The sequence below is a fragment of the Cryptomeria japonica genome, chromosome 8, assembly GCF_030272615.1.
Source record: "Cryptomeria japonica chromosome 8, Sugi_1.0, whole genome shotgun sequence".
Classification (NCBI taxonomy): domain Eukaryota; kingdom Viridiplantae; phylum Streptophyta; class Pinopsida; order Cupressales; family Cupressaceae; genus Cryptomeria; species Cryptomeria japonica.
This window is the reverse complement of record NC_081412.1, coordinates 55,879,549-55,951,637: the sequence shown is the minus strand read 5'-3', so window position 1 is coordinate 55,951,637 and position 72,089 is coordinate 55,879,549. Positions and strand designations below refer to the sequence as shown.

Below are 72,089 nucleotides of genomic sequence, written 5' to 3'. Positions count from 1 at the left end.
CCCTTGTTTCAAACTCAGGAAATTGTACCCTTGCCCTCGGCAAACACTTAGTTACTTCCCTAGTTGCCTTATCCCCATATTGAACCATCCATGATGACTCCATTTGATTAACTTTCAATGCATATTTTCTTACTAGTTTAGGTGAGATGAAACATTCAGATGACCCAGTGTCAATTAGAATTGAAATTGGTTGTTCAAATAGTGTACCTGTAGTTTCCACGGGAACATTCTGGAATCTTGCTCTTTGGTTCCTAACTGCTGCATGAATCCTTTGTTGGGGCCCTTGTTGTGGTTGATTGGCCCTAATCTTACCTTGCATCCTAGGACATTCTCTAGCAAAATGGTTTCCCCCACACATAAAGCATCCACCTGAAGGACCCCTCCTGCCTTGATTCCTAGGGGGATCATTCCTTGTTTCATTGGCCCTAGGTGGAGAAGTTATCCTATTCTGTTGGTCATTCCTATTATAGTTGCCTTTGTTATTATTGCCCCTATTATTATTATTATTTCCATTCCTCTTATATTGATTAGGGGGTGGCCTTCTTTCAGAAGAATTATTCCTTTGACTTTTGTTGAAGTTAGTGTTCCCCTTGAATTCCTGCTTCCTTTTACAAGAGTGGTTCCCATTATTGTTCTGCCCTGCTAGTGTTTGAATCTTCCTTTCTTGCCTTAGGGACTTTTCAAGTACTTCGTTCATGTTTTTGGGTCCATGCATGTCAACCTCTGCCCCTATGTTGGTATTTAGTCCCAAAATCAACTTCCTCGCTTGCCTTCTTCATCTTTCTGGTACATAGGTACATACTCAAGAAATTTGGCGAACTTATCCCAATATTGTTGGACTGATAGGGGTCCTTGACGTAGATTATGGAATTTTGTCACCTTCTCATCAAAGAACAATTGAGGGAGCCACCTTTTTCGGAAGTGGTGAACAAATTGATCCCATGTTATCGTATCCCTGTTATACCCATTCTACTCCTTGGTGTTGGTCCACCAACTAGCTGCCTCCCCTATGAGTTGATAGGAACCCCATAAGGCCTTGGTTGTTTCGCTGAAATCTCTTAGTTCAAAATACTTTTCCATTCCATTTACCCAATTCTCAGCTCCTTCACCAATTTGCCTCCCATTGAACTTAGGAGGGGTGATTTTCTTTAAGTCCTTAGAAAGTTCCAATATGTTATTTTCTTTTCTATTACCCAACATATTCCCTTGATTGCTACCAAGGTTTCCATTTTCAGTACCACTTCGATTTTTAATGTCATTCTGCCTTGCCCTAAGGTCCTACATTGATTGTTCCAAGAAGTTCATTTTATCCTTTTGCTCGGTTAGAAGGTTGATTATAACCTCGACCCCATCTTTGTTATTCCTTGGGTTATGTTGATCCCCTTCATGGTCTTCCTCATGGTTTTCTTCATGGTTTTCTTCATGATTTTCCTCATGGTTTTCCTCATGGTTAGCTTCCCTTTGTCTCCTAGTGGTAGTACGCCTTCCATTACCCCTTCCTCTTCCTCTTCCTCTTCCTCTTCCTCTAGCCATTCTAGGGTTTTACCTGAAAGTTAAATTATGTAGTTAGTTCTTGATTTAAGATTTTAAAATTTAATTTCTACCATTGCAACACATTCCCGTAGTTGTGTAAATTGAAGTGATCACAAGGCCTAGATTTGAACCTTTGATCTGATACCACATGTAATAACCTGATAAACCCAACAAAATTTGACCATTCTTTTTTTTTTTTTTAATTTAATCATTTTTATTTGATTCAATCACATACTCTGAGCATCCATCCAATAGGATTAGGCATTCATCTATCTGGGATGAGCATCCAACCATACGGGTTAGGCATTTGTCCATACAAGGCAGGAGGTTTCGTCTATCCAATACGGGATAGGCATCTACCCATACGGGGTAGGCATCTATCCAATTAGGATAGGAGGTGCTCTGGCCAAAGACTTAGACTCATAAGGACCATTCGGGTCCTGAGTCACTCACTAAGTACTACACTCCTCTAATAGGAGTGCACCGAGGTCACCGTCCTTAGGAGTAATCAAAATAACATAATACAAGCTTGAATTCTGCCTCAAAATTTGGCTTAAAGCCTCAGGAAATCAAACGAATCCATACAGGATTCCTTCCGAGTATGCATTGAATTACTTTTTCCTTTTTATTATACTTATCTTTCAAATTAGGATTCTACCGAATCCTTATTCTTACCAAGCCTAGACCCCACCCACGAACGCCTGAGTACTAGGGACAATTCCGTCCCTAGACTACCTACATACCCGCTTCGGCATGGGATCAAGGCGTAAAGTATGTAGTTCTATTTTCTACTCTATGGTTTGATGTAAACTGATTAGTGGGTACGCAACCCTTTCTAGGGTCAATGTCCCAGATAGTTTCTCTGTGGTTGCTACCCATGGTGGTAGCACTTAAGCAAAGGCTCAAGATGGCCTATTGCTTGTGGCCTAAAACAACTAGATCCTAATACCTATCATAAGCATCACCCTTGACCAATTGTCAATCATCAACAATTCTTCGAGATTAATTCAATTTCATAAAAGCATTTCACTCAATCAACCTTAAGGGGGTTTGCTATGGTTTAACTCAGCGGATGTAAAAATCATTTAAGGATTATCTTATTAGATTATCGATCTAAGGGGGATTACCCACCCCTTGGATTTTAACTTTCAAGTGTCCCTTATTACTCCCCAACGATTTATAGGGATGATGCCACAGACGTCGTTGATGCAGCTTTATTAGGCGTTAAGTGCAGTAGTTCAACACGATGGCATTACCCGTAAGCATGACCCAAAGGCACTGTATATACTGAATGCTGCTAGTTTTTGGTTTTCCAACTTCCTTTATTTAGTTTTCTTAACTAAGAAACTTATGAAAACATCATGCTTGAAAACAATTATGACTTGAACATGCATAATTAGACATTGCAAAGCTCAATTAATTGAAACAACTACTTGATGAACTACGTGGAATAAAACCATAACTAAATTATTTAATATTCAAAACTTGAAATATAAGTTACATAATAATGATAATTATGAAACTCGCATATTAATAATTAAACGCATAACTTACATGGAGATGATGAAGACGTCAATAAATGCAATTAATGTATAAGTACTTTGCATGATGCAAAAATAGTGTAACTTACATGCAAGATTAAGCAATGATTTATTCCTACCACGGGAATAATTAATTATAGAGTCGCCGGTTCCAAAATAGCAATTAGTTTAGACATAGACAAATTTTGGATCAAATCATAATAATATGACTTAATTGTTTTAAAAGAACCTAAAATTACCGACCAAGTAACCCAATAAATCTCAAATGGATTGAGAGATTCCAGTTATATACCTTAATTTAAAATTACAAATATATTGCACAATAATCCTAATTATTTATAATTTTTTCCTAAGTTTAATTTACTTAAAATTTAAGCTAAGGCAATTATTAAAAATTATAAATTTTTCCTAAGTTTAAGCAATTATTAACAATTCTTTTTATTTGGAATTTGATATAAAAAAAAACTAAATAAAAAAAGAAATCGAAATTTTTTTAAAAAAAAGGTTAATGGGGAATTTATTTGGGGGGGGGTGGGGGCCACTGTTCCCATCACCCCTGCACCGTGGGCCCCTCCACTCCCCCTGCGGCCACTGTCATGACAGTGACCGTAGGGGAAGTGGAGGGTACCACTTCCCTAGCGATTACAATAACTGCCTCCCCCTGCACACCGCCCGATATTCTTTTGAATTAAATTTCGAAAGAATATAGTGGCCACAGGGGAAGTGGAGGGTACCACTTCCCCAGTGATTACAATAACCGCCTCCCCCTGCACGCCGCCCGATATTCTTTCGAAATAAATTTCGAAGACCATGTTTTTGTTATATTATAATCACTTTGCAATATTTAATATATTCATTATCGTTTGAAATAAATTTAATATATATATATATATATATATATATATGGTTTGCATTCCCAGATTATTTAATGGTATAAAAAAAGAGTATTTATGAAAATAAGAACAAGAATTTATTCACAGGAATGAAATGAAATAGGGAGATTTGCTTTAGAAATAAAATAGATAATTAAGTTATCATAGAGGTAGGCAATTGTTTTAAATTGATTCCACAGTAATCGGGAAATTAATATTCACATAGAGAGGGTTTATTTCTACATTCACATAAAGGGATTTATTTCTACATTCACGGAGAGGGATTTATTTAAAGAATGAGATTTACTTTCAGATTTCCATTCGAAGAGCCAGAGAAATGAATTCGAGGGAAGAATAATAAAGGAAAATATGATTTTTGCACATCAAAAAAAACTTTTGGGAAAAGCAAAAGCAAGATCATATATATATTTTTCTAAAGAAATTTAAATAATAATAAAGCTATCTTTTACATGCACTATATGAAAGTATTTTCATCATTATTTATCCCTAAATAAGAAGGAAAGATTTACAATCTAATAAAAAAAAATCTTTATATAAAGGAATATCTAGAAACTATTTTTATTTTTTTTATAATACAATTTTCTCATATGACAAAAGAAGAGAACCTGGTTTATCAAAGCTCGAAGTTGAATCCTTTAGCTATCCTTTTTAGATCCTTCCTTGCAACTTGAGAGAAATTTTCAAGAACAACTTAACAATCCTGTAACGAAAATGATGCTACCAAAGAAGATCCTACTACTAAAAACTTGGGAAATTTTTCTTCAAAACATAATCAACTCCCTTTTTTGAGAACTTGCATACAATATATAGGAAAAATCCCTTAATTCCACTATCTAGAGAAATTAATTAAGAATGGGATTCTTTTCCAATATTGGACTCATGCAAATTGATTAAAAACCTAGTGGGGGAGTTACATGCAAGGCATTGAAGATTCCTCTAGAAGCTTTTAATTCCTCCTACAACATGTGCCATATTTGGGAGTGGAAAAATAAATAAAATAAAAATAATGCCTTTTGAATTATATTCTCCAAGTGCGTGTGTGTGTCCATTTTTATTCTATTATAACATTTATTCAATCATTTTTAATAGCTTAACCAAAAATATAATAGAATTGTATCAAATCAAAAAGTGATAAAGGAGGGTTGTGACATTATGTTATCCTTTGATTCTTTCTCTCTAATCTTGGGTCCCTATTCTATTTTTTTATTATCCTATATTACTTTATCTTATGCACTTATATTGATTATCTTGAGCACTATATTGTGTAATGTAGTTATATTATTTCTATGTGACTATCTTGATAATAAAGTTGTTATGATCCATGATTGAAGAATTTTGCTAGTTTAGAGCATGCCCATGATTTAATATTTATCTAAATTATTACATCATGATTTCTTATATAATTTTAACATGACAACCTTAATATTGTTATATATTTTGTCTACATGATCCTATCTTACCATATCTACATCAAAGAGGATACAAGTTTTGTTCTTGGATTTTTTTAATTGGTGAATAGAGGGTTGGGTGGTCCCTAACCCTTTTTATTGAATAAGACAAAACAAAAATCATCTAAAATATATAGAACTCATATAAAAGTTGTCAATAGAAATCTCCAAGTTAAGATTCATAATAAACATCTCCCTTAGAAAAATAGAGCTTTTGTAGCATGAATAAGATTTTCCACAACAAAAATAACATTGTACCATCCTTCACTCATGTAATAACCATAAAAAAATCCAAATAAAATGTATAAACTTATCTTCCAAAACAAAATCTTGTTCTTTCCTAATCTTGTTCTTTCCTAGCAACACTAGTGTTACACAATTGAACAAAGAATATATAGCCAAAACAAAAGTGAAAACATAATCTCCTTGGTGAATTAAGTTCTTTGGTAGAAAAAAATAACACAATGCCTTCAACATTCAGTTAATCTCTTTTTCAAAATATAAGTGGGGACATAATAGATTATAAATTTCATAAAACATGTAAAAAAAAAACTAGTTTTCATACACCATGCACTACTTAATTGCCTTTGGAGTTTTCAATCAGGTAGTAAACTTGCCAACTACCCTTTATAGATTTTCAAAGGACGCCACCTACTCAAAGTTTTCAACCAACCTAATCATGTATAGAATTATCAAATCAAGCTCATCACTTTTCACAGTTAAAGGATATTAGTGTCACTTTTTTATAACATCTCAATATCTCAAAATTCAACCCACTCACTTGAAATATTGCTAAAGATAGAGGACAAATGGTTTTGATCCAATCTTTTACTAGAAAGAATATCTTCAACTCTATTGCATTCCCTACGTGAAATAAAAGAAAATTATGGAACTAAATAACTAATCCTTATAAGAATGCAAGTCAATTTCTAATCTACATTTACCCTTAAACTATTGCATTCATTATTACCATTGAAATTCCTTCAACAATTACATTCTTAAACCTATTTTAAAATACTAGTTTCATCTCTTCAACAAGCACAATAGTTTATACTTCATTATTTGTTGCATTTAGTAGGAAAATAGATACCCATAGAAACTTAATTAAACATCAATGTAAATGTCTATATTTAAATTTATGGATTTCAATATAAAAGAAAAATGAAATAAAATAAATTCATATGTAAATCAATATTTAAATTTCTAAATTGATAAAATTTTAAATAAATTCATATGTAAATTAATATTTAAATTTCTAAATTAATAAAATTTTGATGTATTTATTTGAAATAAATTTGATACAATTCATCAAAGGATAAAATTTAATTAAAATGATACATGACTCATTAAAATATAAATATCATTAATTAGTTAACTAATCTAATCTAATAATTTTTTCTTTAATGCAAAATCTAATATCAAATCACTTAAATTCATAACTAAAATATAAGGTCCATATAATTATGAAAAACAAATAAGACTCGTGAACATATCAAATATGATTGCATTCATTATAAGTATGCTTAGTCCAAGAGTTTGTGGCTTTGGTGCATGTATTTTGCAAGAACATAGGCACAAGCCTATGCCTTCGATTCAAATAGATAATAGTTTAACCATATGTTGTTTGGATAGGGCATACTAATTGGATCAAGTTAAGACTAGTTCTAGGGGAAAGTCAAGCAACAACTAGTATCACCATGGTATACTCTTAGTTCATGACATTTTAGGTATAGATCATTTAGATGCATGAATTATAAGATACACAATAAGAACATATTTTTTAAAAAATCAACATACATGTCAAATCATGAAATAATCTACAACTCCATAAAAATTCTCCAAAAAACACATAAGAATACTATATTGTATAAAAAAAAATTAGAAGATTTGAAACAAACAAATCCAATATTATAAAATATAATTGCAAAAGTAAGGAAATTCAAATGCAATCTCAGAGGGCCTTTCCATTATGTTGGTCTAATACTTTACTGCCTAAATTAGGGAGCTTTGCATGCCTTCTACTTCGTAAAAGAGTTCTAACAAGTGACAGATTAGCTAAACTTCAAATTGCAGAGCCTTTCAAATGTGTCTTATGTGATGAAGATTTTGAAACAATTGATCATCTTTTCATTCAATGTCAATTTGCTCAACATTGTTGGAAACACATGATGTTCAAATTAGGTTATTTTTCACCTCTCCCTAATAATGCTTGGGACTTGTTCCAATCTTGGCCAGTATTATGCAAATCCTCTTTCTTTGCAAGCATTTGGCACATTATTCCCGCTATGGTTCTTTGGTCTATTTGGTGGGAACGTAAGAAGAGATTTTTTAGGAAAGTCACTAACTCCATCCAGCATACTCAAAAGATTATTGAGAGCTACATGTCAGAAACAATAAATGCTTATGTTCGGGGAGCATAAGAATTGCAACTCTTTATTTACAAGATGGGATGACTCTATTTTGAAAGCATGGGAAAACATAGTTATGTCGTTCAAAGGCAACATCCATCATTATGGTAAGGTAAAAATAGACAGAAATAATGTTAAATGGTTACCCCCCGTCTCATGGCTTCAATAAATTAAACTTTGACGGTGCCTCAAGAGGTGATCCGAGTGACTTCGGTGCGAGTATTTGCATTAGGGATCATACAGGGAAGCTAAAAATAGCGAAGTCCATCTCTTTACCCCCAGACACAAATAACATGGCAGAATCATTAGCTCTCTTCCACAACCTTCTTCAAGTCACATGTTTGGGTATAAATAATATTCATGTAGAAGGGGACTCACTTCTAATCATTAATGCCTGCAAGGAACGAGCACAATTGACATATAAAATATATATTGCAAAAAGTTTGGAATATATTGGATAAATTTGAATCATTCCAACTATCCTATACTTGTAGAGAGGGTAATTGCATAGCAAATAAGCTAGCAAATTTGGGATGTCAAAAAGTGGAAATTGAAATATTAAAAAGTGATCCCGCCATAAACAGCTACCCAGATTTTGCCAATTTAGCGACCCGTGAAAGCAAGTGTGACAAAAAACCTCATTCAAGCTAAAAGTCGTCAGTTTTTAATTATGTTGCCTTATGTGTTGAATTTCATTCAAAATGGTTGGTTTAAATGGGGATATCGGTCATGTTGCTTAATAAAGCCTAAAATGTTGTACTTTTCTAACTATTATCTGATCCTCCATGCTTTGCTTGGCCCACAATGTTTGGCACATGCGATGAATCCAGAAAACTCCATCAAGGGTTGTGGAAAATTAATATATATTTCAAGTCATCTTTGTGGGATGTGCGAAGTTCATTTTCATTCCTTATATCCTCAGTTTGCTCACTAGGACGTGTGAAGTTCCTTATTTCCTTAATAGATATTGTTGACTCTGCTCCTGCAAACCAAGTTCAGAATGTTCCTTAGGTGCCAGCACCAAATTATCAAATGCCCCAATCAGTTCCAGCTGGAATCAATGTTAGTTTATCCTCCCAACAAGAGTCTGCACATGACAATCTCTAGGAGCAACAAGGAGAGAACGAAGTTCAGGTGGATGCCATGGAAAAATAGTATGCTAGTAGTTAGATTTTGCCCCCATTTTGTATTTATGGGTTTTATGTCTGTTGTTTTATAATAGACAAGCTTAATTTCAAGGCATGCAATGTCTTTTATGTTGTGACAAATATTTCATCTGGCTATCAAAAGCCTTCTTTGTATTCTGTAAAATCCTTTTATATATATATATATATATATATATATATATATCATTCTTGACAACCTAACATTGAATTTTGAATTTCCAAAAAAATCAAAACCAATTTTTTTTACAAAACATAGAAACAATAAATATTCTAATCAAACTCTTTAGGTAATTTGGATCATCTCATTGGGCACGTACTTCTTGGACAAACGTGGTTAAAATTTTGGACTTGTTTCCTCCAAAACATCTCAGGATACTGGTATATTCATTTCTACGAGAACTTTTTAGATATCCTATGTTAAGAATACATGCATCAAAACTCCAATGTAATAACTTAGAATACAAAGCACATGCTTCAAGAAAATTGTGTAATAGTGCATTTGGGACATTAAGGAACAAGTATGTTTGAAACAAATCTTCATGTTTTGATGTCAGGACACACCATTTCACATGCATATCAATGGCCCAAGGACAACATTGACCAATAACTATAGAGCTAATATTCATTTTGACTTAGTATATTCCTCCAAAAAAAATTGACAATTGAAAAGAAGCTTTGTCCAACTTCTAAAAGAAACTTTTTGCTTTAATTTCATAACTTTTTATATATAGAAAAGGTTTGAAATATTGTATCATATGAAAAAATAAGTTAAGAATTTGGTATTTAAATATAATTGTCCAAATTTGTATATAAATAAAAATATTACTCTACTTAATTTTTATTTGCAATTAATGTACAGCTTACGGCAGTGAAGTTTTAAATTAGTCATTGGTGACAATGTTTTAACATATAAATGTTTAGCAACCCTCCACAAAACCAAATATGAAATTTTAATGTTTTTTATTAGGTAAGCAAGAATTTTGAAAGACTTAGACCCTTGCACAAGAGAAAGCCACTCAAGAGGAAATGGGAAAGTAGGGTCCCAACCCTTTAAGAAGTAATCATAAGACAAGGCAAAACAAGCCTACGATGGCCAAATACAACAAAGAAACAACACAACCAAAGGAGAAGAATAGCTACAAAAACATATATAAGCAAAAGAAGAGTTGAGACCACCAAGGTCCCATTTAAACAATGCTAAGCCTAGAATGAGTAGACCTATCACCCATCAAACCTCATGTTTGGGGTAGTGATTTAGGCAAACCTTTCTTCCTCTCCCTTACAACAATCCAAGAGACATTAGCACCCACATGCATAGGACACTGTGAACCATGGGGCTATTTTCCGACGAGAAGCTTGTCAACACAAGAAGAATGAGGAGAAAGGTGACCATGCACCTCATCAGTTTGTTGTTGGTCCAAAGCCAAAGTCAAGTTAGTCTGCAAGGAGAGGGTAGGAGATTCCACTATAGGGTTTCAGGGCATCAAGAGTCGCACCAGAAGCAATTGACACGTCATGAACCTAGGAGTCATTTGATGAAGAATGGAGAGCATGGATAGTTAAGTGGTCTTTACTAGCATCCTTCCATCATGTAGCAAAGCCCTTGTGATACAAGAGAGGATAATCCATACATAAGTGACCAATGGATAAGCACTAATGACATATGAAGGGGAGGCCCTCATAATCAACAAGTTAAGTCCAAAACTTGTCCCTCTATTAAAACCAAGCCTCAAGATGTCAATATCCACTAGAATGCAAGCAAATGTGGAGTGTCCTATGTATGAAGTGGAATCATAATCTTTCAAGAAGTGACTAACAAAGTTACAAATGGTCTCATAACATGAAACCTCCCAAAACTGTAGAGGGAAATTCAAAAGCCTAACTCACATTGGATGCACATTTGGTGGCTCAATAAGAGGGTTAAAGGAGGTTGACCAAGGCTCCAAAAGGAAAGTGTTCTCCCCATGCCTACAACAAACCCAACACCAAATTTATTTCCTAAGAAGAGGCAAAGGAGGCAATGTAAACACATTTAGCACAAGGAAAGAGCTCAATCTCACCCACCACAAGAGGCATCCAAGAATCCAACACTAACTCATGAAGATTCAAAAGAAGTGGCCAAAGAATAACGAATTTGCATACCAAACCCCTATATTAGTAGAAGTCCTCATTTTTCGCATTTGGGCCACAAACCACCAAGGAGAATTTGGCACAAAAAAGAGGATGAGATTCCACTTTGAGAGGATGAGCAACAATAATACCAACCATACGAGCAAAGCCCCAACCACCAACAACAATAGCAAGCCTCCAAGGGGCAACCCTCACCCACAACCACAGGGGCATGAAGCCCAATAGTAGTTAGAGTATGAGTGATGCCAAAAAGCTTAAGTGATATGAAAGTCCCAAAACCAGCAACTTGCATTGGAGGGGAAAAACCTCCCAACAACATGCCAAGGGAGACAAGGAAAACAAACAAGAGAAAATAATTTGAATCACCTACAACAACGGTCAAGGAAGCGGATGACAAAGCAAGAGAGGAGTTCCATGTCAACTATAACTAATTTTTATATTTTGGTGTGTTAACACCAAGGTAACAAATCTCATTGTTAACATGGTAAAAAGCAACCTTGCAAATTTGAACCTTGGTTCTTAGCACTACAAACAAGAAGCCCCACCATTTCACCAAAGGGTCTCCCTTGGAGTTTCAATGTTATCTTTATTCTAAAGACAATTTGGAAAGCACTAAATCAAGGCTACATTTATCATGGTTTTATATATTTTTAACATACATATGTATAATGAATAACACCCCATCATGTTTTTATATATTTTTAGCATACATATTTATATTGAATAACACCTTATAGAAATCATTGACAAGATATTGACCGATCCAATTACATAACTATAGCCCTCCTACCAAATTATCTTCCAATCAGGGTTTCTTCATTTCTATCTGCAATCGAGTATTAATTATAACCACCTTCTAAATATATGCTTAAATATGTTTAAAAGTTTGTTAAAAGCTACAAAAATAGAATGCAACACAACGTATAGACTAAGCACAGAGGAAAAACTCAAACAAAAAACTGATTTCACATTCACAGAAGAATATATTTATTACACTGCAAATCCATTCAATATGCATCAAAATAAATGTAAAACGAGTAGGAAAGCATCATTGTAATAGCATGCACATCATTATCATCATTGAAATCTCTCTTTACATATTTTTATTTTATACTATAAAAATAACTAGTCACCTAAAAACTTGACAAAGTGAACGAGTACAACTCAGAGTCAATACCATGAAAGAAGCAGGGAAATAAAACATGCAAAAGATCTTCAATCCAGAGAAAAAATGTAGCTAACATGCCATTACAAATTCAAAATATATAACATGCATTACACAGGAAAACATCAATGCAAAAGAATGCACATCATCTAGATTCTACATAATTATATTTCTCTGTTATGCATGCTATTTTATTAATTTACTTTACAAATTCAAAATATACAACATGCATTACACAGGATAACATCAATGCAAAAGAATGCACATCATCTAGACTCTACATAATTATATTTCTCTGTCATGCATGCTATTTTATTAATTTACTTTGATATATATGAAGCATAGTTCAGATATGTCGACAAACTCATGATTAAGGGTAGAAAAACTCGGTACTAGAAAAAGAAGTGACTGCTTTTCTTTTAGAGTAGAGTCAAACTCAGAAATACTTGGCTACTTATTTGTATTTTGGCTGATAAATACAGACAATCTGCAGTCTCAATCAGCTAAAAAATTAGAGAAGATCGAGTGCTTCAAAGATGGTACCAATATAAAGTGATAAGCTCTCATCACATCATTAGATGTATTCCAGCCTCTGCTTAACCACAGTTGCCTTTCGACACATGCACATTTGGGATATTACTTTCCATGAGGCAGGGCATTCAGCATCATTATATTCAACTTTTGGAGTAACAGCCCAAGAATTTCCTGCTCACAACAATCATTGCAACAAAATATATTTCTAATATAAATACAAAATATAATCGTAGGCAGCAACTTGACAAGCATCTGCACTATAAACCTTAGAAGGATTGAAAAAAAAAATATGTAACATGTTTACCAATTCAGCTCCACCTAATTTTTTATAGATTCACTGTGTTGTCCTTTTTCATATCCTTCATTGCTGGAATCTGTAACTTCTGCCTTTACACTGCCATTTGCTTCCGGAAACCCAAGCTCTGATATATCTTGCTTGGCCATCAAATTTCTGAAAAAGCAGACAAAGAAACAAAATGTTATACTTGGAAATAATGGAACTTCAGAAACAAAACATAAAGCTTTTCAGGAACCTCCTATATAATAATTACTCTTATCCAATCAATTTCACTATGTCACAAGAACAAACTGAACACCGTATTGAAAAAGTACGCACAATCCAAAATTTAAAAATGCATATTGGTCTTGATTTGACTGGATGCAACACAGTTATACTCAAGGTGTGGTGTGCATGATGTAACTGAGAGAACGCATACTGACTTATTCCCTTCAGTGTGTCATTTCCTATATGATGTGTCACTTGGTAGGACAATGCAGAAAGGGGTTGATAATGATCAAACCCCAAGATCCCCTTTAGGTCGTCTCCACAAACCATACCCCCTCACGCATATCCCTTCTTCCACTTCCCTCCTATCCTACAATCGTATATAAAATCTTTCTAGGCAATCAATGGGCAAACCAAAAGAAAAAACATTTTTTTTAACTAATCGGAATTTTTGGGAATATTAGGCACCCAAAAAATGCAGAAATATTCAAAAGAGAACAGAAAGTTCTATTAATTTTTTTTCATGCCAAATAAGGACCATAGACATAAAATAGAACGAAATGAGAGTGTACACCATGAACTATGGATTTTGTCCATTAACTGAGGTAGTTGTCTTGCTGACTATACTGCATAGCATTGATGAACTACTCACCACTCGCCAAAACTCACCAAGGCCTGAAAAAAAAAACTCGGGAAAAACTCGGTGAAAAACAACTTAAAAACACACTTAAATTTAATTAAAAATGCAGTTTTTTTGCAAAATTTAATGAGAAGATGCATCTAATGAGTCAATAAATGAGAACACAAAAGAAACAAGCTGATTCTAGATATATTTAAATGCAAAGTGTCTACAAAATCGCATCCTCATGAGGAATGCTGATGGCTGGAAGCCTGGAAGCAAAATAGTAAATAGTTTTTGTAAAACCAAAAGTAAATACATCATTACAATTACAACTTCCTCTTCCCAGCTCTAGCAAAAATTAGGGGAGAGGTAGAACTAGAGGGTCTAGTTCTAGAAGTCTGCAGTGGGCGCAATTGTGCCTCCTCGCTCGGTATGGTTGGCTCGTCCTCCATCCTGGGTGAAGCTATGTCTCCACCTGCTTCTGGCACTAGCAATGACTCCTCATCCTCATCCTCATCCTCTTCCTCCTCAATGTCATCCAGTGTGAAACCAAATCCAACCCCCTCCTCCTCCATAGCCTGCCTCTCCAAATCAGTGATGTCATCCTTAGAAAACAATGGAGGTTGCTCTTGTGATGTCCAATCACTGTAAGGATCTATATCATCCAAGTCAATTGGACCACCTTCTACTTCCTCTACCTTCCTTACGTGCAATCGAAGATTATATTGCACGAAGACAAATTCATTGAGGCGTTTCTGCACTAACTTGCTCCTCTTCTTCGTGTGGATTGCTGCAAACAAGATCCAATTGCGCTCACAATTGGATGAACTACAAGGCTGACATAAGATTTTGAGGGCAAATTTTTTGAGATGTGGGGTGTTTCCACCCCAATTTTGCCACCAAACATCTGCATAATAAAAAAAAATTTGAAAAGTTAGAAAGCAAAAAGAAAAGAGAAAACATAATTTATCAATTTATCAATCACTTTAGATCCCAAAATCCAAATGGTAAATGTTATACCTAGAGATTAGTTGATGTGTCTTTTATACACGATCAAACACAGAATAAAATACCCAAAGGTACCTAATCCTCTCTTGTAAAAAGATTCCCCAAATGCTGAATATTTCGCCTAAGGATCAATCGAGGCAACTCCAAGGTTCTAATATGTAGGTTCTCTACGTGTGGATAAGCACCTGTGTTTGTTGTGTTTGCTGTTTCGTCAAAGGGCCTTATGTACTTTCTATGAAAGTTGGTTCTTGCAACTACTTAACCAATGAGGAACTGGGTTTTCCTAATACTAATCAAGGTTTCAAAAAAGGACAAAAGATAAGGGATTAGAGAGGGCTATGCTAAACTAAACCTATGAATGACTAAATGGAGGGTGATCTTAGTGAAACTCTACCAATCTCAGTATCGCCATAGAACAACAACTCTGCTGGAATCGGTGCAATCTTCTAAGGGAATTCAAAGATTTTCAAATCATTAATGAGCATAGATACTATCAATAGGATGCATATCAGTATTCAAGTAATGATTGAACCCTAAACAATTTCAATATCTCCAGTTGACCACACAGGGCACACTTACAATCAGTAAGAGGCTAGTGGTTTGGATTATGAGCTTCACTAAAAGATCAGGCACAACATTTATCATTCAATCTAACTCTAACATCTAAATACTATCTTCAATAAGAGTCATTCAAGAAGATAAACAACCATGTAAGAAGCCACAAAGATTGCAATAAAACACCACAACTTCAATATTTCATTGATCTCATAGCAAAATATAACAACAATTGTTTAACTTTCTCTCTTCACCAAATTTGTATAACTACTCTTCTTCTCTGCTGCTAATAAACTTATTCCTCTTAACCCTACAAAATGAAATGAGTGAGAGCTTATATAGCACTCCCAAATACATGAATGGCCTAGATTTAAAGAAGATCGAACGCTGAGATTTTGACACCTAAACCCTGATTAGAGTTTGTTACAAGAATAACCCTATTTGGATAAGCATTATCATAACATAGCCAATAGAAATCGGCACAAATAACAAGAAAGCATCATCCAATGGGGATTGAACCACCACATCATTTCATAACAACTTTTCATCTAGAATTTTGTTCCCTTTTCCCTGTTCCTTTCTGGCAAATTCAATCAACCTAGACGCAATCCCCTCAATCTTTGCAATGGGAATCTCAAGCATGTTCTTCATTCACTCTTCCAAGTGAAGGACCTCATCAAAGGCCGCAAGAAGAGTCATCTCCCATCTGTGCTCCAACTCTTTTGTTTTCTCAATCAAGAACATAGTAATATACATCTGATCTCGCTATCTTCTCTACATAAGATGACCTTGATCCTGTCCTCCAATTCTTGGACGTCCACATTTGTTTCAATCTCTATCCTTCTATCAAGGATTGTACACAGTACATCAAACACCTTATCCTGAATAGGATGGATAGTGCCCTCAACTTGGCTGCACCTACTACTGATGTCCTTGAATAGAACTTCCTTCATTTGGAGCACAGTTGACCATTGTAGGAGATTATTGTTGATTTTTTGTAACTAGGAAGCAAAATAAAAGATGAATTCTAATTGCCAAAGGCAACATTAGAATTCATTATAAATAGGGTTGGGCCCTATTCCAATATTATGTGAATCTTTATAGGGCTGGACCCTATCCTTATTGTATTATGTCCAAAACTAAAGGCCACACCTAGTCAAACGTATGGACCCAAAGTCATATCATTTAGCATGTAACTTAGGCGCCAAAGATAGGACCCATATGTGGCGTGTAAACTAAAATATTGTTTGGCGCCAAAAGTTATTGAGCTGACCCAAAAGATGGGTCTCACATCTTGCATATATATACAAGCAACAATTGCAAGTCATTCACACTATTTATCAAGGTGAAATATCTCTCTGCTCTATGCGAAGTTCTTCAGTCATATGCGCGAATTATCTCAGCTAGTAGGTGCAAAGTTATCCAAAAAAGGTGCGAGATTATCCTTCTAAGGGTGTGAACTGTGTGTGCACTTGGAGCACAAATCTCATCTTCCAAAGGTGCGAACTGTGTATGCACTTGGAGCAGCCCAAGTGTGAAGAAGTGCAGATGGATGTGCACTTGATGCACACCTTGGTGCGGGCTGGTGCAATGCAAATCAGTGCACAGAGAGTGCAGTGCAGGCAAGTGCAAATGCAAGGATGAAGAGCAGATCGATGCACACTTGGTGCAGACTTAAGGTGCAACTAAAGTGCAGATTTGGTGCAGACCTAAAGTGCACCAAAAGTGCAGATCTGGTGCGGATAAAAGTGCAAATCTAAGACTATCTTGTGTGCAGACCTAGTCATCAAAGGAGCATAAAACAGATTGTTGTTTGATCATCTTCATCAGCCCTAAGAGATGAGTGTTGTACTCAAAATGTTACATCTAATTTATAATCAGATCTGAGGATCACTTCATAATGAGTTTTTCCTCCAAGAGGGAGGTTTCCCAGGGTAACTTGTGTTATGTGTCTATGTTGTTTCATGCATTCACTTCTACTATGTTTGTTTAAATGTTCATTATTAATCATTTAACCTACAGGTTAATATAAGCTGGAAATTAACAATATCAAAGATACAATTCTGATTTTTGTTCTTACTGTTAATCTGAGATTTTAAAATCAACATGGTATTAGAGCTAAGGTTATACTAACATTCAGATTTCAGTAAGCTTTTACTTTTGGCTGTTGTTCGTTTTTCAGATTAAGATAATGCCAAGGTTGAAGATAGAGGATAGACTTGATGGGGCACTCAATTTTGCCTCCTGGAAAGTTTGTACCCTTTGAGGGGAATGACTTACTAAATGTTTGGGAATCAGATTGAAGAATAAGGGCATTGACAGGTCCACATCAAAGGTATGAAGGATTCAATCAAATAAGTGTCTTCATTCCCCTGCTCTCAAGAAGGGTTCACTTCTCTTGAGCATTTGCATTGGTGTGCCTTGCTGTTATAACCCTAGTTGGGGTCTTATCTAAAGCTAAGGATGTTCTAACTTATTTTCTATCACATCAAGAGTATTATCGAGGGTTTGCATATTTTCTAGGTTTTGTAATTATTTAAATTTCTTTGTGTCAAGTATTTTGGTCTAAACCCTAGATTGATATATATTTCATGATTCTTAACCCTTGATGTGATCTGATCCAATATTAATGATGATTTAAGTTTTTTTATTGAATGGTAGATTAATTTTGCTACTAGACATGCAACACTCTATTATTGGACCTAGGTGTTGTTGCTAGGCATGAAATGCCAATCTTCCCTTGTCCCATTGTTGTTGTTTAGTATTACTTGATGGCACAAAAAGGACCTCTTTTGATTGGCTGTGATATCACCCTGGCAAGGTATGTCTCTTATTGCTGGATGATTGGATCTATGTCTTCATAGGGCTTCTCTAGACAATGACATATCAATGCGTTTATGCACTTATAAGAACAACATATCATTGTTAATTGGTTATGATGATGCTTTGATGCTCTGTCCTACATAGTAGAGGTTAGTATGTGCTGCAGTAAATAGCATATGTAGGAAGAGTGAAAGATGAATGATTCAATAAGACAGTGGCTTCCTCCTGTGATTAGCATTGAGGTTACTACAAGTTGAGGTAAGCATTTCACTTGTTAGTTTATTCTACTTCCATCAAAGCTGAATATAATTAGGATCTTGTTCAGCTAAGTATGAAGATTCCGTTCCATTTGATATTTATCAATCATATGTATGTGGTCAACTATATATTGTGATTGAGTCACTAAGGTTTATCAATTTCATTTGTTCAGATAACTTGGTTATGTACATCGCTTGCCTGAAACTGACATTTGTTCTTCTGATCAATATATAAGGTTCCTTTCAGGCATGGCTATTCAGATGTTGACTAGTTTGTACATCAGCCTCTCATTTAACTCTCAGGGTCAAAGGTGAAGGGTAAGGTTGGCCTCTCAGCCTTCAGAGATTCTTGGGCTTGAATAGCTTAAGGATGTTGGAGGATTACCAGCGAATGAAAGAGATAAGCTTTCTTTTATGATTAATTATATTTGATTTTAATTTTGATTGTTCTCTTCAAGTTAATATTTGATTCAAGTTTCAAAGGGAGCTTGAAATAGGTATGAAATCCTATACAAACCTTCAGCTCATCTCCTTACTGAAAAGATGACTAAAGGTACGTCATAGGGACCTTTCACAGAAAGTGAAAATAAGGGAAATGAAAATTTAGTATCTTCAAATTTATATGATGAGTGCTTTCTTTATTGATTCTTATATTTGATTGTCAAATGTTAAGGATTAAGAGGGAGTCCTATAATGATTACTTGGTATGAAAGAAATTACAATCATTTGACAAGCCTAGGGTTTTGTAAAGTTCTAACATTTTTCTCTAGAGTATTTGAAATGATAATTCTGATTTCATATATGGATGAGTGTACTCTAACTAATGTCAACAGTCTAAACATTGGATATAAGTTAGAATTATGTCAAGGATCCAACGAAATTATTCTAAGTCAATTATACTCTTGATATCTTGAGACTTAGAATGATAGATTGTAAACTTATATGGAAACTAACTTGAAGAAGTTGAGGATGTTTGTAGCTAAATCTGATTTTGCAGATTCATCTGAAGACAGGCAGTTGATTGGCGAGTGCTTCATGAACAAGGCTAAGCATACCCCGAAATACTTTTCAAAGCACAAATGATTGTGAGTTGAAGCTGTAATCACCTTAGAAGATTATCTCAGGTTCTGATTGAACAAGAAATGCTACATATAAGAAAGACAGTTCAAGCATTTCCTTCAACTTGGATACTCTATGATCCATTGGGCCTACAGTGAACAGTCCTTAGTTGCATTGAGTACTGCTGAAGCTAATTCACTGTTGCAAGTGTTGCCTCAAGAGAAGCAGTGTGGCTTTTCAAGATTCTTGTTAAAGTTGTTTTGATTTATGATCAAAATTGTATATAAATATCTGACAATTCAGTGTTTTATGGCAGGACAATCCTGTGTTGCAAATGTTCTCACCAAGTCTCTTGAAGCTTGAGATAGACTTAGAGCTGTGGAGAACACTGCCTTGGTTGAGAGGGAGTCTCAACCTCAGTGATACATTGTGTTGTATCAAACCACCCTCTGCGAGCAATGTAAGGTGGTATTGCAATCTTCTCAGGGAGAAGAGTAATTGTTAACCATCCTCTGTGAGCAATGTAAGATGGTATTGTAATCTTCTCAGGGAGAAGAGTAATTGTTAACCATCCTCTGCGGGCAATGTAAGATGGTAGAAAAGATCCTCTCCACCCTCTGCGGGCGATGTAAGGTGGATCCAATATATGCTTGTGTGTGAGCTGGAAGATTATATTATGTAGTTCCATTGTATGCATGTGTGCAAGATGGAAGACTACAATATTCTAATTATGTCTATTCCATTTATTGCTTGTGTGCAAGATGGAGGATTATGTTTATTCCATTCTTTGCTTATGTGCAAGAGGGAGATTATGTTTATTCCATTCTTTGCTTGTGTCCAAGATGGAAGATTATGTTTATTATGGATCCATTCTATGCTTGTGTGCAAGATGGAAGATTATGATGTTACATTCTTCTCTGGGAGAAGATTGAGGATACTTATGTGCAAAATGGAAATAAAGATGGTGTTGCAATCTTCTCTGAGAGAAGATTAAAATTGAAAGTTCTCCTTCATCCTTGGCAAGCAATGAATGATGGATATCATGGAAAGAGTCCACGATGTGCATGAATATACTTATGTATGAATTCATGACTTGCAGGCGTGCATGTTAAAGTTTGGATTCATCCTCTACAGGGAATGCAAGATGGATACTATGGGCTATTATTATGTGATGTTATTACAAGCTACTTATTGTGATCCTCTCTAAGGAGTATTGAAGTTGATAGCTAAGTTCGGATTACAAATTGAACATTGAATGTATTACTTAGGGTTGGGCACTAATCACCGATCTGCTCTTCATCCTTGCATCTGCACTTGCCTGCACTGCAACTTGGTGCAGACTTAAGGTGCGACTAAAGTGCAGATTTGGTGCAGACTTAAGGTGCGACTAAAGTGCAGATTTGGTGCAGACCTAAAGTGCACCAAAAGTGCAGATCTAGTGCGGATAAAAGTGCAAATCTAAGACTATCTTGTGTGCAGACCTAGCCATCAAAGGAGCATAAAACAGATTGTTGTTTGATCATCTTCATTAGCCCTAAGAGATGAGTGTTGTACTCAAAATGTTACATCTAATTTATAATCAGATCTGAGGATCACTTCATGCTGGGTTTTTCCTCCAAGAGGGAGGTTTCCCAGGGTAACTTGTGTTATGTGTCTATGTTGTTTCATGCATTCAACTTCTACTATGTTTGTTTAAATGTTCATTATTAATCATTTAACCTGCAGGTTAATATAAGCTGGAAATTAACATTATCAAAGATACAATTCTGATTTTTGTTCTTACTGTTAATCTGAGATTTTAAAATCAACATGGTAGGGTTCCTCCATCAATTATCTTTTCATGTGCTAAAACCTATCTTGATGTCCTCCTTACTGTTGTGACGTATTCACACATCGCCCCATTGCAAATGGGGACCCCTGCTTTTTGCTCTCTAGGGTTTGTCTTCTGGGTCTTTTAAGGTTTTAGTCTGTTAGCTTTTGCATGGTGAGTGTTGTCAGGAGGATCACTGGATAGCAAGCTCTGCTTGAGCTAGGGTGAGTCAGTTGATGCTCCAAGTTAAGGGTGTTTTTCAAGGTCTTCCTTAGGCTTGGTTTTGCTGGTGGTGTCCCGTTTGAGTTCGAGGAAGTCAGTGAGTGGTTGAGCAAATTTGGCTAAGGAATGGAAGGAATAAATCAAAGATATAGCCTAAGACAAAGTCAAGCCAGTTTGAAGGTGAATTGAGCCTAGAAAGGTGAATTTCGCCCCTGACCCTTCCAAAGGGTCCAGAGCGAAATTCATGTAAAACCCTATTTTTCCACAAAAACTGGAGCTATACGTCAACCTAAAGGAGAAATTTGCATGATCATGAAGAAAGGAGGCCTAATAAAGTTTGTCCAAGGTGTGAGGAGGAGAAAATATGTGAGAAATTGGCTCAAAAGATGAATTTCGCTCTTGACCCTAGGGTCCAGAGCGAAATTCATATTTCCTCTATTGTGCTTCTTAGCTTGACCAAGTTAGGAGCTTCTAAGGCATGGTTTGGTAGGTTTTGGTGCATATTTGCTTTGAAGAGGAATTTTTGGACCTCAAGATGATGAAAGCTAGCCTCAAATGAGGATTTTGCTCCTGACCCTTCCAAAGGGTCCAGAGCGAAATCTTCCCTTTTTGCTTTCCTTTGGCCTTAAAAACCTAGTCTGACCCTGCCTGGACCCAGTTGGGTGATGGAATATCTTGATAGTGAAACAAGGAAGTTGATTTGATCAAATTTGGAGGAGAATGAGATAAACCAAGGTGAGAAATTAGCCAAGAATAGGGATTTCGCTCCTGACCCTTCCAAAGGGTCCAGAGCGAAATTCTTGAAAACACTCATTTTTCCTTTAGCAAGAGTCAGGACCAAGGTGGAGATGCATGAGGAAGGATCTTTGTTTGCCTCCCAAAGAGGGTGAGAGTTGGAAAAGTCAAGGATCAAACCCAAAACATGATTTTCGCTCCTGACCCTTCCAAAGGGTCCAGAGCGAAAATCTTTGTAGCTCTCGTTTCCTTCTCAATTTTGGCTAAGTGTTGGTTTCTAAGGTATGTTTGAGGATGAATTGATTTGTTCTAGCCTGGAGATGGAGTTGATTGATTTTGAGGAAGGAAGATTTTGGCCTAAAGGAGAATTTCGCTCCTGACCCTTCCAAAGGGTCCAGAGCGAAATTCATCATAAACCTTATTTGTTGCCTTGAATGGACTAGAAACCTTGTTCCTAAGGTGGAAAATGATCCAATTTTGCCTCTTGAGGTGGCTTGAAGTTTGAAAAGTGAGCAATCTAGCCTAGAATGAGATTTTCGCTCCTAACCCTTCCAAAGGGTCTAGAGCGAAAATCTTCTTAAAGCTCATTTCCTCCTAAGTTTGACTAAATTTTTGATTTGCAGGGTATCTTGAAAGGAAGGATGGACATCTTGTAGCCCTTGGAATGTTTGAAAGCATTGAAGTATGAAGGATTTTGGACCAAAATGAGAATTTCGCTTCTAACCCTTCCAAAGGTTCCAAAGCGAAATTCCTAAAAACTCTTATTTTTGCATTGAAGAAGGTCAAGTTCTTGGTCTTTTATGGCATGGATGGAAGGGAGATAGCTTGTCTTTGCCTCTTGAAGATGTTTTAAATTGGAAAAATGAAGAATCTACGAGGCATTTCTTTCCTTGTTTGGCCAAATCTTGATGTCCAAGGCATGTTGAAAGAGAGAATTGACATTTTGAAATCCTTGGGGATGTTTGGAAGTTATGAAAATGAAGGATTTTAGCCAGGAAAGGAAATTTTGCTCCTGACCCTTCCAAAGGGTCCAAAGCGAAATTCCTTATAAGCCTACTTTTTGACCTTTCTTGGACATGAAACCTTGTTCCTAGGGCAATGAAGGATGAGATTCTACCTTGCAATGAAGTTTCAAGTTGAAAAATGATGATTTTTGGTCAAGAATGAGAATTTCGCTCCTGACCCTTCCAAAGGGTCCAGAGCAAATTTTCTCAAAACCTCTCTTTGCTATCAATTTTTTTGCTAGATCAAGTGTGGGATAAGGTAAAATCAAGGAGAAGTTGCCCCTGAGAGTGACTTTAAGTTGCTAGAAACCATGAAAGATGAAAGAATTGAGCCTAAAAGTGATTTTCGCTCCTGACCCTTCCAAAGGGTCTAGAGCGAAAATCCTAAAAATCATCTTTTCTTCCAAAATTTGAGCAAAGTTAAACTTGGACAAGGGTGCGAGAAGTCATTTGGATTGCCTTAGAGTAGATTTTGGTCGCCAAGAATGCAAGTTTTGAAGCCAAATGAGAATTTCGCTCCTAACCCTTCCAAAGGGTCCAAAGCGAAATTCTTAAGATCACCCTTTTCCCTTACAAATCAAGTCAAGATTTTGGTTTTTATACCCTGGAGAGGAGTGAGGCAAGGTGTTCTAAATCTTGGAGGTGGTTTGAAGTTGAAAGGATGGCGAAATAGCCCTAAAACAAGATTTTCGCTCCTGACCCTTCCAAAGGGTCCAGAGCGAAAATCCTAAAATCTACCTGTTCCTTTCAAATTTATGCTAAGCTATGCCTAGACCAAGGTAAAAGATGCCCTTGAGATTGCCCTTGAGTTGATGGTTGTCTCCAAAAATGATGATTTTAGGCCAGAGGAGGGAAATCGCTCCTGACCCTTCCAAATGGTCCAAGGCGAAAATCCTTCAATCACCTATTTTGCCTTGCAAAATCAAGTTAAACTTAGGTTGGATGAAAGAAGAGAAGTATTTCCTTGCCTTGTGAGGTGGATTGAAGTTGAAATGATGAAGAAGTGAACTACAAGCAAGAAATTCGCTCCTCACCCTTCCAAAGGGTTCAGAGCGAAAAACACTAAAACCATCCTTTTCTCCAAATTTTGTGCTAAGTCAGGCCTATACTAGGGTGAGAGAAGCTATTTAGAATGCCTTGGAAAGATGTTTCACCTTCAAAAATGTGAATTTTGAGCTAAAATTGGAATTTCGCTCTTGACCCTTCCAAAGGGTCCAGAGCAAAATTCTTCAAATCAACTATTTTTCCCTTGTGTGAGGCCAAGACTTTGATTCTTAGGGCGTGGTTGAGGATGGAAGGATGTTATTTAGCCTTACAAGATGAATTGAAGTGAAGGAGATGAGGAATTAAGACCTAAAACTTGAATTTCACTCCTGACCCTTCCAAAGGGTCCAGAGCGAAATTCTTAAAACCTCCATTTTTGCCCCAAATTTACATCAAGCTTGGTGTTGGTTGAGAATGAGGACGTCCTTGGGCATATATCTAAGCAAGTATGACCACAAGGTGAGAAGAATTTGAGCTAGGAATGCAAAATCTGCTCCTGACCCTTCCAAAGGGTCCAGAGCGAAATTCTTATAAAGCCTGTCCTTGGAAAGAATTTTAAGCAAACTTCATTTTGATATCTTCTTGTTGATGATTTAAGGTAGGAAATGCTATGTTGAAATAAATTCATTATGTGTCCTTAATCATCTCTTGATTTGTTTTGCAGATGAAAGAAGGGCAGGCATCATCAAGGACAACCTCCTCCAGCCCAGCATCGACAGGGACGACCTTTTCCAGCCCAGCATTTTAAGGGAAGGTACACCATCCATCCTGCACATCAAAGACAAAAGAGGATCAAAGCAAGGGTCCTTTGGAGAGGCAGATAGTTTCAGAAGAGTTAATTAAAGTTAGCTTCTCAGCATCACCAAATTGAGCATCAACCAAGTGTCAGACAAGGTGGCATCCCAGTCATCACTCCTCCAGTCGGGTTGGCCCACTTTAGCATGTCCAGATTCAATGTACCTGACTCATCAAAGATGGCACAAACTTTGATGTACCTACCCCGGCTATCCATTGGTCGAATATTCCAGAGAAGACATGTGTCCAAATAATGCAATTATTTCATTGGTCAAAATTAAGTTTGTTGTAACAAACCCTAATTAGGGTTTTCATTGTGAAATCTCAGCCATTGATCTCAAATTGATCTAAGCCATTGAATTGTATTGAGGGCACTATATAAGCCCTGGCTCCTCATTTGTAAAGGCTAATAGTTAGTCAGTAGTGGGGTGAATAGTTAGAAATAGTGAATAGTCAACTGATAGAATAGCAATTAGAGTAAATTAGGAGGACAAGGCAAGAAATTGTTGCCAGTGATTGTAAACAAACTCCATTTTCATTGAAGTTATGGTGAAGTGTGTTGTTTCGTTGCAATATGCATGGTCTCTTGTTGAATCTTCATTTTAGATGATAGATAATTAAATTGAATGAAAGAAGTTGTTGCATGCACCTGTGTGGAATCCGTCTAATCCATACCACTAGCCTTTTGCTGACTGTAAGAGCGCCTTGCGTGGTCAACTGGCATAAAATGAGCTTAATTCCGAGTTATAGCACCTATGTTGTTCACGCATTATCTTGAATGGTGATCAGCATCTGATGGTGTACGATTTGGACATATTTGGAAGCATCCCTTAGAAGATCACACTGAGTTAGTGTTGAATTGTTCAAGCCTGATGGTGAGACCTAGCCCAGTAGGACTCCACCTAGTCGTTCATCCATCTTCTCGCATTCTAGGTAGTAGAGTAGACTTCCTGAACCCTGCATCTTTTGTCATTTGTTTGTCTTCCAGTTAGCTAATAGGACCTGTGATTCCAGCAAATCAGACGTTTAGGTCGTAAAGTGTAAGTCCCCTTGTGATTCCAGCAAAATCACATCATACCACAGAGAGCTTATCCACGAGTAGAGAACCTACATACAAGAACCTTGGAGTTGCCTCGACTGATCCTTCGGCGAGATCTTTAGCAGTCGAGAAACTTTGCTCAAGAGAGGATAAGGTACCTTTAGGTATTTTATTCTGTGTTTGGTCGTGTACAAAATACACATCAACACTTACCACTCGCAATACTGGGATGATAATGTCTCTAGTGTGAGTGAATGCATCGATAGTTACCACTAGATTATGAATGATCTCAAGGACCCAGATAGCCCTGTGGACTGTTTTCATCATTCTTCCTATAAATTTCTTGGCTACCATGTAGGATCTATCAATCCATGTATCCATGAGTCAGGCTGAGTTCTTCATCTTTTTTGCCTAGTTTATTGACTCGAGAGGGAGTGCCTGCAAGGGTGAGACTACTGGATCCTGCCGCCTTAATGGCTGATTAAGGTGGCTAAAATAATTCCTCCAAGCATTAATTTCCTTTTCCAACCTTTTATTCTTTTCCATTTCTTCTTTTAGTTTATCATTGACTGCCCTCACTGAATCAGTCGCATCTTCCATGGCTTGCTCGGAGGTAAGTGGGCCAAGATCAAATGTCTCTAAATCATATTCTTATGTCATGATCTCATCATCGTACTTGTCCATTGCTAGTGTAACTATCTGTATCTTTCTGGATCTTGTATCATCTATGATTACCTTAGACATCTTTGTAGCTTTCTTCTTTTCAATTTCCTCTTGAGAATTGCCTAGAAGGCTCTCCAAATCAAATACTTGCTCCTCATCTTCAACCACAACTACCCTCGTAAGTATTTCTCTAAGCCAATCTGGAATGGAAGACTTTCCTTCTCTTACTTGTACTTCCTCAGGAAATGGCCTCTCGCCTCTAAAAGGAGATGTCGCTTCATCATCATTTCTTTCTCCTTGTTGCTCATTAACATCAACTTGGAGAGGAAGAGACTGACTTGATGAGTGTTGAGGTGTCCTTCCTTTGCCTTGTTTGTCATTCTGTATCGTGGACTCTATGGACTCATCTATCTCATAAACCTTCTCTCTTTGATCCTCTCCTTGACTTATCTCTTTTTCATGTCTAGAAGAAGTACTCGAGGGATGATCAGGATTTACTCTTTGTTTCTTCTTGGATGATTCTCTCTTTTCAGGTCCTTCCTTTCTCTTCAACCCCTTAGAATGCGAAGTGTTCTCGCTTGCACTCGCCTCTCCTTCTTCCATTCTTGTTTCTAAGCTGAATGTCATAGCTATGTTTTGTTCCTTCAACTTTTGATGTTGGACATCCACCCATCTACGAGTACCACTCAAGACTGGATCCATCAATGCTCTCAAGTCGGCAACGTCTTGCTCATCCCAATCAATCTTCACTTCTTTGTCTTCTTTCTCATAGGAAGATTGAAGATATCAGCCATTGTCTTGTGCTTGATCTGCTACTCTATAAACTTTGCATTTCCTGATAAGATCTAAGGGCAATTGAGGATGCATCTTCCTTTTTACCTCTACATCATCCTGAACATTCATCCAGAAGTCTTCTACTTGAAATACATGCTTGTACTTCTTCCCAATTGTTTCTTCCATATGACCATTAGGATCAAAATTTTCTCTCGAGGCAAAAGATGTGAATGAGTAGAGAGATAGCTCCTTTTCTACATCTTCAGCTGCTTGAAAATTAGGACACACTACAATTGAAATTCCAAGTGAAATAGGTATAGGGATACCATTCCCATGCTTATGTTTTGATGCCCTAGCACAAGCTGCCAACTGTCTAGTCACTTCAAGTAGTACTATTCTATCTGTAAGATACCTTGGCAACATATAAGGAGGTGAAGGACATCCATGAATTCTGATGTAGGTGAATTTAGGAAATTGAATGAACCACGCACCATGTTTCTTCACGAGCTCTTGTGCTTCTGGAGACAATTTTTGGTGAATTCCTCTTTGTAGTGTCCTAGTGATATGCATTGTGAAAGTATCGTTGACTAGCTTGTAGTAATTCTTAGGAGGAGGATGCAATTGAGCATAAGAATCACATACTCTAATCTCTCCGAGCCCTCTCCCAACAACTCCTCTATGTGGTAGTCCCGCATATTCAAAACATCTGGCTAAAGAATATATAACATATGAACTCATGTGGAATGACTTAGTAGGGACTAGCCTCCTCAATTGCACATCTAGGTTGTTACTGATAATCCTGGCCCAATTGAACATTCCTTTCCCTTGAACGATCACTTGTATAAAGAAGAACATCCACCTGTCGAAAAAGAAGGCTTGAGAGGCACCTACAATTCGATTAAGCATGGTTATCAAGTCTCTGAATTCTTCTTGGAAATCAATTCTGTGAGGTGTATTGGGTATCTTATTCAAGCGGGGCCTACTCTTGAGCAACCAATTCTTATTGATGAAATTTAGACAAGTATCAGGATCATCTTCGTAGATAAGCTTGGCTCCTTCTAGGCTCTTGTAAATCATATCCCTCTATTCTGGAAGATGAAAAGCTTCACTTAGAGCTCTTTCTGAGAGATAGGCGAGAATAGTCCCATCTTTGGCTACAATTGTCCTTGAATGCAAATCATAGTGCCTGGCACATTCGATCATTAGCTCATGACATCTGACTGCGGGAGGGAAGCCTACGGCCTTGATGATCCCACTCTCAATTATCTTCTTGGCTATGGGTGATGGCTTGCCGATGTAGGGTGCTTCTCGAAACTTCTTCACATTGAAGTTTCCTAAGTTAGTGTTTGGTATCTCCAATATTGCTCCATTTGGATACGATCCTCGTCTCCAAGTCGTCACTCTTTTGATCTTCTTTAATGAGGGCTTGCCGAGTAGAGGATCCACTTGCCTTGGGGGCTGCCATTTGTTACCTATAAAAAGGGTTTAAGTTAGGTTTTAGGTATAGTCACAAAGATAGGCAATTGAAGACCTTAAAAAGAACAATTGAACTTCAATTTGAACTTAAATGAAAATGCATTGAAATTTACAAATTGAAATTACAAATGAATCAATCTAAATCATGAAGACTTTAACTTCTAAAAAATAATTGATATTGAACTAAATCAGATCTTCATTAAAACTCCTTCAAATAAATCAGATTGCACATACCTTAATCTTGATTTTAGTTATCAACCTGAAAAAGATGGGTAAAAGGGTAAATTGTTGTTGGATTCACCTTCTTTCTAGGTGATGCTTTCAAAAGATAGCCTCCTTAATGATTCAGACCCGCAATCTAAATATGTGAGAATCTCCTTAGAAGGATCTGTAGACACCCAAAAATGGTCAACGCTTGCGAGGTCATACTTTAACATTTGCGCATTGCCTCATTTTAGGTTTTTGCGTCGCATTAACATTTCTCCTATGTCACGCACTTGGTCTTTATCATTTGCGAGCATCGAGTCATTCTTCTACATTCTTCAATCATCTCGTCCTCAAATTTGGTCTTGTCGACAACATTATCTAGTCATGATTTTGATCGATTTTACCCTGTCGCATCAATTTGCGTATTCATTTGTCATCATTTTGGACATCGTCAATCCTAATTAGGGTTTTGTCCTTCTATCAATCTTATCAATCGTATCATAAATCCTTCAGTCTTGTCATTTTAACGATCGATTTGTCATCGATCGTTGTCATTGGTCATTTTCAATCTTGTCATCTTGCAATCCATTTTGTTGTCGATTCTTGTCCTCTTATCGATTTTGTCATTTTGCGACCGATTTGTCATCATTTCACTATCAATCATTATCTGTCTCAATTGTGTCAATTTGGATCAAATCATGTCAATTGGCGTATTTCTCAATCAAATCATTTGTCGCACTGGTCATTTATCAATTCAAAATCATGACATTAATTATCTTCAATCAAGACCTAATTGTCATTCTCGCATTTCTAATTCGTCTTCTAGGGTTTTATGATTTAATCATTTAACCTAATGTGTCATTTCTTCCTTTAGGATTACTAAATTATTTATTAATCCTAAGTCTTCTTATTACAATTAAATCTTTATTTAATTGGCTAATTATTCCTCTTTGTGAATTGATTAATAAATGAAAAATTATTAATTAATTCACTAATTTTTCCTAAATCCTATTTTTCATCAATTTCTAATTCCAATTTCCTAATTGGTCATCAATTTCAATTTCCTAATTTTCAAATTTCTAATTCTTTTTCCCTCCTATTTCATCTCCTAATTCTATGGGAGTGGCATTTCAATTTGTCATGAAATTGTCATAATTGATTAATCAATCAATTTTGACATGAAATGTGTCATAATCAATCAATCAAAATTGTGCATGGAAAGTGCATAATTTGCATAATTTGTCATAATTAACATATTGATTTGCAATTTCCATTTGAATTGCATCATGCCAATCTTGTCACTTCTCCAATTTCTCTATAAATTGGATAATTTTTCTTCAATCAACCCCTTCAATTACTTCTTGAAATCCGAATTGCTGTCAAACTATCAAATTTTAGTTCTAGTACTCTTGAGCTTTTTGCTTTCAATTGTGAGGGCACTTGTAGGTGAGATCCACAAAACCCATTGAAGAGGAAAGAACAACAATGGAGCCGCATGGAAGGAGTATTCAATCTTGAATCTGGTTTGCATAATGTTTTCTTTTGAATGCTTCATTTTCATACCTTCATTGAATGTGCTTTAGAATTAGGTTCATTGCAATGAGTATTTCTTTGATTGAGCTATCATGTTTAACGTTTTGATTGATCTACTTATGTTTTGATGATTCCTAATTTCTACGCTACAGGATCAGTATTCCCTAAATTCACCTTCTTAAATCCAAATTTCATTCATTGCTCCTTGAATTCGCACTTTGGAGAATTAAATCCAGGTTTGGAGATTGATAGATTCACCTTGACAAGCCTTCTTAAGTCTTGAAATTCGCCTACTATCTGCTGGAATTCGCTTCTCCAAATCTGCTCTTTAAATTCGCTAAGGAAGAATGTTTGATTGAATGATTAATGATTTTAAAATCCACTTTCCTTTATAGGCGCTTTCACTCTTCCTCTAAAAGGTCGGCTTTGCTATACAAAAACTTATTTTTTACACCTTGAGCTGGCCGACTTTGCATTAAAATTTTTAAAAAATGTTTTGGCGCCAAAGGGTGAATATTTAAAATTTTGAATCTTAGCAAGTCTTTAAATTAGGCAAATTTTCCCTAGTTGCTCAAAATAAGGCTTGATGAGCGATTTGGGTGAGGAATAAAGTGTTTTGAAGAAATTCGCTCTTCTACCTTTGAAAGGGACGAGCGAACTAGGGGTATTAAGCTTGGACAAGCATTAAAACACTTTCTATCACCTTTATCCATGTTGTTCCACCCTTGAAGCTAGCTAGGAAGACATCTTGGAGATCTCTTTGCACAAATCTTAATGTTCAAAGGTAACTATGAGCAAACTTGTTTGTGTGTCCCTGGAAGGACAAGCCCTATTGGGAAATTTTGCTCTGGACCCTTTGGAAGGGTCAGGAGCGAAAAAAGTTATTTGCATGCAAACCTTCACCATTTCTTTCAATTCTGCTTCTAGGCTTGGCTTTTGGGCCCTCTCGCCATCTCAATCTAGCTCATCTACCCTCAAAGTTAAGTCTATTTCAAAAGGTTATGGCAAGAAATTAGGCTATCTCAAAGATTTTGCTCTAGACCCTTTGGAAGGGTCAGGAACAATTTTTGCTCTATAGACTCAAATCTTCCACCTTCTCATCCTTCAATTGCTTCCAAGGCATGATAACGTCTTAACTAAGGCTCCAAGGCACAAAATTGGTCCAAATTTGAAGCAAGAGGGAGGTTTCTATGAAAATTCACTTTGGACCCTTTGGAAGGGTCGAGAGAGAATTTGCCATTTTGCTCAATTTACCTCACATTTTCATCACTTCCCAACCTTGAACTTAACCTTTCAAACGTCCTCCCATCATGATTATGCAACTAGCCTCCATCCTAGCTCGAAACAAGGTGAAAATAAGGAGTCCTAAGGATTTTGCTCTGGACCCTTCGGAAGGGTCAGGAGCGAAAAAGTTATTAAGTCCCAATTTTATCATTTCCTTTGATCTAAATCACTTCTCAAGGCAAGAACACATCAATTTTCTCTCAACCACGTCATAGGAACAAAGATCTTGGTCTTCAAACAAGGAATAAAGAGAGGTATAAGAAATTTCGCTCTGGACCCTTTGGAAGGGTCAGGAGCGAAATTCTTCTTTAGGCTCATTTTACATTTCCTTTTCTCTTAAATCACCTCAAACTTGTCTTATCAAACCTCCTCTTACCATGATCAAGTCAATTTGCCATCAAAACAAGGTTGTCTTAATGCACTAGGTGAAATTGAGATTCTAGCTAAGGATTTCGCTCTCGACCCTTTGGAAGGGTCAGGAGCAAAATTTGCATTTTTAGGCTTAATTCTCATTCAACTTGCCTAGGACTTGTCCATTTCCCCCTTATCTTATCATATTCAAGCCAACTTGCTATCAAAGTGGTGAAGAAAAAAGGATTTCTAATAATTTCGCTCTGGACCCTTTGGAAGGGTCACACGCAAAATTGATGTTTTAGGCTCAAATTGACTTCATTGACCTCATTTCCAACCTTTCCCTATCAAAACAAGTGTTTTGGCTTTCAAAAATGCATGGGAAAAGGATTAGTTCATAGGTTTGAGCAAGGTAGAATGCTTTATGAAGAAATTCGCTTTGGACCCTTTCGAAGGGTCAAGAGCGAATTTGCTCTTTTTGGCTCAATTTTTATCCCTTTTCACTCATCTTGCTTTAGACTTGTCTTCTTGAATCCTCTCCTTGCCATATATGTCCACTATTTGATGTCCTTAGTGATGAAATAGGTCCATAGGGAAATTTCGCTCTGGACCTATTGTGACGTATTCACACATCGCCCCATTGCAAATGGGGACCCCTACTTTTTTTTTGCTTTCTGGGGTTTGTTTTTCTAGGTCTTTTAGGGTTTTGTCTATTAGCCTTTGCATGCTGAGTGTTGCCAGAGGGATCACTAGGATGGCAGGCTCTGCTTGAGCCAGGGTGAGTCCACGGGGCCCCAGAATTAGGGTTTCTTTGAGAGTCTTCCTTAGGGCCTGGTTTTGCTCTTGTTGCTAATTGTGTCTTGCTTGGTGAGTGAGTATCATCCTTGAAGGTCTGAGCTAGGTCAAGTTGGTGAGTGATGAAGTCTAGAATGTCATCCTGATCTTCAAATGCCCTGAAATTTGGCTAAGTCTAGAATGTCTTCCTGGTCCTGAAATTTGACTAAGTCTGGAAAACTAAAGAATCCTCCAAAAACTCGATTTTGCATTATAACTCCTGGAGGTCCGAAACCACTCTCAAACATCCTGACAGTATATATGGAATATAACTTAAAGTATAAGTGACATTTCTTCTTATACTTAAATGTTATATTCCATACATGAATCCTGACGAAGAGACCAAAATGTCAAATTTCGCTCCTGACCCTTCCAAAGGGTCCAAAGCGAAATTCTCCATAAGACATTCTACATTGCCCAAAGTCATGAACTAGCTCATTCCCAGGCATTTGTGAAGGCAAAACACATATTTGGAGTGAAGAAATGTGAAAATGAAGTCAGGATTTGAACCCAAGGATGATTTTCGCCCCTGACCCTTCCAAAGGGTCTAGAGCGAAATCCTCAATAAACACCTTTTTTCTTCCTTGTTTGCACTACGAACCTTGTTCCTTGGACATAGTGGGGATAGATTGATGTACTCTTGCCAAGAGAAGTGAATGAAGGCACTGAGAGGTGAGGATTTTGTCCAAGAACATGATTTTTGCTCCTGACCCTTCCAAAGGGTCCAGAGCGAAAATCCTTATAAACCTCATTTTCTCCCTTGTTTAGACCAACATTCTGGTTTTGAAGTGATGGAATGTGAAAATGTGAAGGATTTTGGCCTAGAACATGATTTTCGCTCCTGACACTTCTAAAGGGTCCAAAGTGAAAATCCTTGTAAACCTCATTTTCTTCCTTGGTTTGGTTAACTTTTGGTGTTCTTGCCTTGAAAGGTGGTTGGACGCATGAAAAAATGAAGATTTTTTGCCTAAAAGATGAATTTCGCTCCTGACCCTTCCAAGGGGTCCAAAGCAAAATCCTTATTTTAACCCTCTATTTTGCCTTGAGCACTAGAAGGACCTTGTTTTGGGCTAATTTGGTGGTGGATTGCCTTGATTATGGTGAGAGGAGGTTGGATAAATCAAGTTTGAGGGAGAATTGAGACAATGGAATGTGAAATCAACCTAAATTGGAAATTTCGCTCCTGACCCTTCCAAAGGGTCCAGAGCGAAATTCCTAGATGGCACCCATTTCTTCCTTGTTTAGACCAGGATCTTAGTTTCTAAGGCATATTGTGAAAGTTTGGACATGTTCTTGCCTAAGGAAGGGATTGAAAGCATTGAAAAAATGAAGATTTTTTGCCTAAAGGATGAATTTTGCTCTTGACCCTTCCAAAGGGTCCAGAGCGAAATTCTTTATGAAGCTTATTTTTTACCTTGTTTGGGCTTAAAACCTTGTTCCTTGGACTTGGAGGTGAATTGGAGTTGAAAGAATGAAGGAATATGCTAAAAACTTGAATTTCGCTCCTGACCCTTCCAAAGGGTCCAGAGCGAAATTCTAAAATCCACCTATTCCTTTCATATTTGTGCCAAGCCAGGCCTAGACAAAGATGATAGAAGCCCTTGAGATTGCCCTTGAATGGATTGTTGTCTCCAAAAACGATGATTTTGGGCTAGAGGAAGAAATTTGCTCCTGACCCTTCCAAAGGGTCCAAGGCGAAATTCATTATAGGTCTTGTCCCTGGCCATGATTTCTAGCGAAATTCTCTTTTCTAGTCATTTTGAGGTCAAGCAAAATGTTGCAAGCATTGGAGAGGGATCCAAGGATGAGAGTCCAAGTATAGAAAGTGAAAAAGACGGACCTTGGTGAAGGAAAACAAGTAAAACTTGAATTTCGCTCCTGACCCTTCCAAAGGGTCCAGAGCGAAATTCTTCAAACCACCCTTTTCCTCGTTGAGTGAAGCTAAAACTTTAATGCCTATGGCATGGTTGAGGGTGGAGTGAGGTATTCTTGCCTTGTAAAGTGAATTGAGGTAAAGGAAGTGTAAGATCAAGCCTAAAACTTGAATTTCACTCCTGACCCTTCTAGAGGGTCTAGGGCGAAATCCTCAATTTCACCTGACTTGCTCATGATAAAGGTCAAAGCATGGATCCCTAGGCTTTGGAGGAAGGAAAGCTATCATATGTTTGCCTTGGGAGGAATTTTGGAGTAAACAAGTGATGGAATTATCCTGGAATGCAAAATTCACTCCTGACCCTTCTAAAGGGTCCAAGGCGAAATCTTTTGAAACTCCTATTTTTCACCTTGTTTGGGCCAAGCGAAGAGCTAGTTGTGAGATAATGTTGAAAAGAAGTCTAAATTGGGCAAAATGCAAAATTCGCTCCTGACCCTTCCAAAGGGTCCAGGGCAAAATTCTTATAGGGCCTGTCCCTGGGAAGGAATTTGAGCGAACTTTATTTTAAAGTGTTCTTGTTGATGATTTAAGGTGGAAAATGCTTTGTTGAAACGAACATGTCATATGTACTTAATCACCTTTTGGTTTATTTTGCAGATGGAGAAAACCAGGCCAGGGCAAGGACGACCTCTTCCAGTCCAGCATCATCAAGGACAACCAATTCCAGTCCATCATCGTCAAGGACGTTCCACAGGCAAAAGGGAAGATTCAAGGTGTTCAAGGAATTGCCAGCTACCTACAGAACCTTCACTTTGCCACACTAAGGAACCACAAGATGACAAAGGAAGGCAATGCCAGCATTTCAAGGAAAGGTACACCATCCATCTAGCTCATCAAAGACAAAGGAGGTCAAAGCAAAGGTTCATTGAAGAAGCAGATAGTTTCAGAAGAGTTAATTAAAGTTAGCTTCTCAGCCTCATCAAATTGAACATCAACCAAGTTACAAGTGTCAGACAAGGTGGCATCCCAGTCATCATTCCTCCAGTCGGATTGGTCCACCTCAGCATGTCCAGATTCAATGTAGCTGACTCATCAAGGACGGCACAAACTTCGAGGCACCTACCCCTGCTTCCTATTGGTCCTCACCCCTGGAATGTAATTTTCTAATTGGCTAAGGAAATTTGTTGTAACAAACCCTAATTAGGGTTTTTATCTTGTAATCCTAGCCATTGATTCTAAATCAATCAAAGTCGTTTGTTTGTAAAGGGCTCCCTATATAAAGCCTTGGCTCCTCATTTGTAAAGGTTAATAGTTGATAGCGAGTTAATAGTTAATAGTTAGCTAATAGTGAATAGTCAGAGAGTAGGAAATAGTTAGAGTAGAGTAGAGAGGGAAGGCAAAGATTGTTGCCAAGATATTGTTGTAAAGGACTTGTAAAATTCATTGAAGAAATGGTGAATTCTATGGGTCGATTCAAGAATTTGCATGGTCTCTATACTTCTCAAATTTGATTTCATGTTATTAAGTGAGTGGAAGAAATGTGTATGATCGATGGTGAAATATGTATATCCATACTACTAGCAGTTTGTTGATTGCAGACTTGCCTTGTGTAGTCAACTGGAATCATTCAGCTTAAGCTTAACTTCAATTGTCGCTTCTTCATTGATATGCATCAGCCTGATGGTGTCCATGCCTGTAGCGGTGATCTAAACATCATAAAGCTTTCCTCAGAAGATCGCACTAATCTTGTGGAGATGGTCCTGGGATGTCAAAACAAGACTTAGTTAGAATTTCATCAAAGGTCATTCATTGCTCCTACATTCTTAGTGTTAGAATTAGATCCTTCCCTCGCCCTTATCCTTTTTTCCTTTTTCAAAATCTAGGTTAGTGAAATCCTACGTTTCAGTAATATTCAAAGCAAATCAGACGTTTAGGTTGTCAAATGTAAGTCCCCTTGTGATTCCAGCAAAATCACATCGTACCACAAAGAGCTTATCCACACGTAGAGAGCCTACATACAAGAACCTTGGAGTTACTCCGACTGATCCTTCAGCGAGATCTTCGGCAGTTGGGAAGCTTTATTCAAGAGAGGATAAGGTACCTTTAGGTATTTTATTGTGTTTGGTTGTGTACAAAAGACACATCAACAGGACCCTTTGGAAGGGTCAGGAGCGAATTTGAGGAATTAGTCATAGTTATCACCCAAACACTCAAACTTCACCCTCATTCATGTTGTTCTCACCTCAAGACATGTTAACAAACCATCTTAAAGGAGTACCTAGCTCAAAATGTTGGATTACAAGTACATCTTAACAATTTCGCTCAGGTACCTTTGGAGGGACAAGACCTATCTAGGAATTTCGCTTTGGACCCTTTGGAAGGGTCAGGAGCGAAATTTCTCTTTTTGCACAAATTCCTTATCCAAACTGGTTGCAACTCATTCCAATGGCATGGATTAATCCTTCTTCATTCAATTGAAGCCTGGGAGCAAAAATTATAGCCTGGGAGCAAAAATTATAGCCCAAGTTAGGACCAAGGGAGGTTCTTAGGAGAATTCGCTCTGGACCCTTTGGAAGGGTCAAGAGCGAAATTCTTCTTTGAGCTCACATCCTTAACTCTTTCTCAAACTTTCAAGCCAATTCCTTATAATTACATCCTTCCAAGCTTGCCCATGCTAGCATTCGTCTTTCATGCCTACACTTCAATCACTTACTTCATCATATCAACTCAGACTCTACAGAAGACAAAGACTCTGGCCCAACAACTCACAACCTTGACTCATCTTGACTCAAACTCCTCAAGACTTCCTTGCAAAATATACATTCTCCAACTTTCTAAGGCAAGATCTTGCTAAAATTACATTAGGGCTTAAGGCAGAGAAAAAATGACTTCCCCAAGCTTAGGTCAAACTTGGCCCTAAAAGGAACCCTAGGCAAGCTCTACGAAGGAAACCCTAACTTACCAAACCTAGGCCACTACTAACTCACTCAAAACACCTAACAAGTAGAGAAAAGCTAAGCAAAAAGAAAGGAAGACCCAAAAAAGAGAGGGGGTTCACAACAAGATTGAGTGGTTGTTCCACTCCTAGCCAACTCTGAAGAGAATAGCTTCCCTTGCTTCCTCATAATTTTATAGTTCGCCCACAATGAGGTCTCTCTCCTCAACATCGGGTACCATCCTTTGAATGCATGTAGTGAGGCCCTCCATGACCTCTCCATTAGGATCTAAGTAAGAACCCCCGAACTTAAAATGAGGGTTGAGGAAGTACCCTGTTGCATGAATGGGTTGGTGGAGCTGATTGTTCCACCTCTTATCAATAATTTCCCAAATGGGATCAAATTTGAGCCTATCCCCCTTGTAGTAATTTTTTATAAACTCATTGGCCCTATCCATGGCCTATCCATGGCCTCATAAATATACCCCATTGGGGTTTTATCCCCATCCACCAATCAGAGAACTCTAACCAAGGGCTCTGACACCTACAATTGAAAAATACAAATTACAAAAAGATTAATTAATGAAACTTCAAATTAGTAATGAGAGACTTGAATCAAGAATAATTAAAAATTAAAATTTTGAAGTTACCTTCACAATCTCTACAGCCCTTTGTGCAAATTGGTTGTCGAAGACTATGCATGCGACAGCCTCTCCTTCATCCTTCTTTCATTAAGGTGAGTTTAGTCATGCTTCACTCACAAACATTTATTTCAAAGAACTCAACGCAGCAAGAATGCCTTGCAACATCAAATAAATCGTTGCAAACCTTGTGACACCAGCTCTCACCAAATCTTTCCCTTGGGTGTTCTCTCACATCAAATGTAGAACCCAAAGGTGATTCTAAATATATTTTCATGATCCTCCTTGCATCTTCCACAAGTGGAGTCACCCACTCAAGTTTCCCTATGTCCTCCAAAAGAAGGTCAAGGACATGTGCTACACAAGGTATCCAAAAAAGAGTGGGGTGCCTCTCTTGGAGGATTCTACCTGCAAAAAAAGAATTTACTCTTAGGAAAGATGCAAGAAAAATAAAGCCACAACAAATAAAAATATTGCTAAAGGTGATAATTCAAAAGGATTCTACCTATTGCCACATATGTTGTTGCATTATCTGTGATGATTTGCACCACATTCTCTACTCCCACCTCCATGACAATGTGCTCCAACATTCCAGCCAATGTCTCTGCATTTTTCACCTTACTGGAGGCATCAACTGATTTCAAGAACACTACATTGTCCTTGCAAGCAACCAAAAAATTAATGATGGTGCGGTTCTTGTCCTCTGTCCACCCATCAAAAAGAATGGTGCAGCCATATTTCATCCATTCATTTTTTTGGTCCTCCACCACTTCTTTTGCCCTAGCAACTGCATTTGTGAGCAACCTACAAGAACAAAGTGAAATTACATCTTAGTACACAATTTTGATTTAATAAACAAGAAATCTAAAAAACAATTAAAAATGAAATCAAGTGGACTATTTAGTAATTTCCTAAACTCCCACTCAAATCCTTGCGAGAAGGGGCCTTGTACCCCTTTCCTGCAACTGTCATTGCGGTCACGAAATTCAGCCAATAGGATTGTCTGCCACATTAAATGGAATGTTGTTGAAGTACCAAAAACCAGTTGCTGCAATGTCGGTTTTCTCATGTGCCTCCCTATTCCATCCAATGGCTTTTAATGATGGTTGTGCTCCAAGTGTGTTCCTGGGCACAAAATAATCACCTATGGACCCTGATTGTGATGCAACAGTGCCACTGCCAGCCCCAGGTACTCTACTAGAGGAAGCAAAAGCGATGGGCAAGGTGGTGGTGGGTTTGCGGATACGTAGGCCACGCTGAGAGCCCACTATGTCCTCACGTGCTTCTTGTTCTTCTTCAATGTCAATAGAAGCACCTTGAGATTCAGCTATGGCTGATCTCATCGCTAGCTTTGCCCTCTCCCTTTGCAATTTATTTTCTTCCCCAGCTGCAAGTAGAGCATTCATTTGTCTTTTCATTTCAGGATTTGTCCCTTGGCATTCTCTAGCATCATGTCTGTCTATGCCTGCAGAGTGGTATTTGAGGCGGTTGATGCCTCCATGAAGTATTTTTTCACAATTTATGCAAATAACTGTCCCAAGATCCAGTCTCTCACAAGCATATCTCCAAGCCCTATCTCTAGCACCTTTAGGACGGATGCCTATATATCGAGATGGGCATGGTTCTAATGGCCAATCAGAACTTGCCATAATTAATGCTTAGTTAACCTACACATACAAAGTGAAAAAAGAAAGTTAAACATTTTAGTTAAACAATTTAGCAAACTATCTAAATTAGTTGAAAAAAATTTAGAAATCATTCAAAGTTCTAAAAAAAAAACTATTAAGGTTTGATTTTTTTTGAAAACTAGAGATTCTTCAAAAAAATAGTGAAAAAATCAACAAAACTTGTCAAAACTAGTGTTAAATCTTGTTCAAATAAATTAAAAAGATTTTAGACTACTTAGGAATGATTTCTAATTCATCTAGATGCAACAAAAAATAAACAAAATGTTTTAAAAAAGCATAGAAAAAAATTTAAAAACCAACCTGGGAATCTGATTTTTCTTGAAAAACCACCTCAAATCCCCTTCAAATCCACTTGGAATTGGCAAGAATAGCTGGAAATCACCTTGCAAGAGTGTACTAAGATATAAAATGTTGTCCAAGGGCCTTCTAAGGCATGAAACATGAAATTTTTTATTAATCTTGCTGTTTTCTAGGATTTTCAGCTCGTATGCAACCTCTCCTATCTTTCTTATGATCTTGTAAGTCCCATAAAACAAAGTCTTTAGCTTCTCTGCATCATTTTCCTTGAGGAAAGATTGTCTATAGGACTGTAATCTCAAGAAAACCATTCCTCCTAACTCAAAAACTCTCTCTAATCAGTGGTGATCAGCATACATCTTTTTTCTGGTTTTGTGACTACTGTAGGTTCTCTGCATTCACAATATCTAGGCTTTGTTCAATCAAATCTCTATCCCCAAGAACTCTACTATCCACACAAATCAAATCCATGAATGTGTAATGTCCCCTTTTAAGAAAAATTAATTAGTGAACAATTAGCCTAGTTTCCAAGTTCTCCTAAAGGCTAATTGGTGAGCAAGAGGGAACTCCAAAGTTATTGGAGAGCATAGGACCAGTCTTTGCTAAGTTGTGGTTCATGGCAGTGAGTTCAGTTGTTCTTGGTGACTCTCATGTTGCTTTTAATTTCCGACCTTTTGGGATCTCTCCAAACTTCTTGGGGGAGCATGCTATATTTAGTCACTCAATTGCTTCAATTTAGTGTCTTATAACTATAGTATCACTTTGGTATGGTTAGAATTGCATATTTGTCTCATTTATATACATTCACAACTTGGCTTAACTATCGAGTTATTAAATAATTATTCACTTAAGTTGTCTGTAATTTCAGTTATTGCATAGCACTCTGCTAGAAAAGTGAAATTGGTCGGCTTGTCGCCTAATGCATTACCTTCAAGTTGATGCATTCTAATTAATGGTCCTAAACACCATATGCTCTCACCTTGCCCATCTCGGGAACTCGGTGATTAGAAAGTGGAAAAGACATTGCATTTTTTGAATTTTCTCATTTTCAGTTAGAAAATTTTCAAAAAAAATTAGGGGTGTACATTACAAAATGAAGGAGTATCATAACTATAAAGTGCCTTGAAAGGAGTCATACTTATAGACATGTGATGAGTAGAATTAAAGCAATACTCCCCAAGGTGGAGCCATGTCATGCCTCGATCTAATATCAAATGAACAGCAGTTAATAATATGAAATTGTCTTACACAAGTAAGTCTTCACAATTTCATTGATCGTAGAACATGCTACGATTGCTTGTATTCAGCAGTCTGGATATTGCAAGATAGAGATGATGAGACTTGCTATGTAATAAACAGCACTTGATCGACCTTCCCCCACTTAGCAACAGTGATCTCCTCTAGGACGTGATGGAGAATTAGTTAGGATAAACAATAAAGAATTAGAGGAGTGGGTTAAGCATGAAGAGACATGCGGTTGGTAGGAAGGGACACTTCCCACTTCAACTGTCACAACTTTAAAGGAGAAGATCATAACCCTCCACCCCCAATGTAGGAATATAAAAAGAAAACACCCAGCATTTAAGGGAGGCATCGAAGAGGAGCAGATTAGATACAGATTACCAAATTTTAGGCATACAAGAGCTAATAGTATATCTCTAATTCAGTATGAAGTACTAAGGCAGCATAATGAAACTTATTTATAATTATTCTCTTATATATATTAGCCATACAAGAGCTAATATTATATCTCTAATTCAGTATGAAGTACTAAGGCAGCATTACGGATCTTATTTATAATTATTCTCTTATGAACGATATGTACGCAACTCACAATATAGGAAGATGAAATTACTATATGATCTCTTATAAATATATATATATATATATATATGGGGAATAATGTATAAATGTTTATATGTTTGTTGAAGTGTTGAAATCACCCATCGGAAGGATAATAAGGGAATACAAGGAGGGGAAACAGTTATGAGGTCCTCTCCTAAGTACGCCACCTCATGGTGGTGACTGATAGTCCCATGAGGCCAAGGAGGCACAAGGAGTTGTTACTCTAGAACTTTAGGAGGGAAGGATTTTCGAGACACACTATTGTAGTTCCCCAAACCCCTACCATGGCTGGCCCTTGGATTTAGGAATCCCAATCATAGGGAGAAGGATATCCCAATCATAGCAAGATAAGGGGAATGGCTATAGGACTATTCACTAGGTACACCCCCTCGTATGGATGGCAAGGGCCACGAGGCCAACGGGGATGGTATATCCATTCTTGGGCCTAGGGTAGAGGATCATTCAAGCACCCTAATATGCCTCCTTATCCTAACTCTCCTATGGTTGAATTCCATTAATGAATTAGATATATCATAAGACTAAGATAATGTTCCTAACCCTAGTACAAAAGATCTATTTTATGGATTATGCTTTCAATGAGCTTGGAATTGTGATTTTAGAGCAATTACAAAAAGGGGACATTACAAGCCACTTAGCCTAAGTTGTTTGTTTCCTTGTAACATAGTTCCTCAAGTACCCTTCTATACATGTGTTCACAATATTATTTGCACAATGATTTGAGGATGGTAGCTAGTGCTTCAAATCAATTCCATGTCCATCAATCGAAAACACTCTTGCAAAACAAGCTGATAAATACGTTACGCTGTCACTCACAATGTTTCTTGTCAGCCCATGTAATCTAAATATATCTCTAAAGAACAAATCAACCACTTGTGTGGCCTTGTATTATGAAGATTTGGCAAGAAAAATGAGCATACATAGTGAGTCTATCTGCAAGCACGTAGATGCAATCTTTATTTTGCAATTTTGGGAATCTTGTGATGAAGTCCATGAAGATGCTTTCCCACTTCTGATTAGAAATAGGTAAGGGCTGCAAGAAACCAGCTAGAAACACATGCTCATTTTGTTTTGCTAACAAACCAGACACCCTCACATGCCTAAAAACATCACTCTTGATCCCCTTCCCTAAAAAATTCTCTCTTACTTGCTTATATGTCTTTTAGTACCTTGGCTGACTTGTTCAAGATACACAACGTTCTTAAGAAGGATGAGCTCATCAATCACCTTATACCTGTTATCTTGTAGCTTGCCCTCAATAATGTCAATAGCAAATGTGTTCTTGGCATATTCTGCTATTATAGAAACCTTCCAATCAGCAAATATATTAATCATAGTACAAAAATAAGGCTTCCTAGACAGTGCATCAAACACCAAATTCTTCTTTCCCTTAACATACTCAATATCAAAATCATAGACTTGCAGGTTACCCTATTTTGATTGAGAAAGAACTTCAAGCTATTATGATCCGTTTTAACCATAAACTTCCCACAAACCAAAAACTGTCTGAATTTGGCTACTTTATGCAAGTTGTGAAAATCCCTTGACAAAGCTCCTATATTAGTTGCGAAGTCCCACAAATACCCTCAAATATCACAAAGTCTTGGGCCTAGGCCAATCGCTCATTGAATTGATATCCTCCTCATCCATGCTAACCCCATGGGTACTAAACTTATGCCCCAACTACAATATCTTAGTCAAACCAAGTTCACCTTTGGATGTTTTGACATCAAATGAACGCTGATCTATTATGCCAAGCACCTCATTTAAGTGCTTTATGTGATCCTCCTATGTCTTACTGTAGATCACACAAATTTCCTCAGTTGTAGAATAAATACTTGACTCGTACATGACTAAAAGGTGGTAGGTGCATTAGTCAACCCAAATGGCAAGACCAAGAACTCATAATGCTTATAGTAACACCTAAAAGCTATTTTGTGCACATCCTTATCTCTAACCTTTTTTTGATGATACCATAATCATAAATCAATCTTAGATAAGTAAACACCATGAAACTCATCTGTCAACTCATCAATCATGGGTATGGAGTAGCAATTCTTGATTGTCTTTCTGTTGAGGGCCCTATAATCAATGCACATCCTCATATTACCATCTTTTTTATTGACCAGCACCATGAAAGAAGCAAATGGGCTCGAGCTGGAACATATGTGTCCCAAATCTAACAACTCCTTAATCATCTTCTCAATCTCCTCCTTGCACCTTCTAGGATGACAACAAGGTGTAGTGATGACAATTTTTGCTCCTTCCTCTAGCTCAATTACATACTGAAAGCCCCTATTTGATGGTAAACTTAGAGGAATGTTGTTTAACACCATTCTATGTTTATCTAAAATGGATTGGATGCCAACATGATAAGACCTCCCATCCATGTATGAGATCAAATCTGTAATCAAACACTCTGCCTCCCAAGAAACTTGATCTCTACAAAAAGCCCTCTTCATTCCCTTAATTGGAAGCATCATGGGACCCCCATAAGAAAGGCCATGAAGAAGTACCTCCTTCCCATCAACTTTGAATTTTAACTCCAATGTTTGATAATTCTATAACCAAGTGAGTTCTACCATTGCACTCCCAATATCAAATGCATCTCACCAATGCCAACCACAAAGAAATCATCTCAGATTTTATGCTCTCCTAGAGTAAACTCCATTTGTTGGATCATTTGATTGCATGGAATAGTAAACCCATTGGCCATTGTAGCATTAAATCCCTCAAAAATCTTCTGCCCTCAAACCTATCTTGGCCATCAATCCCTCATCAATAAAGTTGTGAGTTGCCCCACTATCTGTAATGTCCCCTACCTGATCTATTTCAACATATTAAAATTGATTGATATTCTTCAATTAGTTATTAACAAGTGCTTATCTATTTTCCTCATTAGATGATTAATATCATTATTAATATAGATATCAGACCTTGTTACTACTTCAGTTTTAAGGGAGAAGGGTTTGCATATGTTACCAAAGCGCTTAGAGACCAACTACAATAGGTTCCATCAAAGTTTACAGATCCAAGCCCTTACCTATCTTGGGTCTATACCCTCAAGGCTTGTGGGTCGCTGATCCCCACCCTATCTTGGGACTAAACCTATTGCTTGGATTTAGACTGCCCCTCTTTGGAACATCTCATCCCCATCTTCTTAAATACTGACATTAATAACATGATTTGGACTATAAGTACACTAACTTCTCATGTATTATAAATATATATGAAATTCAGTATGACTGTCATACATATTGCAGTTTATAACAATATCATTATTAGATTCTGCATAACAACTTTATTAGGCTTCATATACTAAGCATACATATTAAGCACGTCCCCATGCATACCACCAAGAACACAAATGTTACTGCATGTAACTTGATAACAATTCTGATCTGATCTGATCAATGGTGATGTCACTAGATGCTTTTGATTCCTTCCCTTTATATCTCTCAATTTGAGGGAGAGGTCACACCTCTTCATCATGTATGCCCTTTGGCAAGAGACATACCCTTTCACCATTAGCACCCTTTGAAAGAGTGCAACTCTTCATTAATTCTACCCTTTGAAAGGGACACAGCCTTTCATAATCAGATCTGCACTTATTATTTAAATCAGATCTGCACTTCTCATTTCCAAATTATCCCCCCCTCTCAAATGAGGTTTTCTTCTCCCTTTTATATCTCATTGTTGAGGGAGTCACAACTTTTCCTTTCATGTCTTTTGACTTTTCATTAACTTAATTAATTTTTAATTAATCATATTTAATTATATTATTTAATAATTATCAATTTATCATTTATTATTAAATTCTATTTCAAAGTGGGGACATTACACTATCAATCAAAACCTTCATATCTAGTACCATCATTGAAACCTGCTGAAATTCTATTACATAATCCTCCACTAAACCATGCTACCTCAAACATGTCAACTCTTGATCTTTCCTATCAATTTTATCTATGAGCTTCTACCTAACCAGCATAAGTTAAAATATGATTGTGACCGTGTGTGATCAATCCATGATGCCACCACTCACGAGCTATGCCCTTCAAATGAAAATTGGCAAACTTGGTAGCTTTATCTTCTATCATAGAGCTTAGCGAAAGACATGTATCCAATTTTTGAACCCAAGATTGTGCAACGACCTTTACAGATCCATCAAAAGTAAGAAGTATCAATTTCCTTACCCCTCTATTGTAGGTCTCTACTAAACTGCTGCAAACATTGTTTTCTTTAACCCCTTGATCTACTTCTTGCCCTAGCAAAACTTTGTTGTTCCAATGGGATCTGGTTTCTAACATATGGAGCAAGTCTCGTGTACTCATCTAGGATGGTATTGAAGTCATTTGCAGAATCATTTGACTCCTCTCCATGTGGTGACCTCAACCTGGTCAAAAAGGTAGGCGGGAAGGGTTTATGAGCCAATCTAGCTAGGATTCTGCTGTTATCGGTGTGATTTTTAGCCCCATTTTGTGGTAACATCGTATCCCTATTTTGATTTGCATTACTCCCTTCTACTCATTTATTTTATCCAAATCTGGTGGAATTATTACAATTAAACATGTTTTGCTACATTTGGAGTATTTGAATTGGTTGCTCCTGTTCTTTTTCCATTTGTTTCTTCCTTTGTGCTATTTGTTATTGTATATTTGCATGAAAGCTCTCTATTCCTCATCCTGATCTTGTAACCTCTGCCTCTCATTCCAGACCTCAACTATTGTGACTGGTTCTAATTTCTTTCATTCTCTCTCTGAAACCCATTGATCCCTTTGGCTGAACTACATAAGCTAACACACCCTCAGGCTGGTAGGTCAATTGTGCTTTGTTACCAATGTTATATCCCTAGGGTTTTAACTTATTGTTCTAATCAAACTTAATAGAATAAATTCAAATTTTGGATTTGCACCACACATTCACAATGATATAACAGCAAATTGACAATTAACTTCAACTTCCACAATCAACACAATAGAGATGGCAGCTCAACAATATGATACTCTTGGCAATTAACCATTAAATAACAGTTTCAAATATACATTAGAGTCTAAACATGAAATCAAAGAAATTTTTGGTGTTGATAACTTGCAACGATAAGATGTAACCCTTGACCACATGTGAAATGATCCCCTTAGATTCGGAACTGCACTCACCCATGGGAGGATGTCTGGATAACCTATGTTGCTGACATTTGAGTTCACATTCACAGAAACACCCTACAGTGAGTGATTGACGCGTGAAACCCACACTTGTCATCGTCAGATCACAAATTCCTTTATATAAGGGATAAAGTTTGTACTTCCACGTCTCTAGGGTAGTCTGAACAGTGATTCACCCTCCAACTTGTACTCAGCCTTGAAACTCGTGTGCAAACCCCCAATATGTCCCTACAAATGCCACACCCTCAGCTAGCTGGTTCAATTTGTTGTATCAAGAATTTGATCACCCAAGGTTTAAACAACCCAATGAAAGGGAGCAAATCTGGTTCAAACTAGCCCCTGGAGTTGCACATCATGTGGAGAACGTGCACTGCTATCTAGTATTTATACTTCTCTAAACATCTGTAATAGGAACATTACAAGATTATGCTGATCTCATGAGACAGATTACTATCCTTTTATATTGTCTACAGGTCAACCTACAGTATAGTTCTAGTGCCAAGTAACTAACAGATAAAGAGAATGGGTTCACATGTTTAACTCAAACATAGGAATATCATATAACATTGGAAAGTTCTCCAAACATTCTCACAAATGATGTAATCAATGTAACATTATGATAATTGTTATAATAGACATCCTTAAAACTGTTAAGCTCCCTTCATGGCTTTATCAAGTGTAATCTTCATGTCACCTTGATATCTATATATTTCTAAAATCTCAAGTCTCCTTATTGGTCTTCTGGTCATGTTCTGGTTTCATCAGTGGCTTCCTAATGTCCATAGAGTAATTCATTTTAAATAAGATCGCTATATTTTGTTCAAAGTCTCTTTGAAAACACATTGCAATTATATATGGTTCATCTAAGCTTCTTAAGGTCTTTTGAGCTATAACAATTGTATCAGTGTTTTTTTCCTAGTTGTATCCAATTAACTTGGTTTTTTATATCAAGCCAAATTTAAGTTTGATGTCCATGAAAAACAAGCAAGGGAGAAGAACTATATGCTTTATTGTACACATTTGCACTTGATGAAGTCAAATTTGTACCAACATACTTCAAACTTCAAATTTTTTGCCACATATCCTAAATGAATGAATCAACATATACAAATATATTCTACTGTTCCATTTCTCTTTGGGAGAAGACCAAAAGCATTTCTAACCAAGAAATCACTAATTTTTGTGCCAAAGCTTATATAAATGCATATAGAAAATTCAGTTGCATACCTTTCCATTCGGCATTCCAAATACTTCTTTGAAAAGTCTCGACATTTCTCAGATTTATAGTTGTTAGATTTTAGGCATACCATGTAAGTCTTCTTCTCCTAATGATAAAGGAAAGAGAAGCGAAACAGTGGTCAGTTACGAATACTTGGTTCTAGTCTCTTGTTGGTTTCTTTCAAAAGAGAGATATAAATAGTTACCATGCAAGATTTTCTCAAGGAAATCCCATATTAATGGAATACAATTATTGCTTAATTCTAAGACAATAAATAAAAAATAAGATGAAATGGATGTTTTCTGACACAAGAGACTTACCAAGTCACACTCATGAAGATGGTCTAAAGGAAAAACACCTTTTTCTGGCGGTACAGGTTTCAAACCCCTATTCCCACCAAAAGCACCCCCTATCACAATGCTCAAATACATGAATGACGATTCCATGTTTGCATATAGAGATCCAAAAGTCCAATGTTTTCAAGGTAATAAAAGACATGAAACCAAGGGCCACAACATATACTCAACACTTAAATGACAATTGCATGTTTGCATATACAGCTAAAAAATTTAATGCTTTCCAGACATTAAAAGATGGGAATCTTAGGGCCATTTACATAAAGAATTTTCAATAAAAAAGGCTCGATTCCTTAATACTTTAAATTTGTATTGGTAATACAAACAATCCCTACAGTGAAGGAAATAAATAAGAACGGATTCAACCAAAATTATATAAATTCGAGATAGCATACTAGCAATGACACGTCCATTAAAAAACATAATTATGTAGCTAAACTTATATCAAGTTAAAACAAAAATTAATAAACTAGACCTAACATACTAACAATGACAGATACATAGAAAAAGATTAGCATGAATCTACATCGCTTTACATGCAGTGGGAAGTAAACATAAAAGAAGCAACAAAAAAATTATCTTCAACTAGACCCATGCCAGAAGAAACATCAGATACAGGGGGATCAGGGCATTTCAAGTAGCCCAATAGAGTTTGATTCTGCCAGCTTGAGGCCTTCACAGGAAAAAAGGATGAAATGGGCTGCATATTACAAGCAGTTTGGCAGAATAAACCCCTTAGAGTTAGCAGCTTAGCCAAAGAGAATAAATAGAATTTCACATATGCAATGTAGCCCATGCATTTCAATAGAAGACTCTTAAAAACAGTACCCTAGTTCAATGAATTTCAAAGTAATCTTGTTCAGCAAATAATCTATAATACATTTCATACGTGCCGTGGCCTTACTATGTTATTAAATTAATAAGCTGAGTAGATGCTTATACACCTAAACATTTTCCCACAGAATGAAAACTCAGTAGTTTCTCACCAAACTCAGAAGTTATTTAGCAGGTCTGATAACTTGTACACCAAATCCTGCAAAAAACCTGTGAGTTACTTGGCGGGTTTGCACCTATAACTCCCTCAGACTTGATGAGTTTTGTCTACAAACTTGGCCGATGAAAAAAAACATGTCATAAATTGATATTCATCATTTCCGTCTTCGGCAATTGCAATCTTAGTGTATTGAATTGATTGTTGACAGTTTAGAAGTGCAATTTGAAGGATTTATTGGCAATTGGAATGCATTTGGACAGGTATTTGATTTATTTTCTATTAGCTTTGCGTTATTTTTCCAAACTTCAAATCTAAAAGAATGAAAAACCTGTTATGCTGCTGAAATTTTCTTCTTCTTTTTTCCAAACTTTAGAATCTACAACATCTGAAGCAAGGCGCTCTGCATGGAAACATGGCACATCGAATGTGATAAACAGCACAGAGATGTGTAAATATTGAGAGTTTACTATGAATGGAGGTATCAGTCGATTGGTATACCATCTTGTGTAAATAGTTGGCCAAGGTGTCCAATTTTGTAGCCAAATGGAAGAAGAAATGAGAATAGAAATGAATGTCCTGCTTTTTAGATTTGAGAAGAAAATTGAGAGAGAGATAGCAAGGGAATCAGTTGTGGCAATGATAAATTTGTTGAGTTTTTTAGCTCAGTTCGGAACTTCCACACAGGTTCAGTGTGGAAATGCAAGTAGTTCGAGTTATTTCTATTTGTAATTCACTTTAGTGATTAAAGTAAAAATCTTTTATTTAGTTAAATAAGTCTTATAAAGTGTAGATAATCATTAATGAATTATACTTATCTTCCAAGTCATCTCCCATGCGAGATAAGATTTCTATTTTGCAAGATCAGATATTTTAGATGAATAGTATAAAGATAGATGCAAGATAAAGGTTAATAAGCTCAAGTTTAATAACTCAGAGCAATGTAATATTTGTTTGCAATTGAAAGAATAGTTGTAGAGGTTGCTTGTAAGCTTTTGAAAGAATGCAAAGCAGATTACAGGTGCAACATATTTGTGTCTCGTGTTTATCGTTTCCGCTGTTTTAATTCCAATGCTTTGTGTGTGTAATTCAATGTCAATTCAGCATTAAGAAACTATACATTGTAATCGGAATTTTAACATGATATTAGAGCTAGCTAATGCAAGAAGAATTCATGTAGCCTGAGAAAAAAAATTTGGAGAATTTCTTTGTTGAAAATTACAGCACTGCTTGGGCAAAAGTCATGTGGTTCTTTTTATGGTAAAATTGCAAGAATTTCATATTGACATCATGGCCAAGGGTTTTGTTGAAAAATTGTAGATGTCCAAGAGGGAAAACAAAATACTGCAACAATCAGCAGTTTCCATGCCCCTGAGGTTTTGCAGCCAAAAAGGAAAATTTGCAACCAGAAAAGAGGGCAAATTTAAGCAAAAATTGCAGTGTTGTTTTTGCTGGAGTCATAAACCTACTGGTAGGGTTTTTTTGGAAGAATTCAGGTGATAGCTAGGGTTTGCAACAAAGAACCAAGAATTTTATGCAACACCTAGGGTTTGCTAGGACACTAAATAGTGGCTAAGGCAAAAGCAGCTAGGGTTTTCTAGCAACAAGCAAGGTTACCAAAAGTAACGGTTTCTTCAAAGGTAATTTTAAAAACTTTTTCAGCAGTTCATTTATTTCCAGCATTAAAAGTGTTTGTTTTTTTGGGAAAAAATATTTTAATGGCATCATCAAGTCTCCAGTTTAAAGATAGGTTGGATGACACAATAAATTTCTTGAGTTTTTGTGCCAGGAATGAAATATAGAGTCGAGCACACACAATAGCAATTCAACTTAAATCTGAATCCACAAAAATTCATGAGAAGTTGAATGATATACAAAAGCACTCTAATTAGAGGAAGCCATCTCAAAATGATTACGGCAAGGTTGCGAAAGTCTGTAAAGGATTCAAATCAGAGTATTTCTTTGCAGATCGCGGAACTCAGGATGGCTAACAGTTTGCATCCAAGACAAATTCAAGAGATTGTGCAAGGAAAAGTGGAAGGCGCAGTATGAAGTAGGTAAAAAATTAACAAGAAAAAACCAAAGCCCCATTGAGCTCCTCTCTAGCAAGTCAGACAATTAAGGAAACGATAACTATGGAATACAATATACTTCTTTGTGTTATTAGTTATTAACTGTGGTTTTCCCTAACAAATTCTTGAAAATAGAAAATAAAATGTTTTTAGTTCACTGTAGAGAGTTAATGATATCTATTTTTTTCATTTTTTGTTTTTTTGTTTTTTACTGTAAAAAAATTGTACTATGTGGAGAAAGCACAAAACAAAAGGACAGACCTAGGTAGCTAAGAAACAATCATGATGTTTATTTAGGGGTTCTTTCCATAGTCTGTTGGTTAAGTGGTGGTATTATTTTTGTGATCACCCAGATTCAAACATGTGCTGGACTATTGTGAACTATTGTGATCACAGGATTGTACCTTCGCTGATTTAATTTGCTCGCTCATGGGCTTGAGCCTCAGCTCAATTAAATGGGATGAGGTCCCCCGTTTGTGACCTCACCAGTTCATAGCTTCAGATCAAAAGCTTTTCCACAGGGTACTGATTGGGTGTGAACCAGCCTCACCAGTCACAATAAAAAATTCTTTAAAGAAAAAAAATTAAATGATTTCCTATTTTTTTTACATTTTAATCGTGATACCCTAGCTGTATATCTCCAGTTGCCACCACCCATTTGTCAAGCTTCCAGTCTTCTAATGTATATGACATTATTATGGAACAGAGTAAAGTATCTACTGTTGACCATAGAAATAATTTAAGATTTGTAATAAGATTTGTAAGAGATATGCACCTGCATTCATTGTTGCTTGGTTTTTATCATTGAGGATGGCAAAGCTCCGATGTTATAACTGCATTTCACAACTAATCAAGATTTCCACAAAATGAAACCCTAAAAAAAAAATCTGTCGCTGAAATTGATCAATAAATTTCTTGAGTTTTTGTGCCAAGGAATGAAATATAAAGTCGAGCACACACAATAGCAATTCAACTTAAATCTGAATCCACAAAAATTCATGAGAAGTTGAATGATATACAAAAGCACTCTAAGTAGAGGAAGCCATCTCAAAATGATTACGGCAAGGTTGCGAAAGTCTGTAAAGGATTCAAATCAGAGTATTTCTTTGCAGATCGCGGAACTCAGGATGGCTAACAGTTTGCATCCAAGACAAATTCAAGAGAATATGCAAGGAAAAGTGGAAGGCGCAGTATGAAGTAGGTAAAAAATTAACAAAGAAAAAACCAAAGCCTCATTGAGCTCCTCTCTAGCAAGTCAGACAATTAGTTATTAACTGTGGTTTTTCCTAACAAAATCTTGAAAATAGAAAATAAAATGTTTTGAGTTCAATGTAGAGAGTTAATGATATCTATTTTTTTCATTTTTTCATTTTTGTTTTTTAGTGTAAAAAAATTGTACTATGTGGAGAAAGCACAAAACAAAAGGACAGACCTAGGTAGTTAAGAAATAATCATGATGTTTTTTTTAAGGGTTCTTTCCATAGTCTGTTGGTTAAGTGGTGGCATTATTTTTGAGACCTAGGTAGCTAAGAAACAATCATGATGTTTTTTTTAGTGGTTCTTTCCATAGTCTGTTGGTTAAGTGGTGGTATTATTTTTGTGACCACCCAGATTCAAACATGTGCTGGACTATTGTGATCACAGGATTGTACCTTTGCTGATTCAATTTGCTCGCTCATGGGCTTGAGCCTCAGCTCAATTAAATGGGATGAGGTCCCCCGTTTGTGACCTCACCAGTTCATAGCTCCAAATCAAAAGATTTTCCACAGGGTACTGATTGGGTGTGAACTAGCCTCACCAGTCACGTTCATTCATTGTTGCTTGGTTTTTATTATTGAGGATGGCAAAGCTCCGATGTTATAACTGCATTTCACAACTAATCAAGATTTCCACAAAATGAAACCCTAAAAAAAATCTGTCGCTGAAATTGATCAATAAATACCTTTAAGTTTGAAAAAAAAAAATTAAATACGTGGTAATTACAAAATAATAACAAGAACTCTGCGAGAGCTAGAGTCCCTGCCAATTGCAAGAAATATAAGTGAATATATTGGAGTAAATCTGTTTTGTATAGAATAGCTTGCGCATGTGTTTTGTAAATATTAATGGAACTAAACTTAGCATTATTTTGTAATATAATGCTAAATGGATAGCACAAGCATCAATCAAAACTAAGAAACCAGTCATTATACCTGTGGCCAGATAGAATCGGAACTATTGGTGGAGCAACAGTGTTGTACACTGTTATGCACTTGCTGCACACATTATGTAAAATATGTTAGTAGAAACAAGGCAAATGATTTGTTTCCTGAATGCTATCTAGTGAATACGTCGCAAAGAGATTCTCTTCATTTTTTGGAAGGATTTCTCTTGTAACTTTTAACAATAAAATTTTAAAAATGCTTATGGCTTGTTCTTGAAAGAGGCAAGTTCCTGAAAATGGGAAAATAATTTGTATGAACATTGTGTTGTCAAGCTAGGCATTATGATAGATATCACACTTTTAACAGAATATACTATAACCTATATATGAAGTTGCAGTACATAAAAAAAGTCTAGAATAAAAAACTCTCTAAAAATAATCTATGTCTGAAAATGAAAAATTCTTTAATTTAATTATGAAAAGTAGGGGAAAAAGAAAGTTCACATTTGTTTGTCATGTCCCCTCCGTAAATCGTTATATATAACCTAAACAAAACAATTATTATTATTAATTAATATATTATTTATTAAAGTATGAGGATTTGAAGCTATTAAATACTTATTTATTTATTAAATATTATTATTAATTAATATTTTCTTGAAATATTCAAATAGAATAAACTAATATTATTGTATAAACAATGATATTACATACTTTTGTAAGGTAGCGGTAGAGTAGTATTTATTAATTATAAGTTACAGGCAGCACATCTGTGTATTCGATGGGATGCAACAACAACTTGTATACATCAATTCAATAATAATCAAACATTTAACCTGAGCGCTTTTATTCAATATCAATTCGATAGTCAACTACAAACTAATGGATATCTTAATTAAGAGGTACGTTTTAACTAATTATCAGTAATTATAATGATCAAGACACTGATCACATGTTAAGAGACGTAATTAGTTCATAATGGGAAAAACACGACCCATTAATGAAGGGTTACAACTCTCAACGAAAAAGCAGAATGCAAGTATATAATAAAGGGAGAATTCATTCCATCGAAGGGGAATGGAATATATATATTATGGGTAATCATCAGATGGAATATAGATATTGGCAACCTGGGATTGTAAATATATCCAATTTGGATCATTTGAGCATTTGGCCACAAAGGCCCAATAAGGCAGTAAACATCTTTGTTCTTGGTGGTATGCATGGGGATGTGCTTAATATATATACAACCTATAATATTTTTATAAAGGATTTAATAGTACTATTTAATAGTAATGTTAATATACTCTATAATACGTAAGGCAGTCATACTTACCCCATATACAGTGGCAGACCAAATCTGACGCACGTCAAATCTATCTACCCTTGCAGCTACCAGATAGACTAATGATAGAAAATGGCATTGTTAATAAATAATAATTGATATTGTAGGGAACATATATATATATATATATGGTTTGATTAGACCAATAACAATATTAAATTATATAATCAGAAAGAACTAAATAGTAATATAATTATAGAAAATAATATAATGATTATAATTATTATAATATTTTATAAGAACTGCTCTATAGTAAAATATATATTATAATACAATTTGAAAATAAATATAAATATATGGAAATGGTAATTTGAATTACTGATTGAACTGTGGAATGACATTGATTTCATTCATGTTAAGATAGATTTGTCTCCTACTTAAGTTAGTTTAAGTCATAAGTGTATAGAAATAGATTAATTATGGTCTAAACCTAATAGGGGACATTACATTGTTGGCTTCATAATACTTGTATAGCTGTAGGTAAATGCCAGTTTATCATTTCTGATGTAACATTTAAGCCTCACATAGTATTCATACCAGAGTTTATTCTATTGGGATTTTTTTAAACTCTTATTGTTCTTTTGTTTGAATAACGATAAAGCAAACTATTCATAAGAAGTTTCATATGAAGTTAGAGTACGGCATTGATCTCTTCATCTTTAAGCATTGGCTATTTTTAGAGATAGTTTTTGATGCCATACCATTTTTAGGTTTTTAAAGTTTTAGCTTTACTTGTAGCATCACTTATTCTTGAAACTGTTCATTAGTTGCCCCACTCTTAAAACAACTTACAAATTCTTTAGTATATGGAATTATAAAGCTAGGCATTCTAATAGGTACCATGCATTTAGGTTTAAAAAGGTTAGTCTAGAGCCAACTAAAGAACAAATTTTAAGCTATTTTCTTTACGTCTGTATTCGCAATGAAGCAAGACATGGACTGTGTCATACAAATAATCCCCAACTATGTAATTGAATAAGTTAATTTAGAAACATTGTGCATAATCCAAAGCTTGATAGATAGATATTTTTATGTTTTTGGTTCAGCTCTTCCCTATTAGTTTGTGCAAATTGAAGGTAAACTTTTTGCCTTTTCTATAATTTCTAACATCTAGATTTGATAAATAACATTTTTGGTGATTTTTTGCTTTTTTTTATTGGCTTGTTATATTTTTCGTGGTGCTCATGAAAAATAAATCCCAAAACTTAAAATGTGTAGCTATTTAAGGTATGCTCGCACATACACATTCATAATTGTAAACTTTATTCATTTAAGCTAAGAGTAGCTTCTGAGATCAATTTATATAGCAATCGTTGCATTATATTAATAGAAGTTGTAAACAAAAGTTCTTGACTAACAATTAAAAATCTGTCATTTACTCTTCTTATTTTCTTGGGTTGCAGTATTAGATTTTATAAGTGAGGAGGCAATAGATGATGCTTGGATGCCATTTTCTTATTTGAGTGAATTAAATTGCCTTCTTGGTGCTAGTAATTGTCGTATTCAAAGAAGAGCCAAAGCACTAGTAGAATGGGATGAAGTTGATTGAACAGTTGTTGTTGAATCAATAACTGGATCTGCCATGACTTGTGGAGTTGTGTTTGGAGATTCTCATGTTGCACCTCCCAGGTAAATCTTTCAACAAGAGAGGGAAGGTGGTTGCACATAATTCCTATTAAATTATTTGAGTCATCTATATGGCAAAGAAATGAAATATAAATTTATGTTTCCACACCTTAACTAAATTGATTGACTGTCAGAGGTGCATGGTATTAGCTCCAAGTTTCCAAGAGTCCAGATCTTGTTTTTAACTTTATGGCTTCGGCTTTCCAGTCTTGCACTGTGTACTATATCATTTACTGATATAGGAAAACTCAGTGGTTGAGTAATTAAAAGTTTTGGACTTGAATAAATCATATGAAATCAAGCCCATGTTAATTTATGATAAGATCCATTGCAAAAACTCTTCAATTATATTGAGTTAGAAACTTGGGTGAGTAATACAACATGGCTATGTATGGCAATTTTCAATGTGTATTTGCAGTTTTCAAATTAAAAATATATCAAAAACTGGAAAGAGACTACTTTGGAAAATTGGAATGATTTCAACCTTGAAAACATAGAAAACAGATTTGCTAAGGTTGATTTTTTGTATATAGATTGAAATGTTCTCAGAGAGAATGGTTTCCAGTGGCCTTCTTAAGACTACTTGTTTATCTGTTTTGGCTACTAAATACAAACTAGTTATGTAGATGTTGGGACAACCAGCTTTCCATGTGTAGCTAGAATCTTTAAGAGTCTATAATGAAGAATGGGATACCCAACATTCGGATTATGTAGAAATAAAAGAACCAACTGTTTATAGCTTTGACATCTCTCTAGTTAGCGAAAATTGGAGATAAGAATAGAAAGTACACCTCAATGAGTGCTTAAAATTATTTTTTGCATTGTACTGGAGGTTAATGAAGGAATAGGAAAAAGAAAAGCAGTAACCATACCTATAGCCAAAGATATGTGTTCAAAAAGTATTTCCTCAAGAATGAATCCTACTAATATTGTATATTGGTTGTACTTGTTGTGTACCTACACACATTATACAAATTGTGTTAGTAGAGACAAGGCACACCATTTGTTTGTTGAATGTCGTGTAACGAATAAAACACAATTTGTCATCTAATTTTTAACAATAAATTTATAGAATGCCAGCAAAAATATAATGAATAAACAGAAAATGCTAGTTTTTTTTTTTTATTGTTAAAAATTGATGAGAAAATCTTATGGTATTCAAACAATTAGTTCATGTGCCTTGTCTCTGCTAACACATTTTGTATGAAATTGGTAGGTATGGTGACTAATTTTCTAGCTCTATTAGATCAGTCCTTAGATTTCATAAGTTTGGCTCTATGACTATTTTTAGTTTTATGAATTTCTTCATTTGGTTCTTCCATGATCTATAGTTCAAACTCTACATTGTCATTGTTCTACTATCCAAACAACTTGTGATTTGTTTACAATATGAAATAATGCTAAAATGTAGACATTAGCTTGTTTCTACAAACAATACTGTTGATAAGCACAATTCAAAATTAGTTGCATTACATGTGTTGTACTTCACAACTACATTAGCTTGCTTTGTCAAACAATACTGCTGATAAGCACAGTTCAAAATTAGCTGCATTACATGTGCTATAATTCACAACTAGATTTTCAAAATAAATGGTCATATTGAAATAGCCATGGCTAAATCGAGAACAAATTGGAAGTCATTTGAAAAATAAAACAATGACAATCGACGGTTTAAGCAGAAAGTCATGAAAGAACTAAACTGAGAAATTTCTTAAAACATAAACAGCCACAATAAGTCAAAGTTATTGCTAAGCCCTTGCTTAGCCCTTGATCAAACACAGTGCAAATAATGTGAGTTAAACAAATCCTACAAGTTTAAAAAAATCTCATGAAAATAAACTCTGACATAAATATTGTGCGAGTCTTAACTATTACATCAAAATGGATGAACTAGCATGTATCTGCAGTTGTACAAGTATTATGAAGACAACACATGTGAACACTTCTATTTTCCCTATTTTTAAAATTAAAACGAGAAAAACCACTGGTAAAAATATAACGATCCAATCAAGAAAAAGAAAAAAATCAGTGGAAATGCTATTTATGAAATCTAGATGTTAGAAACTATAGAAAAAGGCAAAAAATTTACCTTTAATTTGCACAAATTAATAGGGAAGGGCTCAAACAAAAACATTAGTTCCAAAATACACAATCCCCAACTCTGTAGTTGAATAAGTTAATTTGGAAACATTATGCATTATCCAGAGCTTGATAAATTGATATTATTGGTGAATGGCTTTGTGGTTTGTGTGTTTCTACTATGATCGAGTTTTGCGACATATTTTGCTTCTTTGTAGCAACATTTGTAAGCATATTGATGGATTTATTAATCATTGCAAAAAAAGTTGTCTTAGAGATGTTTTGATTATGCTATTAGTGAGAAATCAACTACCATGTTCCACAACCCAACAAGTCACAGCTAACTTTTTATAGCTTTGATGAGTGCAAAAAATTGTTTTTGCATTGCACTAGAGGTTAACCAAGGAATAGGAAAAAGAAAAGTAGTGACCATACCTACAGCCAAAGATATGGGTTCAAAATTATTTCTTCAAGAACGAATGCTACTAATATTGTATATTGCTTGCAGTTGTTGTGCACCTACTACCTGCACACATTATGCAAAATGTGTTAGCAGAGACAAGTCACATGGTCTATTTGTTGAATGTCATGCAATGAATGAAACACAAAGAATTTCTATGGACAATTAATGCTAGCCATTTTTTTATTTTTTATTATTAAAAATTTAATGGGAAAATCTGATGGCATTCAACAAATAGTCCATGTGCCTTCTTTGTGCTAACACATTTGCAGGTCTGCTTTAAACTTGCTATAATGTCCCTCATAGATCTACCATAATTTTGGTTATATATCTACTCATAGAATCTACATAAAATGTATTCTATTTGTTCTTTTCTTTCACAAATTTGCTGGTGTATTCATGATTTATCTTCTACATCTTCACACACAAGTCTGGTATAATATGCTTGAACAATTTGCTCATCATAAACTCCCTTTATATCTGGTACAAAATCTCTTTTAGATCCGCTCTTAATGTATATATATATATACATTTGTATATATATATACATATGTATATATATATACATATGTATATATATATGTATATATATGTATATATATATGTTTCTCCCCCCATTCATGGGATTTAAGAGTAGATATATATTATTAAATGATCATTTATTGAGGAGTTGGAGTAGATCATTGGTTTATTGGAGCCCTCATCCTAAGGGAGTATGAAAACTTAATTTCCACGGTGTCTCGAAAAGGCACCCTAGCCCTTCGGGTGTGGGTTATGCTTCACTAGATATTTATATTAATGAAATAAATCCAAAATTTGGTAAGTTTCCACATTGTAATCAAAATAAGTTCATAATAGTGCAGAGAATTTAAAATATTTATTTTCAAAATCTAGAATCTAGAATCTGTAAGAACATCTGAAAGAACATTTGCTTTGAAACGTTTTGACAATGGCCTGAAAAATTCAAAAGGGCTTGCCTCACATAAACACGAATTCTTTTTTTGTTTCCTATCTCAAACATCAGTAGTACTTCAAGCCCAGAAAAGGGAAGGCTTTACTTCTTGTTCCAATCTTTCTAATTATCTCTAGTCTTGAAGACATCTTGGATTTTATCTAGAATCACTTTAGGTAGATTATGCAACCTTTTCAATTCAACTCATGGCTTTTCAGGTACGTTCAGAATCACACTTAGGTCCTTGACATCCTCATTATGACATATTCAATATACAATGCATTCAAAGTTGGTAGGTATCTTTACTGAAGGAAATTTCATGGATAGATATTTGGACTAGGTAACTTCATCACTTTTAACATTTCTGAATATATATGTAACTTTAGTTGTTTTTATCTATAATTCTTTATCTATTTTAGAGAAAAGAAATGATGGTATCTTTTAAAATAATGCAATGGAAGCCCATTGACTTCTTTATAGAAGTATTACTTTTCTCTCTCAAACGTTCTTATCAACTGCAGCTTGAAAACTAGTGGTAGTTATACCCGAGGAAGGGATTCTGCATCAATATATACTTTAGGCCTCAATTAGCATCAAAGAACGTTGTAGTAATATCGATCAAGTTAATTATGACCATGGGGGTTGCCTATAAAAGAATACAGATGCAAGAATTTTAATAATAATATCCCCTCACTAAATAGGCGAGGCAGTCCTCTTCATTCTCAAAGAAAAAAAAAGAAAAAATTATAGCAATGCTTCTCATGTCAATATTGTTGCACCAGGTGTTGACCATGTGTTCCTATCAATGCACTTCATAGCCATACTACTTCATCTATTCCAACCAATAATTATTTCCATGTCGATCTCTTCGAGCATAATGCTATCAATGAAGCTATTTTATAAAAACATAGATTCCCGGTACCTATAACAAGTCTTTTGCTTTTGAAACTCATGATGTCAACTATGTTGAAGCCATTACCATGCATGCTGCAACATGTGTGAGAGTCTTGCACGTCTTGAATGAAAATGATGTGGACACTGGAAATTATTTTCGTCTATTCATCTTACTTCAATGATTCTAGTTTGTTAATAAAGATTTTAGAGTTATTTTGACAACACTTTACAATTCTAGAAGATGTCAAAATGTTGATTAAAGAGATTGTCATCAAGGAACATAAATTTCTATTACTAAACATTTTCTCATCAAGGAACATAAATTTATGTTATAAACATTTGCATATTTCATAGGTAATCATAATATTATGTGTCTGCATACAACATTGTAAAGTTTATTCTTTTGTTTACAATGTTATAGTATAGAAAACTAGTTGAACAGATAGTTAAATAGTTGAGTACGGGATGGGCAAAGACTCAGTGCTCAGTAGCTGAGGAGCATGATCAACCATTATAACCTTCAAGCCTCTAAAATATTAATCAGATTGGTGTACTACTTTAATAGTGGGCACATTGTGACTTATTAAGTAGCCAAAGACCACTTGTAAAGAGCTTGGTTTGATATGAAATAAAATTCAAGTGGAGTTGTTTGTTCCAGGCTATCAAAGGAACCTAATATGGCAAGTATTGAATTGATGAATTAAAATAGAGTCTTTATATATAGATGAAATATAGTATTCTTGATTAAATTCTTCTATTGTTATGCATATGAGATCCTTGGTGGGAGATCACTTGTTGCTTACGTTGAAAGTCTATCGATAGTGGTTATAGAAAACCTAGTTGAATGAAATTAACTTAAATGAAAAATTATAGAGAACCCCAAAATTCAAATCCATAAAGGCATGTTAGATATTGATACTTGAGCTGATGAAAACTAAATCCAAAATTGTAGCAAAGCCCCAAATTCAAATTATCATAACAGATGTTTAGCATTGAAAGCCTACTTGAATGGCATGATATAAAAAAATAAAACATAAAGTTACGGTAAAACCCAAAATTCAAATCCACAGAAAACTTATCTGGTATTAAAAGCTAATTGAATGGAATAAACATAAACCTAAAACTATGGCAAAACCCCATATTCAGATCTCCATTTAAGACATGTTATGTACTGGAAGAGCCACAAAATCTGTTGTAAATCATAGAACTATTGCAACTTTATGTGGCGAGGAAAGAATTCTCCAGCTCTTTGAATCCACTCAAACCTCAATTAAAAATAAGTCACCCTCTAAAGATTTCATGCTTTAAACAAATTTTCAAACAAAGGATCCAAATGCCGAAATTGTAGAAGACAAGGATCACAATATATATACTTTGTTTCTAAATCTTGGACTAGAAAGATTTCTGCACAACAAAGTCTAACATGAACGAATTGGGCGGATTATAGATTCAACATAACTCAGAATTCAGACTCAAAATTGAATGTAAATGCGCACATTATAATCAAACTTGTAGATTTACAGGAAATTAAGCTCTAGCAATGATATCAGACAAACAATGAACCTAACCTGTAGTCAAAGCAGGGTATCTAGCGAGCTACTGTCGGTAGTTGTGGATGAAGCTGGTGACGTATAGAGTCTGGTAACGGCCTTGAGCTACTGACGCCAACAAAAGAACGTTAAGACAATACAACAACATCTAATGTGTTCAATGTTTTATCCTGATTCTAGTTGCAGGGTTTCGCAGACAAAATGCATAAAAAAACAAATTCTAGTTACCTGGGTATGAGGGGAAAAGATTAAAATTTATTTTCCTAATTGTTATAAATCTACAAAACGAATTCTGAGACAACACTGCGTCTTTAATCATGGAAAGCAAAAACCCTAACTACAGGGTTTCGTTGATGAAATGCAGGAAGACAAACAAAAACTTACTTGCGACTGAAGGGAACATTAACACTTGAAACCCAAGCAAAACAAGAGCTCTGATGGAGCTACAGTCCCTGCCTTTTGCAAGTGATGGGGGAATGAAGTATTGGATTTGAGAATGGAAGATAGAGAATGGAGAGTAAAGACTTTGCAGGAGAGAGTGGAAAATAAAGGCTTTGTGCATGTTCTGAATGTGTTCAGTTTATTATTTATTAGAATTTTATAGCTGACAACACCCAGAGGTGCTAGAGATGGTCAAAACTAAGAATTGCATGTGTTAAATTCAAATATAGTGAACATTTCCCTAAATCTTAACTCATTACAGTGGAGAAAAGTGAAACAATAAATTGCACAGTAAACATTTGAAATATTAAAAGAATAGAGTATACATGCATAATCTATAACATAAATTATATACTATTAAAACATGCCATGGATTTGACATCTTAAAGGTTATTGTATTTATATATTATAATTTGGAAAATAGTTGAAAGTTGATGCTTCTAGATATAGGTAAAGATTGGACAAGATTTATATTTACAAAAAGCAAGCATGGCATCAAATGTTTGTAGTAATCATTTGGGAACCTGTAAAATTAACAAAATAAAGATATTAATTATTAAAGTTGGAGACCCAAGTGAAATGTGCAAATGTACATGAACAATGCTGATATCACATATGCATTGTAGATATTTTTTAATTTTATTTTTAATATGCACTGTAGACATTATTCCTATGTCAAGTTACATTACATTATTTTATCAAACCCTTCCGATTGAAAATACCATAAAGAAAAACAATAAGAATCATTAAGCCTATACAGAAATAATCCTTTAAAAATATAAAATTTATATTATTCCTTCCAACATAACTTCAATCTGATGTGTACATTGTCGAAAAGGGATTCAGGAAGCTTATTGAAGATTAATCCTCTCGCTTTCCCTTCTAATTATCGTGACAATAAGGAGTTGGATGGAGTTGTTCAAACTAAATTGAAGGAACAAAAATGACGTTGCAGTTCTGTTCTTCAGCATGAAATGTCTATTTTATGGTTAGCAAGATGAACAAAATAACAATATTAATCTATGTAAGTATTTTCTGCCATGTCAACACAAGTCATATAGGAAAATTTAGCTCTTCTAATTATGGAACCATGTACCAACTTTAAAAATTGAAATCAGCATCGTATTAATAGTTGAAGCATCAAAAATAAAGTTAATAAACTATTTTATAAGTTCGTAAAGTAAAATTTTTGAGTCTTGTTATGCACCTATCTCTTTGATTGGAATCATCATGGACAATCATGTTGTAAATGCTATGAGTTGTAGTACAAGAGAGAATTTCAGAAAAATCACATTTTAAGGCACATAAAACAATAGCTTGCAGAAATATATGTACATTTGCATACGTCATGGCAGTGTAAAAAGTATCAAGCAGTAGTTTCTATATTGCTATACCCATGGTAGAACTAAATTCTTTGAGAAATGGCAATGAGAAACATGAAATATAGTAATAACATTGTAATAAGATGAGTAAAAAAAAAAATTGATTCAATTGAGCAATTCATCAGAAACTGAAAAAATAATTCAGTTTGGTATATAAAGAAATTAGGATGATAGGAGTACAAGATATATGGATGTGTTTGGGAAAGTTAGCATTACCTTGAGGAGTAGTGCGTAGTGAATGAAGATCTTGTTGGAAATGGCAAACTTATTTTATACACACTACAATTTGCAATTGTTTGTGCTTATCCTTGAAAAGATAGGCTCATAATGTCCCGTTGTTGGATTTGTGTCATCGAAAAGAATTGATATTGGAGCATGACACGCATCTTTATTGAAATGCAAATATCTTTTTTTGCGTTTCAAGGACCAAATGCATATGGGTATATTTAACCAACGTGCTAACCAGTGGACACAAAATGTGTCACCCCAAAGTCCAATTTCATCATTGCCATTGATTTTTGTTGCCGAAAGTCTCATTCTACATAGATATGTATTTTTATCATGTATATTATGCAAATCATATAGTATTGTTGGATGCAATTCATGTTTAAAAGACTTCAAAGCTACAGGAAACCTTCATGAAGACAATGTAAGAAATGGTCCACAAGACCATTACGTAGTTCATTAGGTGTATATCTACAATGAAGCAAGACATGTATTGTGTCAAATAAGCAGTCAACAACTTTGTAATTGAATGAGTCAATTCAAAAACAATGTACCTTGTCTAAAGCCTCATTAATTGATATCATATTTTGTTGGTCATGTGATTTCTATGTTTCTACTATAACTGGGTTATCTGACGCATTTTGTTTGTTTGGACTGGTGTTTGCAAGCATTTTACTGAACTAGTTAACCAATCTAAGAAACTTTGTATTTGTAGTACTGTCAACCTAGTAATATGGAATGTAGACAAAGAGGAAAGCAATTATGTTTGAAGAAATAAACAAGGAACAACTTTAAGAATTCATTACTCACATTGAGCAGTAAGTGTGTGGAAACTAGAACATTGCCCTGCGCAAAAGATGGCCTACAAAACAAAAGCACAATTATATTGTCAATCCATCTGGAAATATATGGTTTTACTTAAAAATCAGAATTTCAAATCTTCCCCAAAATGATCCATATATAGTAGCAGAAACATAGCTCTTTTGAATAGGTTGAATGTGACAATCGCAATCGAAGGAGATGAAAATGAGCAAAAAAGCCCACAAATGGATGCACAAAGAACAAAGCAATTATGTTTGAAGAACTAAACAAGGAACAACTTTAAGAATTCATTACTCACCTTGAGCAATAAGTGTGTGGAAACTAGAACGTTGCCCTGTGCAAAAGATAGCCTGCAAAACAGAAGCACAATTACATTGTCAATTCATCTTAAAATATTTGTTTTTGCTTAAAAATCAGAATTTCAAATCTAATTTCTAAAATTCTTTTCAACAGCACCCTCGAAAATTAAGTAAAATAAAAAACAAACCTATAAAATTCAAACAACTTAAATTCTATACAAGATGCGTTTTTAATCATTTTCATGTGAACATGAAATGCTAATAAAACTTATAAAACAGTAAACACTAAATAGATAGAAGTATATGCATAGATTTAGTTATTTAAAACACCCTTTCAAGATATAAAATATAAAAGATTAAATTAAAGAACTAGCCCTCATGTTTGATTATTTTCTTGAAAAAAAATAATATTTTTTATTTTTTATTAATTATCTTATATTTCTATTATACAATTACAACTCAAATCAACATTATAATTTTTTTAACTAAATAAATGTTTAAAAACACAACCATAATTCAATAATATTGAAGTAAAACTATTGAAAGTTAAATCAAAATAATGTGACTTATTTATCATCCCAAATGTGTTTGTTAAAATTATTTAAGTATTCTGTTACTTGAAATTTATAAATTAATCTAGCATGTCCCTTTTTTGCCTTTGTCAAATGATTTAGATGCAAGTTTAAAATTTTATTCTACCAACCAAAGAATCAAGATGGGAAGAAAGGAAGACACTTATGGTATTGAGATCTTATTTGGAAGGAAATTCAAAAAGTTATAACTTGAATATTCTTTTTTTATTAGAAATGCAGCTAACAGGAATACAGAGGAACTAGGATATGACAAACTAGGGAGATTGCAGACATGCAAGCATATATAAAACATCATATTATTCAAAATAATCCATGTATAGCAGCAAAAGATGGATGAAGAGTACGAGAGGCCCACCAATTTGGCAGCTAGGGAAAAGTGGTTCTTCTCAATATTACCTATTTGAGTTTGATTAGGGATTAAGAATGTTTTTGAAGCATAAATTTTCCGTTCTAAAAGCAAACAAATGCATGGTTAGTGCATTTCATGAACTCAAATGTTTGCTTCTGTAATCCTTCTTTTGGAAGTTTTTTTTTCATAATGGTACTATTTTAGCTCAGTATTAGAGCATTCACTCCTTTCTAAAAATATAGTTCATAATGAGCGAAATTCTGAACTTGACGATGGTTTGAATGATTGTTGCTTCTGTGATGTTAGGTCACCATTAAATTATGCAAAAATATAATGAATTGCTGTTATATTAGACCTAAATCATCCAAATTTATCAAACATTTATCTCAAATGATTTCAAAAACTTGTTTCCATGATGAATGAAAATTTCCTAATTGGCAAATATTGATCTAGTATTCATATCACACATATAATTTGACTCAAAAACAAAAAAAAAAACGTTGAGATCAAATTTTCACCAAAGCTTTGAATGCATATAAATCCATCTCTGTCGCATGCGCAACTACTAAGATGAAGGCCCTACAAGCTGATACCAATGTACATGAAGCAAGTGTTGAATAGGAGTGATAAATTAATCGATGTAGCAATCGACATGGACAAATGGGTAATCTATGATCATGGATTAAGAGACAAATTTTGCATCTATGGAAATTGTAATGAAACATTTGACTATTAAGTCATCCTTTTCTCTCTGTTTGTCTCAGTTATTGTTAAAATACTTATAACCTCAAATGCAAGCTAGGATCTCAACAAAAGAAAAATAATCATTACAAGCACAATACTGGAATTTCAATACAATACAAAAATCTAATCATGATAACTTTTCCAAAAAAATAAGTATTAATATTTTTTTGAATTCTTTTCAGAATTTTGTAATTTTGATAAATATATAATTGAAAACATCAAAACAATTGTATTCATACCACTTTCTTTATCAGGTTCTTACCCGATATAGGCTTCTCTAAAATAATTAATAAGTGTTACTCCCAAATTTTTCAATGAAGAATAACATAAGTGATATTTATAAAAAAGATTTAAAGTTTTACAATGTAATACTTTTTCTGGAATATGAAATTATCAGAAAAGATTTAAAGTTTTACAATGTAATACTTTTTCTAGAATATGAAATTATCAGAAAAGGAAAATATTGATAAATCATTCTGAACTCATCCGTCAGAAGAAATGTTTTGCTAAGAAGACAAAAAAAACTATCTTTAAAATGAAAACACAGATTCCCCTAAACATTCTATAAACTTCAGTAAATGTGTCATTCAGAGATGCCATATCCATCAATATGGACCCCTAATTGAACTATAAATGATGCGTGAGTGCAGAAGCAAGACATTGGAAATAATATTCGCAGCTTCTGACATTGCGAGCAAACCGCGACAAGGCCAATCAAACCCCAGAAGAGATTCTGGAGGGAAATTGAGTGTAGCCTTCTGAATGCTAACTGTTTGACAAAATGCTTAAAAGAAATGTGGTCTTATGGAATGTCATGATTGCACAATATGCACATAATGCATTCCTTGAAAACGCTTTAGAAAATTTCAAGAAAATGCAAGCGGCAGGTGTAAAGCCAAATTGCACAACCTTTGCCAACATCCTCCCTGCCTCAGGGCACAGTGAACTATTTGATAGAATGCCGCTAAGAAATGTTACTCGTAAAGTGCGATGATTGTAGTATATGCACAAAATATATTTATTTTAAAAAATCTGGAAAGGCATTCAGAAAATGACAAATGAATCATGTAAACTCAAAGACTCTGTAAAAGGATAAAAATGAACATCTGGACCTATGAAGTTCCTGTCAATAAAAGAGTCTTATTTTCTTATAGTAATCTGCTTAGCCAATGTATAGAATACAATAAAGAGTAATTAAAATCCTAAATTCCTTACAGGCATTCTCCTTGGGCATTTTATAAATTGAAAAACATAGCCAGCTAATGAAAATAAACCACCATTGCATATTGAATTTAATACACCTTCACCCTAAAAATTCAGATACTGTAATGTACTCGATGACTAATTTGCCTAGGAGTTTGTTGCGTAACCAGAGAAAGAGCCACCCGATTTTTGTTGTGGCCAAGGGTTTTCATAGTATTGTAGAAGAGGTCTTTCTTATCCTACCTACGCAACTGGGAAGAGGACATGTGCTCGGTGTTGTTAATATCCACTTGACAGAGGAGGAGAACCTTAGTCTCATGAAGTCCGCCCGGTCCATTTTGGATGTTCAACAACGTCTTTCTATTTCACAGTTTCTATGTTCCTACGCCTTTTTGCTTTGTTATTACATGGTTTTTTAAGACCCTGCATACATACAGGGTTTTTCAATGCTATTATATAGCTAGCCCTTAAAGTTTATTCTTGGCAGAATAGCTGCGGAAGATTCGACAGTAGCCCTTTTTGTCAGATATTTTGGCTGTGACCACTCTTTAGCTGCGAAACTATTGCAAACTAGGATTATTCTGCCCTCACAGGTTTGTTTGTCAACAAGTGGATGTAAGGTACAATGGACAAAATTGTGGTCAAAACAAACAAACTCAAGCAAAACTGCGCATTTGGGTCATCAGATAATAGAGAGAAAAATTGCAGCTAACATTTCATCTTAAAGAATGAATTTTTCTAGAAACTCACTTGGATGAGTCTGCCCTCACAGGTTTGTTTGTCAACAAATGGATGCAAGGTACAATGGACAAAATTATGGTGAAATCAAACAATTTCAAGCAAAACTGCGAATTTGGGTCATCAGAAAATAGAGAGAAAAATTGCATATAACATTTCATTTTAAAGCATGAAATTTTCTAGAAATTCACTTGGATAAATCAATCTGTTTCCCTCTCTACAATGTTGTCTCTAGAGTGCCTGATTACGGGTATGCTTTCAACCAAACCTTCTTTATAGCAACAAATACTACTAGCAATTGCACCTTGGTGTGCAATAGGTACGTCCAATAGGTGTGGAATGATATTTTTTTTTTTTAAATCTTTTTTAATATATTTGTGCAACACATGAGATCAATTAGCAAACCATTTAGTCAATGATATTGTTTATTCAACAAAGATCAACTATTTATCCACTTAAATGGATAAATACACTCAAACAAAATCTTTAAATTGGGAAGATAATCAAGCTCCATTATCAATAGACTTATCTTTTGTTTGCAATAAGGAGAGAAGGAGGGAGGGAGATATAGGGATATAAAGAGAGAGATGGAGGAGGAAGAGTGAGAGAAAGATAAAGGAGTAAGGAGATAGAGTTAGAAGATAAAGATATAGAGGAAGAGATCAAGATGGATATGAATATGGAGGAGAATAGGGATATGGAGATGAAAGGAAGAGATAAAGTGAGAGGGGAGAGGAATAGATAGAGATAGAAGAGATAAATATATAGAGAAGTAGAGCGAGAGAATGAGAAATGGATTAAAAGATAAAGATAGAGGTAAGAGATGATATATACAAAGGTAGAGATAGGAAGAGACATAGAGGTAGAAAGAGATTGAGAGATAATAATATAGTCGTGGGATAAATTGAAGAATAAATATGAAGAGAGAAATATAGAGAGACAAAGGGATATAGATATCAAGGTTTAGGAAGAGGGAGATGGAGAGAGAGGGAGAGAGATAGAGAGGGAGACGTGTTGAGATAAAGAAGGTGAGATGAAGGTAGAGGTAGAGATGAAGATAGAGGAAGAGAGCAAGAGGGAGAGGGGGGAGAGAGAGAGGGAGGAAAAGAGAGAAGAGGGGGGGATACATATAGATAGGTAAATTTATAATGAGGGAGAGGGAGAGGGACGTATATTATTTTTTCGTTTATTTCTTGAATTTTGCTAAATGCAACAATTAATTTGTGTTCATCCAAAATGACTTTTTTAAATGCTATATTATAGTAACTTCTCATTCAAAATGATATTTTTAAATGTTAGATATTATTAACTAAACTCATTATTTTATAAAATGATGATATTGAATCATATGCTTCCATATAATTAATTAAAAATAGTTTTATTTTTTGTATTCTAAAATTTAGCCGATAAATAATGCTTATTAAGTCAATAAATAATTAATTAACAATAGTATTGATTTTTTTTCATTTATTTCTAGATTTTTGTCAAATACAGCTATCAATTTGTGTTCATCCAAAATGACATTTTAAAATGTCAAATATTATTAACTTATCATTATCTTATAAAATGTTTGAGATTGAATCATATGCTTCCATATATTGCATCTTATATTTATTTTATTTTTTTAGCATTGTAGAAACATATGACAACAAAATTTAATAAGATAATTTAATTTCAAAATTATATACTTACTTCCACTTATTTAACTTGTACACATGTCTATTCT

The 72,089-nt window shown here is 35.3% G+C and overlaps 1 protein-coding gene across 16 annotated transcripts; it reads right to left on the bottom strand.

Moving 5' to 3' along the window:
- Positions 1 to 12,677: 12,677 nt before the first annotated feature.
- Positions 12,678 to 70,674, bottom strand: LOC131078052 (uncharacterized). Of its 16 annotated transcripts, none has more exons than XM_059209819.1 (13): positions 69,869 to 70,322; positions 66,736 to 66,787; positions 66,426 to 66,477; positions 63,586 to 63,675; positions 60,147 to 60,237; positions 58,505 to 58,589; positions 54,711 to 54,773; positions 54,171 to 54,381; positions 53,294 to 53,351; positions 49,420 to 49,508; positions 49,108 to 49,205; positions 13,123 to 13,269; positions 12,678 to 12,989 (listed from the first exon to the last, which is right to left on the bottom strand). In XM_059209819.1, exons 9-12 carry the CDS (start codon positions 53,301 to 53,303, stop codon positions 13,137 to 13,139), a joined length of 330 nt encoding a protein of 109 aa, XP_059065802.1. In that variant the 5' UTR covers positions 53,304 to 53,351; positions 54,171 to 54,381; positions 54,711 to 54,773; positions 58,505 to 58,589; positions 60,147 to 60,237; positions 63,586 to 63,675; positions 66,426 to 66,477; positions 66,736 to 66,787; positions 69,869 to 70,322; the 3' UTR covers positions 12,678 to 12,989; positions 13,123 to 13,136. The 16 variants fall into 16 exon arrangements, 15 of the variants coding, with proteins under 15 accessions (XP_059065802.1, XP_059065801.1, XP_059065803.1 ...); XM_059209818.1 differs by having other exon boundaries at positions 63,586 to 63,672; XM_059209820.1 differs by lacking the exons at positions 63,586 to 63,675; positions 69,869 to 70,322 and adding an exon at positions 70,555 to 70,674.
- Between the last annotated feature and the right edge of the window lie 1,415 nt (positions 70,675 to 72,089).

Coding starts and splice junctions, on each gene's coding strand:
- LOC131078052 (XM_059209820.1), bottom strand. Junction 49,206..49,419: donor ATCTTCATGAGTGTGACTTG/GTAAGTCTCTTG, acceptor CTTTATCATTAG/GAGAAGAAGACTTACATGGT. Junction 13,270..49,107: donor TTGGAATGCCGAATGGAAAG/GTATGCAACTGA, acceptor CTGCTTTTTCAG/AAATTTGATGGCCAAGCAAG.